This window comes from Adiantum capillus-veneris, chromosome 20 (assembly GCF_014529385.1).
Source record: "Adiantum capillus-veneris isolate H3 chromosome 20, ASM1452938v2, whole genome shotgun sequence".
In the NCBI taxonomy this organism is placed as follows: Eukaryota; Viridiplantae; Streptophyta; class Polypodiopsida; order Polypodiales; family Pteridaceae; genus Adiantum; species Adiantum capillus-veneris.
The window spans coordinates 14,075,639-14,147,727 of NC_140950.1; positions in this window are offsets into that span (position 1 = coordinate 14,075,639).

Sequence of the window (72,089 nt, forward strand, 5' to 3'; positions counted from 1 at the left end):
TTGCTGCAAATTCACATGTGTGGTATTTCGACAGTGGTGCTACAAAGCACATTACCTCACATCGTGAATTGTTTACCTCTCTCGAGTCTGTCCCTCATGGGAATTCAGTCACTTGTGCCAACAACGCCTCTTATCCAGTTCAGAGAGTTGGAAAGATTGTGCTCATTGTTGCTAATGGAAGCTCCTTCACACTTGTTGATGCACTTTATGTACCTCGGATCAAGAAGAATCTTTTGTCTATATCCGCACTTGCTAGACTTGGACTCGTAGTCAAATTTGTGGATGACAGATGTATAGTTCATGATCTCAGTTTTGGTGATGAAATTGTTGCATCTGGGCTTTTGTGCCGTGCGCTGGACAAAATTTTGCAAATGCTGTTGCAGATTCAAGGGCTATTTCAGATGCAAAACTTTGGCATGCACGTTTTGGTCATCTGAATTTTGTCAGTTTTCTGCGTTTGCAGAAATCTGATATGGTTGCTTCTTTGCCGCCTCTTGAAGCACTTGTCAAACATGTTTGTGAAGACTGTATTTTGGGTAAGATGCAACGTTATAAATTTCCAAAGGATGGTTCAGTTCGGGCCACATGCAGGTTGCAGCTTGTGCATAGTGATGTTTGTGGGTCCATGCAAACTCCGTCCTTGGGGAATTACCTGTACTTCGTGACTTTCATTGATGATTACTGCAGGCATGCATGGGTATTTCCGCTTAAAGCAAAGTCCAAAGTTTTTATGTGCTTCAAACAATTTCTGGCTATGGCTGAAAATGTCTCGAAATGTACTATGGGCACCCTCCGTTCCGATCAAGGGGGGAGTATATGTCTCATGAATTTAATGCATTTCTGGCTAGTAGTGGGATAAAACACCAATGTACAGTGCCTTATACACCTCAGAAAAATGGTGTTCTTGAGAGGAAAAACAGGTCACTGACGGAAATGGCACAATGTATGGCCAAAAGTCAAGCTTTGCCGCATTCCTTTTGTCCTGAGGCCATCAGGTGTGCCACTTATGTACTTAACAGGTGTCCTACGAAAGCTTTGCAGTCTATTAATCTAGATGAAGCATGGCATGATAGAAAGCCTTCTATTGAGCACATGCGTGTTTTTGGCTGTTTGGCATATGCTTTGGTTCCAATGAGGCAAATGTACAGCCTATGGGGGTTTCTGAAAATGTTTTAGATCAGCTTATTACTGATGTAGATGTACATGATGCACTTGATGAGGAAAGGGCTGAAAATGAGCAGGCTAGAGGTATGGCAAAATGGCTGGTGCACACTTTGCGTGACAGTAAATTGGATGCACCTTTGTCTAGTCGTACTCGTTCAGGCTCTCGCCATGCATCTTATGCATCAGATTGTTATGCTTTGGTTGTGTCTAGCTTACATGATGTTGAGGAGATTTTGATGAAGCACAGAATTCAGAAAATTGGATGACTGCCATGCAATCAGAATATGATGCACTCATAGAAAATGACACATGGACTTAATGTGATTTTCCTCCTGGCAAAAAGGCCATTGGTACGAAGTGGGTTTACAAGTTTAAACGCAAGCCAGATGGTGAGATTGATCGCCATAAGGCTCGACTTGTTGCAAAGGGTTATGCACAACAAAAAGGCATAGATTATGAAGAGACTTTTGCTCCCACTTGTCATATGACTACTGTAGTTTTCTATGTGCATTGGCAGCTCATTTTGGTTGGGAAGTACATCAATCAGACATTGTTACTACTTTCTTGAATGGTGACATATTTGAGGAAGTTTATGTAACGCAGCCTCGCGGTTTTGTCATAAAAGGACAAGAGGACAAAGTGTGCAGATGTAAAGAAGGCTTTGTATGGGTTGAAGCAATCTCCTCGTGCTTGGTATGAGAAACCTGACACTCATTTGGTCAAACAAGGCTTTCGTAACAGTCCAACAGAAAGCACATTGTATGTAAAGCGTGAGGGTAATGTACTTCTCATTGTGGTTCTTTATGTTGATGATTTGTTGATCAATGGACCAAATGAGAGACATATTGCTGAATTTAAGGCTGATTGGAATGCTACTTTCAAGATGAAAGATTTGGGGCTGTTGCATCATTACTTGGGTATACAGTTTAAGTAGTGTGATGGTGGTATTGCCTTGTGTAAGAAAAGTTACATAGAGACATTGCTATGTAAGTTTGGAGTTGAGGATTGCAAACCTATTGCCACTCCCATGGAAACAGGTTTGAAGTTGAGTCTACATGATGCCGGCGATCCTGCTGATGTCACTCTTTACCAAACTGCTGTTGGCTACCTCATTTATGTATGCAACACAAGGTCGGATATTCACTTTGCAGTCTCACAGGTCAGCAGATTTATGCATAGCCCAGGGTCTAAGCATTGGCAGGCTGTCAAGAGTATTTTTCGCTACCTTAGTGGCACTTTACATCTTGGCTTGTTTTATTCCAAGGGGGGATCATTGCCGCCAGACTTACATGCTTTTTCGGACTTAGATTGGGATGGTTGTTTTGACATGCGAGTGTCCACAAGTGGTTTTTGTTTCATGCTTGGCAGTTCATGTATATCATGGTTGACCAAGAAGCAACCTATTGTGGCCACTTCGAGTTGTGAGGCTCAATATAGGGCAGTCTTCATAGCTACGATTGAGTGTGTATGGCTCATATGCTTTATGGCTGCTTTGGGTGTTGGACAGGACACTGCCAACACTATCTACACTGACAGTCAGAGCGCATTGTCAGTTGCGAGGAACCCAGTTTTTCATGCTCGCACAAAGCAAATTGAGGTGCATTACCACTATGTGAGGGAGAGGCTCTCAATAGGAGAGATCAGCTTGGCTTATGTGCCAACACAGAACAACCTTGCAGATCTTTTCACAAAGGCATTGTCTCATGAGAAGCTTGAAGCTTTCCGCAAAGCTATGGGCTTACTCCCCTTTGTGGACTGATCCTGTCCTCAGGGCATGGCACTTCCCTTTACTCATGTGCCAGCTCTCATTCACCGCATCACTCTAGGGGGGATTTGTTACCATATACATGTGGTAGTGATGTGTGTGAACACACTAGGACCGTCGGGGTATTTTTTCCCTCTTTAGGAGGTTTTTTCCCCCGTGCATTGTATATACACCTATCACTCTAGGGCTATCTATCTGTCCATTGCATACTAAGAAAAACACTCTCTATTGTGTGTCTTCAGCTTCCTTCGTCTTCTCCAAGCTGTGTGCGTTTGTCTGCAACCCTAATTCCAACAGAACTGCTGGAAGGATCTTTGTGTAATAACAATCAATGTCAAAAGTAGACCAGATGTAGCCAACAAATGCATGAAAGTTTGAAAGAAGCTCGACAACTTTTTGAAAGTTTTGAGACAATAAAGCTTTTAATAACTACTATCACAGATGCTTAGGGAGAAAACGACATCACCATATTACTTGGTGAGTATTCAATTATTTTTTAAAGTCTGGATAGTAATCTACATTGCATCCTATGAGTTCAACTAACCTTTTTCTTTTTTCATTAGCATATTGTGTACCTACATGGACCATATTTTGCAAAACAAGGACCCCTTGCAACACGTAATACTCATGGAATGGAAAAATCTCACCATCAAGCGAGGACTTCTTTTTTCAGATGTACGAGAAAGGGAGGGGGACAAAGAAGGAGCAATGTACTAAAGGAATTATTCAATTGGTTCTATAGGAGGAAATTACAATGGATGAGATCAAACAATCATGCTATTCAACCACACATGGAGGTTAATGCTTCACTTTGAAAATTTGTACCGACTCTTTCTAAAGACATTTTGGTGCAAAAAATTGTCAAATTTACATTTATTTTTTATTTTTTTGATATCTCTAGGCATGTCACCCATATATCTCAAAAACTTTCTTCTTTTATAGCCCCCAAAAAGGTTGACATTTGTCTCCTCAGCTACTGCTGCATAGCTAGAGTAGCAAAGAAAGTATCCTGCTCTTGAGGCATTGAATTCTGCTGCATACCCAAATATTCTAAGTGTTGCAGCTCTCTCAAGTAGCATGATCTTGTTTGCATTGATTTGAAGGGGGTTGGAAACTTAGGATCTTCAAAATATTGCATGTGAAAAGCATAGAAGGTGGCACTATCCAATGTAGGCATGTAGTGCATGAGATAGGAGGCATCCCTTCTTGAAGAGCCCTCTATTTCTTTCCCTTTCAAGCCTTTAGCTCTCCCAAGAAAATTGTCTTTGTCAAGGAGTTCAATCTGCAAAACAAGACACAATGAGTAATTTAAAACAAACTTGAAAAAAAAGGAAGATTTCAAAAGGGAGATCAAGGTGAAACTAAATCTACCTTTTGCAACTCATCCTCGGTGATGACTTTTTCTTGAAGAAGATTGCATGATCCACTCATCTCTCTTATGTCAACATCCTTTCCAATTTTCTTTGGCTTAAAGCCTCTGCCAAAAGATTGGATGCCAAGCTCAACAAGTCTCTTCTCAAAATCCTCATCTTTGAGGGAAGGTTTCTCCTCTTCCACTCTTTTCATGCATAGAGCAAGTGCATCAGGAGCCAAAAGAAATAGTTTATTGGATGTCTAAAGATCAAGTGCCAAAACTCCTCTTTTGACTCTTCTTCTATGTCAATAAAATCTTTGGCCACCTCAGAAGTTTCAAAAATGGTTGCAATACAGTAGTCCTCCCTCATATTAAGCAGACATTGGATATGATTGAGAGGGATATACTCTTTTCCATTGATATAGAAGTGTTGAGATGTCGAGCTCTACACCTTGAGCTAGCATCCACTACGGGTCTTGGCCGCTTACGGCATTTACTCACTGGCGCGTTAGGTGACCGACACGGAGGATCTCTGCAAGTGATTCTACAGTTGTACTACACATATAGTGCCAGCCTAGTACGCTTCTAGCGAGTTCACACTTAGTGACCGCATGTACATATGTGCTACTTTTCAGCTTTAGCACTTAGTCATTTTGTACTCTCTTTTCTCTGAAGAAGAAGAAGAAGCTTTGCATCTCTGTGTGCTTTGTGCTTGTCTTGTGTATCTCTCTTGCATCCTCATTCTTTACAAGAAGTAGGGAAGGTTTGGAACAATAAGGGAAGCCTCAGACACCTCTACCTCCTCTATGGGCTCATCAATGACAGTACTAGCTCTAAATTGAGCCACATCACAATTTGCACTCTCCTGTTCCTCAGCTGCAGCATCAATTTCCTCCTCTTCTAGAATTTCACTTTTCTCAAGCTGCAAAACTATGGAAACATTTTTATTTGTTCCCTCTTTGTCTGTATCTTTCACTTCATCACCTTTGCCTTGCATATCAACTTTAAGGAACAAAAAGAAAAAAAAGGCAACTTCTTTTGGAACAAGGTTGCAAGGCTTTGAATGTAACTGACAAGAAATCGTTGGTGGACAAATAAATGAAGTCTTCTTAGGAAATCTTCCTAGCCTCCTTGTTACTTTGCCTTTCTCGATTGAGTTGGTAGTAAATTCAGCTAGATGGAAATAAGTCTTACCATCTAAAACCAAGCACTTGCCTTCAACTGCCTCTTCAAACTCTTTGAATTCTTCTAACAAAAAGTCCTTCAAATTGTCTAGCATAACTGCAAGATCAAACAAAGGATTGAATATTTCATATGCCTTGGTGTACACTTCCATGTCACCACCATCCATGACAGCAACCAAAAGCTTCTCACTTGGACTCTCCTCTAAAATCTCTTCATGACCTTCATTCATGGTTTGGTTGAAGAAAACTTCAATGCAAAGAAGCTAGACCAAAACGGAGAGGCTAAGGTCGAAGAAGAACCCAAACGGCCCGATAGAAGCACCAGGCACAATCTGTGGACTACCGCTATCGCATCATGCAGAGGTTTAGGCCGTGGAAGCAAAACCCAAATGGCGCGATAGAAGCATGAGGGAGAATCTGAAGACTTCCTCTATTGCATCGTGCCAGTTGATTAGAACGCGCCAACAAAACCGTGAACAAAGAGATAGAGCAATGATCCAACCTTTCAAAACACTCATCCTCGCATGCGGGACCAACGTCATGGATAGAGAGATCAATGAGATAGGGTTGAGAGAGAAGTGAAACAGAGCTTTGATGTTAAAACTTAAAGATTCTCGTGTCGTGCGGCACCAAAAAAAGTACAACACCACAAAAAGATGAGATCAAGCTTTATATAAGGAGGTAAAAAATGATCGTTATGGACATGTGTCCTTCATGCACATGTGCCACGTGGCATGCTTTCAACGGACACTGTACGGATGATCGTTTGTATAAAAATATAGTGTCACGTGTTCATTTTTCACCTTCCCCCAAACAACATGTTCGCATCATTTCGTACCTCAAGCATCCTCCGACATCTCTTCTTTGATTGACCCGCACACCCCCTTTCTTCCCGATTTACTCACCGGTTGCTACATTCTTTACATTTTCCCGCATGATGCGATAGCGAGTACTTCCACACTTTTGGACTGCATCTTATCGCGTCCTGCGGTATTTTATCATCTTCCCATACGACGCGATATCGAGCTCTTCGAGATTATGGGAGGACCTCTTATCGCGTCGTGCGGTATCTTTTCATATTCCTGGACCACGCAATACCGAGATCTTCCAGATTGTGGGAGGACCTCTTTTCGTATTGTTCTGGATACTTTATAAGTCATTTGGACCTCCTTGCAGGCCTTGCTCTGGAGAATTTTGTGACAAAAGACAAAAGTTTTTGACTATCAAATGGCGAGGACAAAACAAACAACAAGAAAAGTTCATGAAGCCCCAAAAGATTCAGAGAAAGATGATGACAACCAAAAACAATCAGTCGATCCAAAGATTGTAAAGAAAGAAGGGAAACCACCTATACAACCTCGCGAGAGGCCTACTGCTAGAAAAATATTGAACTATCAAGTCAAATCTCTAAGGGAAATAAGGAAAGCACAAAAGTCTACTCGTCTTCTCATTCCAAAGCTACCTTTCATGAGAGTTTCCAAAGAGATATCAGATAGACTTGTGAGCATGATGAATATCAAAACCTTTGTTTCAGTAAGGTGGCAATCTCAAGCCTTGATGTGCCTTCAAGAGGCTGCTAAGAATTTTCTTATAGACTTTATGAATGATAGCTACATTGCAGCTGCATTCGCTCACAGGGTCACACTTATGAGCAAAGATTTTGTGCTTGTGTCAAGGCTGAGGTACAAGTTTGATAAGGATCTTGAGCTTATTCCTAGTGAGGATCTTAAGGCCTTCCAAATTTTAAATACCCCCCCTTCCAGGCAGCAAAAAAATTCAGGGGTTGTCATTGAAGATATTACACATCAGTATGAGACAAGAAAGGCCCATGATATCAAAGTAGGCAAGGAGGGTGAGAGGGAGGAAGACATGATGTCAGAGGATGCTATCATTATAGAACAAGCTGAAATTTTAGGAGCATCCAACTCTCTCCTTTATGAAAATGTTACAGACCAAATGGTTGAGGATGTCTCCTTGTGTGGGGATGATGAGGTGTACTGTGACATATTCCCTCAAGACACAAGTATGCTTGATAACCCCAGCATTGAGCTTGGTGATACTGTGCTCTTTATCTGTCTCACGTATGTGTTTCCCCTTTTCTAATTATTAGTGCATGTGCAGGAACATGGGCCTCATTCGGGGATGTGTTTTCTTTTTCAGGTGTCTTATGAGGGATCTTCTAGAGGCTATAGCTACGCAAATTTCCATACTTGATCCTCTAGTGACACAGTGCATTTTTAACAAGCAAGGAAGCCTTTCAAGTTTTATTGAAGATTTTAACATGCTGACCTGAAAGTACATAATATACCTCTATGTTGAAGGGTAAATCTTAACTCCTAACATGTTATTTACAACATTTTGTGGTATTCCTAGCTAATTGTTATTTTTTTGTAGAAGACATTGGAGTCTTATTATCTTCAATCTTTTGGCAAAAGATATTATATTTATGAATTCATTGTCAAGTATCCATGGGAGAAGTAAACTGTAAGTATGAAGTATGATCTATGCTTGATGGCCCATTGTTTTCTATTAGTAGCTTTTTGACTGATGTCTTATTGAAGTGCTGCCAAACTTAGCGTTGGTCACCTAAGTACCACAAATAAGGATTACAATATAGAAGGTTTCAAGTGCTACAATCAAAAAGTGCCTTTACAAATAGACTCAACATCTTGTGGATGGAGGGTGCTTGCCAATGCATGGAGATATCTTGAGTCAAGGTGCAGGATGACTACACTCACAGTAAGTGTGTATCTCATGTGCCATTGATTTATTTTGATTTCTTAACTATGTATGTATGTACTCATGTCCTTTAATTTATTTTTCTATTTGTTTTAGTTGCATGACTATCCAGAGTCTTGGGTCACATGGGTGAGAGAGAAAGTTTGTTTCTATGGTTTTGGAAAGATCAATAAACCCAAGTGATCCAGAATCTCCTATGGCACCAACTACAGATGAAAAAGAGTCTCCTTTGCCACCAAAGAAAGGTAGAGCCACCAAGGGTTTGGTTGCAAAGATAATGGATCACAAGAAGAAGAGTCCTGCAAAGCAGATCCATACAAAGAAAAGACCATCAAAGAAAAGGGATCACAAGAAGAAGAGTCCTACGAAGAAGAGCCATGCCAAGGGGAAAAGTCCCACCAAGAAGAAGAGCCCTACAAAAAGAAGAGCAGATACAAAGGGCCATCCATTCCACTCACCATTGAAATTCAAGGTTCAAAAGCGTCGTACAACTAAGAATAGTAAGGGGGAGGCACCTAGCTCACCTTTCAAGCTAACATTCATGTTGCCAAAGAAGGTTGCCAAGTCACCCAAGCCAACCACTCCTCAGGAGCCCAAAGCACCAACCCCTGCCAAGTCCCCCGTGCCAAGCCCTGAGGAGCCCAAGTCACCACCACCCACTCCTAAAATTTCACCCCCTCCTGAGCACAAAAGAAAAAGGGTCTCTAAGGATGCAGAATCCTCTCCGGAAAAAAGAAAAGCGGAATTTCATGATTGATTACTCCATAAAAGTTATGTATAGTTTTGTTCATTTTGTCCATATGAACATATACCCTTTGATGATTCATAATTTTGTACTTCAAATACTTACCAACTATTAAATTCTTGAATGTGTATCATGGTGTCACGTAATTTTACATAAATGATGATCACAATAAGGTAGAGAAAAGACAAATATATTTGCAAAATGCAATGATTACAATATTGATTTTTTTTTCTCAAGTCCTTGCAAGTGGCTCAAATACAACTCTTTTTGGGGGAAGGCATGTGATGCAAGAGGTTGAATTCTCGATCCTTGTGCTCACCACAATTCCATCCACTTTGAATCTATACTCAGGAGATGTTTCATCAAGAAACTCAAGAGATTCTCTAACATCATGTAGTCTCCAATTTGTTGTTAGTATAAGGCTTCTATACACGGTGTGTGGATGGACTGTGACCTTTAGTTCAAACTCTGGACGATTTTCCTTAGAGTGGAGAGGAACCCAACTACCTAATTTGCTTCTCCGTCTTCTATAGTTGTAGCCCAAAACTAATGATTGAGACATAGTTGATATGAGATAGACATAGAATTTGGGCTTACTCTACAACTAATATTATCCCCAATATGGAAAGTTTCTTTGGTACTCCATCTGTCTCCAAGTACATTATCCAGTTCGGTCATAGAAAGTCTTCTATTAAGCCACATCGTCTTTGCCCTCTGCAAGTCTATTGTTTTGAAACATGCCACAAAGACATGTATAGGCAAGAACCATTGAATTTTAATCCTTCTTGATATCTTGCCCGGAGACATAGCTTTAAGGATGTCTTCTTTGATCTTGGATTTGAAGCCTGATATAGTACATGCATCAGGAGCTTCCCAGTCAAGTGAACTTATGGTGGGAACGGGTAACTGATGTAGTTCTCCATATGCACCTTCTCGTGATGGAACCTTGTATTCTGCAAAATAGACAAAAAAATCCATTTTTTTGTAAAAAGAAGATGGCTTGTTAGCATACACAGCATCTGGAATCCCTTTATGCATTGCTTTGAACGTCCCACTTAGACTCTCCACAGGCTGCCATTCCACAGATGTTGAAGGAAATATATCTAGAATGGAATCAAAAAATGAGAAAAAAAATGGGAGAATGAAAAATTCATTATATCAAACAGAAGTTTCTTTTTTACTTACAGTAAGAATGCAGTGTGGGATGTTCGTCCCAGTCTAACACCATAACCTTGTCCATGTACACATGTTGAACCTGAGCTAGGCAGTCATTGTTGGTCACTTTGAAAGCAAGAACACAACCTTTACAATGGTTTTTTACTTTATCATGTTTAGTTCTCTTCATTCTGTGTACACCTTTGCATGAAGGAAGCATTGTTACCCAGTCATTCACACGAAAAGATATGGGCTTCCAAAGACCATCCTCTCTAAGGTTATGAAAGTCACAAGAAATTATGTTATGTGAAGGGTGACATACAAAAGACGCCATGGAAACTCAGAGATTAGAGAAGAAGAAAGAAAATATAGAGACGGAAAGACTTAAACCTCTCACAAAATAGAGAGAGAGTGAAAAAGATATACATTTGAAAAAAGTAGGTGATTTGTCATTAATGGCCTTGTTTTGAGAGCCTTCTGACATAGATTTCGTATCTTTTGACAACGATTTTGTGAAATATAAAATAGAATAAAAGATGAGACTTCATTACTTTGGGCCACAAATCTAATGAGTTCACTCACCGAAAGCACCTAAATATAGCAGTTTCAGTCTTATGATCAAGACATTTAGTTGTTCTTCGTCAAAATAGGACCACCTAAACCCAAAATGGAGGAGACAAGAGTACCATACTTTTGTATACGAGTCAAATGACTACTGGACTATTCCTTAATTCTTAGATTAACAAACAGCCCTTTTTGAGTCATTTTTGGCCGTAATGACAACTAGCAGAGCACCGGACCCTGTGTAGTGATAGACCAGTCCACCCATCCACTTCCATTCTACTACGGATAGAGAGAATTTCACTTTGCTGGGAGTGAACTAGAACACCTCCAACCTACCTGAGCCAGACATAAGCTGACGTCGCCTTGCCTCCCTCCATGGATGCGAGGTCTAAAAGGATCCCAAATACCAGTAGATGGTTGGGTATCAACACCAACCATACCAATTTAGGCACCCATCTCTTCGATGCTTAGCACCGTGTGTTTAGGAAAAGCCAAGGCAAAATCCCTGATGCGTTAGCCGTGTAGGTCATTCAACCCCCGGCGCATTAACCGTGTAGATGAGCCTAACAAAAAGAAGAAGACCTAGGCAACACCCCCGATCCAGAAAAGCCTCAGGTCAACGACCATGTAGGTGATCCTAGTCTTGTAGCGATGCTGACATAAGAAACATAACACATGAGTCCAATCACAATAGAACTTCCCAAATGCACAAACAATCTTTTCCAAGCAGCTAGACTGTACAGGGTCTCTACCCTTACACGTATGCAATAAACCATCCAAAGCACTTCATGATCCAATTCCAAAATCATAAACTATAATTCAATCACATCACACGGGCAAGAACTCCACCCGACTAGGGTGAGGCATGACCAATCCTGCATAACCACTTTAGGACATAACATGGCTGCAAAACTTTCAGCAGCATAAACATATACAGAAAAAAAGGCCATAAGCCACACCAGATTCCACCATAAAATTTCAACCATAATCCATTAGGGAATTTCAGCCCTGGACCATGAATCATAATCACACTGAACCATCTCCCACACTTGGAGTTTGACACATCCCTTGCAATCAAACAGAGTCTACACACATGTAACCCTTAAGAAGTGATTTTCTCATGCATAAAAAGAGTCTAGTTGGCAACTAATCATGGTATAAAAATCCAATTTTGACAACATCCAACCATGCAAAGTTGATGCATCACATCTGCACTTCAGCTCTCTAACACATAGAGCTAGTTTTGACCTAGAAAGGTGGAAAGCATTCATAACCATGCATATGAGGCATCCAAATGAATCCATGAGTCCCCAAAAATCATATGATAACATTCCAACACCATAAACATGATGCTAAATAGCTCCGACCTTTAGGTCAACCATAGACCATAACTTCACACATATGCAAAAACAAATTTTTGGCATTCTCGAGAGTATGCAAAACATGCAATTGAAAGCATTTGGACTCAAACCAATTCATCAAGTTCAGCTCCATAATATAGACTATCACTCTATAACATCACTTTGACCATATGGTACTCACACAACAAACGGTAACCCCAAAAGAAAGCCAATTTATTAATATCTGCCTATGCGGTTCGGGATGTTTAACCATATACTCCCACATAAGTTTATGTTCATCTAATAATTCAAATCAACTCACCAAAACAAGCCATAAAACATATGAAAATGGCTTGGTTAACTTACGATGTCATATAGTATCCCCCCTTGGTAGCACCCTTATGCGTGTAGGTAAAACCGATTATAGAGTGATTAATAACTAGCATGCCCGAAGTGAGAACAAAAACCTAAATTTGTTTATCATCAAGTTTCATCAAGATTTTTAATTGGTTAAGTGGGTTTTCCCATCCAGTGAATCTGTATAGTGGTTCTCCAAGGAGCCTGGAGTCAAAAATGTTGGTTTAGTAGGCATCAAACTGTTTTTTTTACCATATCTCTTAGCTTGTGCATGTTTTTCACATGAAACCTAAGAGAGAAAATGTTCCAATTGATGTGTTTTATCTTTAGTATAAAGGGTTCCAAATGATTCATAACGATTTGTGATTTATGATCAAAACAGTGTTCCTACCGCCTCTATGACGCGAAACAAAAAGCACTTTTTATGCACGCACGTGATCATAAACGCATCATGTACATAAATCAGTGTGTTAAACATGATGAATTAATCATGAGGTAACTTTGTATGTACTCGGTTGATCCATACATGTAATCGTATGCGAAAAAACAATCACCGAGAGGGTGAACACAGAAAAACGGCATAGAGAGAGAGATGATGACTATGGAGTTTAAAGCTTCTTGCCGTCCTTTAGAATTGATTAGGGACTCTCGAAAGGCTTCTTGATTTTCCTCAAGAGAGCTACGTAGAGGTATCCGCCATGAAATCTTTCAGAGAGAGCATACACCGTGAAACGAGAGAGAAGATAATAAGCAAGTAGAGAGAGAGTATCCTTCTTCGAAAGAGAGAGAGAGAGAGAGAGAGAGAGAGAGAGAGAGAGAGATAAGAGCGTATGGAGATGGTGATGAAGATCTTGAACCACTCTGTATAATAGATACGTATAGTCTTGCAATAGTAGATGCAATAGATGGCAGCTGAGAGATGGCTTGAAGGGAAGAGCCTGTGGGAGAGAGGTTAAGGGAGAGAAGGTAACTCTGACATCAAGGCAAAAGAGCTTCCGTGTCAGAGTGTGTCTGTGTTTTTTCAAAGTGAAGGGAGAGGGTCTTTATATAGGCTCTCAAGGCCAAAATCACAAGCTAAGAGATAAGTTCCCGCACGTTCACGACTGATTAAATATATATATATATATATATATGTTTTTTATATATTTATTATTACATATATTTATTTATTTCTTTCTTATTATTATTATTTAAATTTTTTGGGCACGGATTTTGATGCACGATTTCGAGTCTCTAAGAAGAAGCTTGGCTTCCAAGAAAAGAGCTCTATACTAAACTCCTCCTTTCTCTTTTTTAAAAAGACTCTTTCTTTCCTAAAAACAAGCCTTTGCTTTTTGGTGGTCAACTCTCGCACTTACCATTCAATATTTATAGCAAAATTGACCATCTGAGCAGTATTTGGCCAACTAATGGAAACCGTAGCTAGACTATGCCACATCGTAATATCCCGACATAATTATGACTTTCCCATACTATCCAGATGTATTAAGAGTACCGCTTTTTATGAAACATTTCTTGTAAAACTCCCATTTGGTCCCATTTTTTGCTCTGGGTTATCATTTTTAAATGTGAGAGAGATTAAAATTAATATTTTTATATTTAGGTCATTATAAAAGCACATTGCTTTTCAAAAACACCAAAAAGCATAAAAAGATAAAAATAGCGGATTTTTCCAAACTGAACCAAACGTTCGTCTAACCTATTGGAATATGGAAACGACCTAGCTCTTCACTTTGGAACCTTCCAATACTGTCAATCAAGCATCTTAAGTCAAAATTTGGCGAAATAGATACTGAAGGTTAATTTTTTTTATTTTTAGAAGAGACCCAAAAATTGGGGATTTTACATCCTCCCACACCTGAAAAAATTTGAGATGTCTTTACCTCGACATGAAATCTAGATAATTTAGTTTCATTACGTCATTGTGTTCCCAAGTGGCATCTTCTGGAGGATACATTGACCATTTAACAAAATGTTCAATAATGGTCCGATTATGTAGAGGCTTCGTTGTGCTCTAGAATATTGCTTTGGGATATACTTAAAAGTCTCGTCACTAGATATAGATAACAGAGAATCATCAAGAATATGTTGTAGATCAGGTACATACTTCTTGAGTAAACTGACGTAAAAAACATCATGTACTTTTATGTGTGGTGGCAACAACAGTCTGTAAGCTTGATCATTAATACGCTCTATGATTACAAAAGATCCACAATATCTGGCACTTAGCTTCTTACACTTACCCATTGATAAAGAACTACATTTGGATTTCACCCTCAAAAATACCATATCGCCTTCTTCAAAAAGTCTAGTAGATCGTTTTGGATCAGCATAACTCTTCTATCTATCTTGGGAAGTTTTAATATCTTGCCGTATAAGATTGGTTTGTATTTTCATTTTATCCAACATTTATTTGGATGCTTGAACTCGTATGAGAGGGTCAGTCCATTTGAGTGGAGTAAGACACTCTGGTCCATACAATGCTTGAAAAAGAGACATTCCAATTGAACGTTGGAATGATGAATTATACGCAAACTCAACCAAATACAAATATCGAGTCCACTTACTCTACTCATGCATACACTAAGCTCTCAACATGTCTTGAATGATTTGATTTGTCTTTTCTGTTTGCCCATCAGTTTGAGGATGATAAACAGTACTAAAGGCTAACTGGGTTCCTGCAGCTGAGAATAAGGCTTTCCAAAAATTAGAGGTGAACTTTGCATCGCGATAAAAAATTATCCTTCGAGGTAAACCATGACACATGAAAACACCTTTCATGAAAACTTAAGTTATATCCTTAGCCGTAAATGTTGTTTTGATAGGAAATAAATGGGTCATTTTTGTAAGCATACAACAACCACAAAAATAGAGTCATATACCAAAGATGTAGGAAGTCCTGTAATGAAATCCATGGATATGCATTCCCATTTCATTTGTGGAGCATCGATAGGTTGAAGCTTATTAGGATATCAAATTCGTCCAACTTAAATACATTGATATGTTAAAAATCTTGTAACATATTTCAACACATCACGCTTTAGTTCTGGCCAAAATAAACTCTTTCTTACAGTAGAGTAAGTCTTAATGTATCATGGTGGTCCTGCTATAGGTATATCATGAGCTTCCTGTAATATCTGGAGTTTAATTCCACCTTGATTTGGAATACAAAGACGGTTACCAAAGTAAAGGTCATCTCCTTTAACATGAAAGCCTTTGATTTGCCTTTCCTGCTTCTCTGTGCAATTATTTAGGTTTATCAAGTACTGGAATTTAATTAATATGGGTCGTGAGTCATACCTTCTCGAATAAGGTCAATTAAAGAAGTAGTAGAGGTCAAGACAACTGCTACAGTACTCTTCCTGCTTAAGGCATCGGCCACAATATTTTCCTTCTTGCGTCTATATTCAATTCCAAAATCATATTTGCATAACAACTCCATTCATCTTCGTCGCCACATATTAAGGTTAGGTTGGGCGTAGATCCACTTCAGGCTTCTATGGTCGGTATGTAGTTCAAATCTCCTTCAATAAGATAATGTCGCCATACTTTAAGAGCATGCACAACGGCCAATAATTCCAAGTCATGTGTAGAATAATTTAACTCATGTATACGTAGCTTACGAGATTCATAAGCTACTGGTTTTCCTTCTTGAGTCAAAACACCACCAATTGCTTGTCCACTTGCATCAATGAGCACAGTGAACGTCTTTGAGAAGTCTGGAAGCTGTAGTATGGGAGCATTCACCAAAGCTTCTTTGAGTTTCTCAAAACTAGCTTGAGCACGTGCATTCCAAGTAAACGCTTTAACTTTCTTAAGCATATTAGTCAATGGAGATGCAATCTTATCATAACCTTCAATAAATGTATGATACCATCCTATCAAACCAAGAAAGCCACGTACTTTTCGTATTGATTTTGGTGTAGGCCAAGCTCTGGCAGCTTCAATCTTACTTGGATCAATAGAAACACCATCCTTGGATACAATAAATCCCAAATATTCCACCTTGTCAGTGAAGAAGGTGCATTTGCTACATCTAGCATAAAGCTGATTTTGACGGAGAAGTTCAAGTACTCGTCGCACATGTTGTTCATGTTCTTCTCTGTTCCTTGAGTAAACCAAGATATCAACAAAGAAGACAAGAAAAAAATCATCAAGATGCTCTTGAAATACGTCGGTCAAAGACGACGATTAAAAGTTGCAGAAGCATTAGTAAGTCCAAATGGCATAACTGTAAATTCATAATGTTCAAAACGGGTATTAAATCTTGTCTTTGGTATGTCCTCCTCATTGATTCGGATTTGGTAATACCTTGACTTAAGATCAATCTTTGTGAAGATAGAAGATCCATGTAGTTGGTCAAGTAGTTCACCAATCCTTGGTATTCAAATACTTATTCTTGACTGTTACCTAATTCAATCCACGATAATCAATACAAAGACGTAAAGAACCATCCTTCTTTCAATTAAAGAGAACAGGAGTACTCCATGGAGAAACACTGGGTCGAATGAAGCCTTGTTTAAGCAGTTGAGTTAATTTTTCCTTTAGTTCCACAGACTCATGTACTGACATTTTGTAAGGTCTACGAGCAACTAGTTGAGCTCCTAGAGTAAGCTCTATTGCATGATCAACATCACACTTGGGTGGTAGCTGTGAAAGTTCTTCGAGAAATACATCATCAAATTTTGTTATCCATCCAAGTTCACGTGAATCTATCTTCTTCTCTTTAGGGTTAAGCTTTACTGTACATAAATTCTCTCATTCTTCCTATGATTCTTCATAAGTTTGGTAAAGTTCACTAGTTTAAGCTTAGGCTTTCCCCGTTTCCCAGTAACTGTAACTCCAGAGTTTTGATCATTTTGAAAGGTCAATAAAGCATCTTTAAAATGTATGTGAGCATCATTTGCTTTAAGCTAATCCATGTTTCCTTTTTCGGTCTTAGGGTAAGTCAATAAGCATTTATGTACAAAACTTGATTAGTGACTATAATATCCGTTCTCAACTTAGATTGTATCCATTCGATACTCTTAACATGCGAGGGATTATGCTGAGGTGGTCTAAACTCGGGGTTCCGTGTGCATAATGATACCAAGCTCTAAAGGTATTTGGTACAATGAAATCCGTAGACATCAATCTTTTCTTCTCTTCCTTGTTATGCGTGGTAGTGAAAAGCTTTTGATTACTTCCACTCCAATTTGGAAATGCTCTTCCACCATAAGGTGAGAGAGTATATCCACCCATATCCCTCGAGGTAAGATCTCAATCATCTACACACACATCCCATCACTCATGTTAGTTAGAATGATGAAAACCAAAATTCAAACTCAAATATTATATGCACAAAATAATATGTGTTTTATCAAAATCAAATTTTTATAACTGCAGAAGACCCAAAAGATACATAGTGTTTCTAGGGAGATACATAAATACAAAAGGGTCCAATGAATCAATTCTTGGTTCCTACAAATGGGGTTCTACCCCTATATTTGTTCACATCTCGAGTGTCAAAGTTTAGCACTTCAACTTGTGCACTAAAAATCACATCTTTGTTTTTGTACCATTCTTCCCCCCGTGATACATCCTTGGGTGATAATCCAGTAAAGCAGTTTACATGAGCATGTCGTTCGTTTACATCATTTCTGTAGAAGTATCTACTCAAGTTCACGGCTATTGGTTGTGCTCCGCCAAAGTCACTAATGCACCTTGGTTTCTCATAGCCATCAAAGGTAATGGTAACATTGTGAGGGTTGTATTTGAGAATAGGCGCATAGACTCTATTGAACTAACCCTGGGATACATAATAGAATTGGTTGCTGCCATTTGACTTCTTCCATACTCTGATTATGAACTTCTTACAAAAGCCGTATCTTTGGTTTAGCATAAGGGCCTTCTTACTAAGTATGAGTTCACGACTCCGTATGTCTAAAAGAGAGCATAAGTTAAGGTAAAGAACATATCCTTGCACTTTAAATTTTCCTTCTTGGATCTTTTCCTTCACCCAAAGCTGTGGGTTGCTCATGAACCTATTAGGCACTTGTGTTCCATGTTCGGGCTGAGCTTCAACATATAGCTCCCATGCTACATAAGTGTTGGATATAAGGTAATCTCTAGTCCCCTTTGAAACTCGAGCCACTTCAATTCCCCGTTGGAGACACAATCCAACCGCATAATTGACAAAGATTCTTTGTACAAAATCACTCGGGAGTTCATCAAGACAATTAAGAAGATCCATCGAAAACAATACAATGAGAGAGAAAACTTAGTACACATGTGAACCAAAACTGAGTCTACGCTTCTTTTATTTGTCAAAATTTTATTTTTATGGTTTCAATAAAATATTATGGGTGTCTTGGAGCTAGTTCTCTAAATATTCTCTTAACTCTCATAACACGGTATTCTCTCAGACCTCCCACGCGACAACGTGGTCTGTAGTTATCTTCCATCTTTTCTTTCCCTATGACGACTGCAAGAGCTTCAAACTTCTTAGAAACTTTGGCAATTCTTAACATTGGGAACACATCGCCAAGTAGTAGAACATGTCTTCTAGGCCTAGCCATATTCTGAGTTGAAGTAGTCCAAGGTTGGTAAGCCAATCTCTTGGACTGTTGTCAATATAGATGAAGAATTGACGGAAAGGTTCCTGGTGAAGTGTAAGGTAACTACAATCAACACTCTTCCAACAAGTTGTGCTTCCTGGTATGCCAAAGACTTTGGTCCTAATTTCCAAGTAAAAGAGTTCCCGTTCATCCCTTGAAAATCGTTACTACAAACAAACATTCAAAGAAATTACAACATTGTTGTTTGAACACTTTAACCATAACTAAAACCAAACACTTCCACTCAAGAAGACAAGTCAAACAAGTACCACCAACCAATGTCACTTATAGATGTATCATGAATACAATATCTTTTCTCAAATAGCATACATGAATGCGTGCATGATGCATAACTAACATGACTAGCATCAGGCTTTAGGCTATCCCCGTAACCTTAAGCATTGGCTCTGATACTAGGTGAGAGATACTCCTCCCCATGGGTATATGCACAAAATATACAATTTACACTTTTATACAATTTTAAATATACATGAGAGTTGCAGAAGAATTTTCATAGGGGAGGAGTTCTCAAGGCCCGACCAAGCATGGAGTTTAGGCCATGAGCCGGAATGCATCCAGAGTTACCTAGGGACTAGTGCTACCCCTGAATGGTGTTATGAATGAAAGCATACTCAAGAAAAATATCACATTGTGGAGGGTGAATATATGTGTACACCGTGTTGCGGGAAGAGAGAGAGAGAGAGAATATAGTAGAGGGTGAAATAGAGTGCACACAGATATAAGAAGATGACAACAAAGAATCTTTAAATGAAAATCTAAATGGAACAGGTAACCATATATTAATGTAATGACAAAATTTTGGTATACCATAACATCAAAAAGTTTATGACAAAACAACTAGCAGAGCACCAAACCTTGTGTAGGGATCGACCGGTCCACCCATCCATCCACTTCCGCTCTACTACGGACAGAGAGAATTTCACTTTGCCGAGAGTGAGCCAGAACACCTCCAACCTACCTGAGTCAAACATAAGCTGAGGTCGCTTCGCCTCCCTCCATAAACCCGAGATTTGAAAGGATCTCAAATACCAGCAGGTGGTAGGGTATCAACACCAACCATACCAGTTTAGGTGCCATGTCTCTTTGATGCCCAACACCGGGTGTTTAGGCAAAGACAAGGTAAAATCCCCAACGTGCTAGTCGTGTAGGTCATTCAACCCCCGATATACTAACTGTGTAGATGAGCATAACAAAAAGAAGAAGACCTAGGCAACACCCTCGATCCAGCAAAGCCTCAGGTTAGTGACCCTTTAGTCTAAGACTAAGCAATGTAGGTGATCCTAGTTTTGTAGTGATGTTTCCATAAGAAACATAACACATGAGTCCAATCACAATAGCACTTCTCAGATGCACAAATAATCTTTTCCAAGCAGCTAGAATGTACAGGGTCTCTACCCTTACACGTCTGCCATAAACCATCCAAACCACTTCATGATCCAATTCTAAAACCATAACCATAATCCAATCACATCACACGGGAAAGCACTCCACCTAACTTTGGTGAGGCACGACCAATCCTGCATAACCACTTTAGGACATAACATGGCTGCAAAAATTTCGGCAGCATAAACATATCCAGAAAAAAAATGCAAAAGTCACACCAGCTTCCACCATAAAATTTCAACTATAATCCACGATGGAATCTCATCCTTTCACCATAAATCATAATCACATTGAACCAACTCCCACACTTGGAGTTTGACACATCCCCTGCAATTGATCAGAGTCTACACACATGTGACCCTTAAGAAGTGATTCTTTCATGCATAAAAATAGTCCAACCACCAACTAATCATGATATAAAAACCCAATTTTGACAACATCCAACCATGCAAAGTTGATGCATCACATCTGCACTTCACCTCTCCAGCACATAGAGCTAGTTTTGACCTAGAAAGGTGGAAAGCATTCATAACCATGCATATGAGGCATCCAAATGAGTCCATGAGTCCCAAAAAATCATATGATAACATTCCAACACCATAAACATGATGAAAAACAGCTCTGACCTTGAGGTCAACCATAAACCATAACTTCACACATATGAAAAAACAAATTTTTGGCGTTTTGGGGAGTATGCAAAACATGCAATTGAAAGTATTTGGCCTCAAACCAATGCATCAAGTTCAGCTCCATAATATATAATATCACTCTATTAGATCACTTTGACCATATGATACTCACACAACAAACGGTAACCCCAAAAGAAAGCCATTTTATTCATATCTGCCTATGCGGTTCGGGATGTTTAACCATATACTCCCATGTAAGTTTATGGACATATAATATTTGAAATCAAGTCACCAAAACACACCATAAAACATATCAAAACGGCTGGGTTAACTTACGACGTCATATTGTATTCCCCCTGGGTAGCACCCCTATGCATGTAGCTAAAACCTATTATAGAGTGATTAATACCTCGCATTCCCGAAGTGATAACTGAGACCTAAATTCAATTATTATCAAGTTTCATCAATATTCTCAATTGGTTAAGTGGGTTTTCCCATCCGGTGTATCTATGTAATGGTTCCCCATGGAGCTTAGAATCAAAAAATTTGGTTTAGTGGGCAGCAAACTATTTTTTTAAAACATATCTCTTAGCTCGTGCGTGTTTTTCACATGACACAAAGAGGGAAAATGTTCCAATTGATCTGTTGTATCTTTGGGATAAAGGGTTTGGGTTGATTCATAACGGTTTGTGATTTATGGTCAAAACAGTGTTCGTACCGCCTCTATGACGTGAAACAAAAAAGCAATTTTTATGCACGCAGGTGATCATAAACACATTATGTGAATAAATCAGCGTGTTAAACATGATGAATTAATCATGGGGCAACTTCGCATTTATGAGGGTGACTAAACAAAAAAACGACATAGAGAGAGAGATGATGACTATGGAGTTTAAAGCTTCTCACCGTGCTTTAGAATATATTAGGGGCTGTTGAAAAGCTTCTTGCTTTGCTGCAAGAGAGTAGTGATGAGAGATGCATAGAGATATGTGCCAAGAAAGCTTACGGAGAGCGCGTACACCGTGAAACGAGAGAGAAGATAATAAGTAAGTAAAGAGAGAGTATCCTTCTTCTTCTCGAGAGAGAGAGAAGAGCTTATGGAGATGGTGATGAGGAGCTTGAACCACTCCGTATAATAGATGCGTATAGTCTTGTGGTAGTAGATGCAACAGATGGCAGCTCAGAGATGGCTTGAAGATAAGAGCTTGTGGGAGAGAGGTCGAGGGAGAGAAGGTAACTCTGACGTCAAGGCAAGAGAGCTTCCGCGTCCGAGAGTGTGTCTGTGTCTTTTCAAAGTGAAGGGAGAGGGTATTTATATAGGCTCTCAAAGCCAAAATCACAAGCTAAGAATAGAGTGAAGCAAAGAGAGATAAGTTCGTGCACGTTCGCGACTGATTAAAAAAAAATTACTATTTAAAAAAATTATTATTATTATATAAATATATACACATATTTTTAATTTTTACTTTTTTATGGACACAGATTTCGATGCGCAATTTCGAGTCTCTAGAAGAAGCTTGGCTTCCAAGAAAAGAATTCTAAACTAAACTTCTCCTCTCTCATTTCTAAAAAAACTCTTTCTTTCCTAAAAACAAGCCTTTGCTTTTTGGTGGTCAATTCTCCCACTTACCATTCAATTTTTATAGAAAAATTGACCATCCTAGCAGAATCTAGCCAACTAAAGGAAACCGTAGCTAGACTATGCCACACCGTAATATCCCGACATGATTATGACTTTCTTGTACTGTCCCGGTGTATTTACGTTGCCGCTTTTTATAAAATATTTTCCGTAAAATTTCCATTTGGTCCCATTTTTTGCTCTGAATTATCATTTTTAAATTCGATGGAGATTAAAATTAGTATTTTTATATTTGGGTCATCATAAAAAACACATTGCTTTTCAAAAACGCCAAAAAGCACGAAAAGCTAAAAATATCGGATTTTTCCAAACTGGACCCAACGCCCATCTAACCTACTGGAATATGGAAACGACCTTGCTCTTTACTTTGGAACCTTTCAATACTATCAATCCAGCACCTTAAGTCAAAATTTGGTGAAATAGATATTGAAAGTTATTTTTCTCATTTTTAGAAGAGACCCAAAAATTGGGGATCTTACATCCTTCCACACTTGAAAAATTTGAGGTGTCTTTACCTCGACATGAAATCTAGATAATTTAGTTTCATTACATCATCATGTCGCAAGTGGCATCTTCTGGAGGATAAGTTGACCATTTAACAAGATGTTCAATAATGGTCCGATTTTGTAGAGGCTTGGTTCTGCTCTGGAGTATTGCTTTGGGATATACTTCAAAAGTTCCTTCAGTAGATGTAGATAATAGAGAATCATCAAGAATATGTTGTGGATCAGGTACATACTTCTTGAGTAAACTGACGTGAAAAACATCATGTACTTTTATGTGTGGTGGTAACAACAGTCTATAAGCTTCATCATTAATACGCTCTGTGATTACAAAAGTTCCACAATATCTCGCAAAGGGAGATAAGTTTGCACACATTTGCGGCTGATAAAAAAACAAATTATTATTATTAATTTTCTAAAAAAATTATATATATATATATTTATTTATTTATTTATTTATTTTTATTTTTTTAAATCTTTTTTTTACGAACACGAATCTCGATGCACAATTTTGAGTCTCTAAGAAGAAGCTTGGCTTTCAAGAAAAGAGCTCTAAACTAAACTCCTCCTCTCTCTTTTCTAAAAAGACTCTTTCTTTCCTAAAAACAAGCCTTTGCTTTTTGGTGGTCAACTCTCCCACTTACCATTCAATTTTTACAACACAATTGACCATTCGAGCAGTATCTGGCCAACTAATGGAAACTGTAGCTAGACTATGCCACACCGTAATATCCCAACATAATTATGACTTTCTCGTACTCTCGTGGTGTATAAATGGTATCGCCTTTTATAAAACATTTTCTGTAAAAATTCTATTTGGTCCCATTTTTTGCTTCGAGTGATCATTTTTAAATCTTACAAAAATAAAAATTAATAGTTTTATATTTAGGTCACCATAAAAAGCACATTGCTTTTCAAAGACGCCGAAAAGCACAAAAAACTAAAAATAGTAGATTTTTCCAAACTGAACCAAACGTCTATCTAACCTACTAGAATATGGAAATGGCCTTGCTCTTCACTTTGGAACCTTCCAATACTGTCAATCAAGCATCGTAAGTCAAAATTTGGCGAAATAGATATTGAAAATTGTTTCCCTTATTTTTAGAAGAGACCCAAAAATTGGGGAACTTACATAGCTTTACTTTGGTCATTTGAGTGTAGCTTGAGTTAATTGAGAGTTGTTTGTTGTTTTCCAAGAGATTGAAAACCTCTTGTAGTCTCTATGCACTAGACGAGTCAGCTTCGTCCCATGGATTGGCAATTATGTTCGTGGTTCTTGCTATCTCTGCAATAAAATAGGAGTGAGGTTAGAAACAAGTGAGTTAAGGATGCAATTGAGAGATAACGCTCTGAAAGTTGTATGAACAAGTGAGTAAGCTTAAGGATGCAATTGAGATAAATTTAGAAGAGTTTGCAAAAACTCATATTATTTACTTTTTCTTAATATTTTTACCAAATTAAGTTAGACTTGACTCAGAGACTTAAAACAGGCCATAAAAAGACTGTCCAGTGAAAATTTTTCAAAAAGTGTTCATTTTAGGCCAAAAGTAAATAATTATAATTATTTACTTTTAGCTCAAAATTGATCAAGGCTGATACCAAAGACTCTGTGCATGATTGCAAACATCTTTTGTAAAGGCTCATAGAATATGGATCACAAAATAGACCAAAACCTTGAGAAAAACTCACTACAAGACGTGCTTAATAGTAGCGACGCTCAAAAATGAAAAAGCACCGCGTCGCTATAGGCGTCACTATGCTTGTAGCATAGTGACACTCATAGTGACGCCGTCAGGGCTAAAGAAAATAACCGAGAGCGTCCGAAAACTCAAATCTCAGATATGAGTTTTTGACGCGCGCTCAAGCAAGCAATGTAATGCTCTCCCTCTCTCTCTATCTCTCTCTCTCTCTCTCTCTCTCTCTCTTTCTTCTCCACACACACACACACACACACACATACACACACACGAGGAGAGGAAGGAGAGCCAGGTATGCTCCTTCCCTCTCCTCACTCTCATGTTCCCTTCCCCTCTTTCTCTCTCTCTCTCTCTCTCTCTCTCTCTCTCTCTCTCACACACACACACACACACACACACGAGGAGAGGAAGAAGAGCCAGGTATGCTCCTTCCCTCTCCTCACTCTCATGGTCCCTTCCCCTTTTTCTCTCTCCCTCTCTCTCTCTCTCTCACACACACACACACATTGTGTTTTTGAGAGAGAGAGAGAGAGATAGAACGATAGAGAGAGAGAGAGAACAAGCATAAACAAAAAACGCACACACACATGCATAAACAAAGAAAGCACACACAAATTGAGAGAGGAAAAGAGAGAGAGCATGCATAAACCAAAAACGCGAACACACACATGCATAATCAAAGAATGCACACACAGGTTGAGAGAGAGAGAGAGAGAGAGAGAAAGAAAAGAAGAAGAAGAAGAGAGTCTTAACATCATAGGAAACTATCCCAAGAGACCTTAAAGATCTAGTCGATAGGAGTTGAACTCAAGACATGTTATTCATAAGGGAAATGCCATAACCAATCTATCACACTTCAGTGATAGAAAAAGGTCACACACACACCACATCCTGTCAAATCTAGATCAAGAATTAAGTGCCTTGAGAAGACATCAGCTACATTGCAAGAATGGTGTACCTGCATGCTACAAACAGAGATCTACTATGAAAAGATGTTAAGATGCTGTGAAATGCTACATCTAGAGAAGAGTCAAAGGGGTTTTGTCCACTATATGCAGTATCATGTAGACGTGGGTGTGTAGATTTCTTGTACCCACAAATATAGGCATTGACCAATAAAGATGAGATTATAACCCGGTGGTTCTGATCTCTGTGCACCTCTAGACCGAGGTGTGCGGGGATTGGACATGACTAGAGAATGTGAAGTAGTTTACAGTGTGAACAAAGAGAGAGAGAGAGAGAGAGAGAGAGAGAGAGAGAGAGAGAGAGAGAGAGAGAGAGAGAGAGATAAAAGATTAAGAATTCCAATAGAAGATTAAATTTGTTGTCCAGGTTATAAGATTTTTACCCTCATTATGAGTAGTGACGAGGATGTGGGACTGTCCAACCAAAACACCTATCTCTCAACGAGGATTTTATGTCCTTGTAACCATTGCAAGCATGTTGTGCAATGGACAAGACGCGTTTCTTTGCAGCACGTTTGCAAATTTGGTGAGTTCGATCCATCTATTATAGATCGATTTGTTGCCAATTATAACTCGTTGAACTCTGACGCTGGCCAACACGCAGCAATCTTGCAACCCAATAGACGTGTTCGCATGCGCTTTGGTCAAGCAGTATGTGTGAGGCCACAAGATGTAGCCTCTGACAGCTCGGGGGATGATCATGCATCACAACGCTTTTCAGGTGATCTATTACAATTAGTTTACTTTAATAAAACTCTAAATGTATAATGATATGATAGATTTTTACACAATTGTACCGTATTTTTATGTTATGTAGATTGCTCAAAGAGCACATACTACCAGTTGATAATGTGATGCCAGATTCCCGAGAGGAAGCAAGAAATATTTTGCGAAACTTGGGGATGGATTACAATTCGATCCATGCTTGTCCTAATGACTGCATTCTTTTCAGAGGGGAATACATAGACATGGAGAAGTGTTTGAAATGTGATTCGGAAAGATATCGAGTAGATCTCCATGGAACAAAAATTCCGCAAAAGGTTTTGCAATATTTTCCTCTGCTTCCTCGCATCAAGCATTTCTTCGAATGTAAGTCCATGGCCGCCCTAGCATCATGGCATGAGGAGAATAAATCTTTGGATGGTGTGCTACGGATTCTTGTAGATTGTGTAGCTTGGAAACATATAGATGGAACATGGTCGGATTTTGCCAGGGAAGCTCGAAATTTGCGCTTAGGCCTGGCTATGGATGGCGTAAATCCATTTGGTCAAAGATCAACATCTTACAGTGTATGGCCCGTTGTCATCGTCAACTACAACAATCCCCCGTGGTTGACTACGAAGAAGGGGCACCTATGGCTAAGCTTGATTGTGCCGGTGCGATATAAAGTGAAGAATATGGATGTGTATCTTCGTCCATTATTGGAAGAGCTACAACAATTGTGGATTGGCATAGAGGTGGTGGATATGAGCCGACACATAGGTCCACGGAATGCTTTGATCAGAGGCATTATAATGTGGACCATGCATGACTATCCTGGACTAACAGAATGCTCAGGTGATCTATTTACACTCCTCACTAAGACACTGTAAATCTTGGTTTTTCTCAAGCTGATCTATTATCATGTGTATACATGCAGGGCTTCAAACAAGCGGATACAGAGCATGTGTCACATGTGGACCTAGACTGAATACACGTAGGGTGCCCTCACTGAAGAAGCAAATCTACGAAGATCATCAAGTGTATCTTCCAGAGAATCATATGTTACGCAACAGATTTTTGGGAAGAGAGCCACCAAGGATGTCTGCACAGGCATGGTTAGAGCAGAAGGGGATGTGTGATGACGGATTGCCCCCAGGGATAAAGAGACTATCTCTATGGTAGGAGTTACCATACTGGCCCTGACTCATGATCAATCACTTGCTCGATCCAATGCACATATTCAAGAATGTGGGTAATCTACTATGGGACCATCTGACCGGCAAGAAAGATACTTTGGGAGCCAGAGTTGACCTTAGAAATGTGGATCGTATGGAGCAATATTGGCCGCAAACAGCGTCCGATGGATTGATAAAACTCCCTAAAGCCCAAGAACGCAAAGTAAAAGAGACCATTCAATCTTTGCGGACCCCCACTGGCGTAATGCACTCGATCCGAACGTGTTTTAATAAAGAAGGAAAGCTTACCGGTTTGAAGTCACACGACTGACATAAAATGTGTCAGGTATGTTCATAGTGGAGTATATCATAGTGAGAATTGTGTAACAAATTCTTTTGTGGACTTTAATATCATTGTTGCACGTGTTTTGCAGTTTATTTTACCGGTTTCCATTGAGGGATGTTTGTCTCTTGACGTCCGTAACACAATGTACAAACTTGCAAATTTGGTGCAATGGATCTCGCAAAAGGAGATCAACGTAGACTCCATACCACTCGCCGAACTAAACGCTGCGGAGGTTGTGTGCATGTTTGAGAAACATTTTTCTACTACCATGCTAACCATTCAGGTGCATCTTCTTGTTCACATAGTTGATGAGGTGGAAATAGCTGGCACAGTACATTCCTGATGGATGTTCTTTTTAGAACGTTTCATGAAAACGCTCAAGGGATATGTGTGTCAGAAGGCACGTCCGGAGGGTAGCATGGCAGAAGGTTGGATGGTATCAAAGTCCCTAGTGTACATTGGAGAGTGGCTAGACGGATTTGATAAAGCTCGGGACACGCTATGGTGAACCATAGATGATGAACGCATATCTGCAATCGTCATGTGCAATCTTGGTGTTGAGAAGAAGATGACGGAAGATGTAGAGGCTAAAATCAACCGATTTTGCATGCTTCACAATCCAGTCATGCAGAAGTGGATTTCACAATATGAGGATGCAAAGCAAGAGCGACAAAGGACAAGAATCGAGTGGAGACAGGGAAGACGACCACCGATGCACTATCCGACGGGTCTGGAGAGCCTACCAACATTCATGAGCTTAAGATGGTTGCACAAACAATTGAAAAGGGCACAACAGTGCGGTGAATAAGTGACTGAGGAAGAGTGGGAGTACTCTAGGGGTTGTGCAACCAAGGTAAGTTTGCAATGTACGACTAGTAACTTTCTAGATGTTTGAATGGCCACTCATAATCTTTGTTGGTTGTAGTATAAGTCATACATAGCAGCATGGTGTAAAGGTTGACATTTTAGGGTGGAACGGATCGACAAAAAACGTTCTACTCAAGATTGTGGAATCATGGCAAAATTTGAAAAGTCTAGTCGACGACGGTCCTTTGATGTAGATCCTGTGGTGGCGGAACTCACTTACTTCGGCACGCTACAAGAGATTTTGAGGATCGATTATAGAGGATTTTTTGTCGACTTGTTCGATGTGAAATGGTTCAAGATAATCATGGAGGGTCGCATCGCTATTGTGCGTAGAGGAGAGTCTGGTTTTCTTGAGGTGGATTCAACTAAGAAATGGACTGACCTAAGAGACACTTTCGTACTCCCCGAGCATTGTGAACAAATAAGAATGGAAATAGTTAAAGTCTCATTTTAGAATTTATGTGCTTGGAAGCTCTCATGTAAGTTATGTTGCTCTGGCAAGTAATATTTCATCCCACAAAGTATGAATCAAACTGGTGGTACGTCATAGAGGTAGCCCCTCGTAGTGCACGGACGTATGAAGGCTACCATGTGCCAAACACAACGGCATCAATGGAGGACATCGAAGAAGATGCTCGGTCAGAAGCCGTAGAGGTGGTGCGAGACGAACATCAAGCTGCTACTCTCTATGGGGTGCATGAAAAGGATCTACAAAATGAAACAACGGACATGTGTTTAAACGGAGAGCTCTATATAGATATAGGAAGTTATGCTGAGCTATGCGAGGATGAGCGAGAGATCTCTTAAAGCCATAAATATTGTATTTGAACAATTTTGCTCCGTTTTGTAAATTCAGAGTTATGCACTGGCCTCTTCCATCACTCAAGTTGAATAAAAGAAGAAGGCTTTCTGTTGCTACTAGCCTTTGAACATTCCAAAGCTACAAGCACATTCAAGTTCTTGTACAATTCTCCGGCTCTTTAAGTATTTGTGTCATTGTATTTATACGCGTCATTCCGTCATTGTATTTAATGGTCTTTGCGTCCACTCCAGGTACGTATGCTCTAGGTATGTTCTCATAAGCAAAGACGATGAGCACCTCCTCCTCCTCTCTCTCTCTCTCTCTCTCTCTCTATCTATCTACTTGTCCATGTCTTCTACTCCATTCATTCAATATTAAGTTTAAATGTTCGTGTGTTTAATGCAGGTACGGATGATGAGGAGTTTCTTTCTTCTTTGTCACCCGAGCAGAGACAGAGGTACGTGGAGCATCATCACTCTAGCACACCATCGCCCGTTCCTACTCCATCCACATCTCCCTCTGTTTCGGAGTCCTCAACGCGCTCCAAAGCTTCGGTGTCAACGAGACGATCTTCACACTGGTCTAGGCACCGGCGCTCTAGTGGTGGCGGCACCACCGATGCCTTGACACCGCCTCGTGTTCCACGAGGCTCTTTACCCTCCCCTTATTTGCCCGTCCCAACACCAGCCACGGCATTGCCATCGACACCAGGTTTTGCGCGGTTGACTGTCGTTCCCCGCAGCTACACACCACTAGCTACTCCTCCAACAGTCACTCTAGTGGACACTCCTCGCTACGGGGCTCAGACTCCAGTGGAGACACGTGGCGTCCATACCCCTGTTGACACGCCGCTAGAGACCCCTGCCGAGATACCCAGGTTCACGCGTCAACGGCAAGAGGGCTTGTCTTACTCCGTCGACTTCAGCAGTAGCATCATCTTGGATGATGACGGCAAGAAGGTGATTTCGCACATGCGCAGTCTTTGCTCTCAGGTGTTTAGACACTACATACTAAACACATGGAGTGAAGTACCGAATGAATTAAAAGACAGAGTCATCAGCATGCTTCATGACGAGTTTCCCATTCCAACACGGGATGACCGCTTCAATGAAGATGTGATGAAGGTTCGAATGCGCGAATACTGCAAGAATAAGCGTTCCGAAGTGCAAAAAGCAATCAAGAATGGGTGGAGCAGACCAGATTGGCTGGCCAAAGAAGATTGGAAGCATGCGAAGAAAGAAGCGCGTGAGAATCCTGACAAGTGGAAGCAACAAAAGGAGGCAGCCAGAGCGCGAGTAGCAGGGAGCTCGCACCACTTGGGGAGCGGCGGGTGGGCATCATTTGAGGCCGATTTTGTAAGTGTTTTCGCATCTATGTTAGATAGTTTAGGGTTTATGGGATTTGAAATTCTAACATAATGGATTCTTTGTATGTTTTGACACTGGTCGTTAACAGGACATGATCCCACACCGTACGAGCATGAGTACGCAGGCAGGAAGGGCTTAAACGTCCTTATAGACATCCCGACTTCTCGCGGCGGCATGGTTAGTATTAGGTCACTATGTTTATTCTTTTCTATTTTTTGTATTGTTTTATAAACGTCACTATATGTTTATACTTACAAACAGCTATCTTATTGTTTTTTTTTACAGAATCCGACAGATACGACGCTTCGACGCGATGAGACGTCTGATTAGACAACGTCAATTTAGCCATAGCTAGATAGCATTAGTTTCTTTTTGTCATAGATTATGTATCATGAGATGACTTTTATACGTCTTTTTGAAAACCATGTATATTTTTTAAATAATGACAATGGTTTGTAACTATTACATTTGCAATGATTAACAATCAAGTGATTTTGTTGATGTGTACAATTGTCATTGATTTACTTTCATCAATTCATGCTTGTCATTTTTGTATCTCAATACGTACTATGGATGATGGAGTTAATGATTATATTGTCTTGTGGGTGACTATTTGGGGTCTATATTTACCTTTGCACTTTTTTTCAAAGGTAAATAGACAAATGAAACATTCAATATGGTTGATGGGTGGCAGAGCATTCAATGCCCTACCACCAAAAAATTTTCATCTCGGACGTCCCTATGAGCGTCGCTATATTACGCTCTGCAACGTCGCTATAAGCATCGCTATTGATGGCCCTGCAGCGTTGCTATATCCGTCGCTATAAATGTCGCTATATAGCAATGCCTATAGCGATGCTTATAGCGATGCATATAGCGACATTTCTGTATCGACGCTAATAGAGATTCTCTTAGCGACGCTGGGGGTTATAAAAACCCAGTGTATCTCCATCGCTAACAATGTCACAAGAGCACACAACCTCTTGTAGTGACTGAAATCTGTACTGATTCGCGATAACTTGAGTGTTGCTTGGTAAATCTTACTCAAACTTAGTGAAACTTGACTCAAGGGCTTAGATTGAAGTGTTAAACATGTGTATATGCTCAGTTGACCAAGAAGATACAAAAATTCATGAGAAGTAAATAATCATGATTATTTACTTAGCTTTGTGCGAGGGATCCTTTACTTTTGAGATCCAGCGCTAAATTTTGTCCTTGTCCGAATCCAAAGTGGATGTTGTGACTGGATCTGCAGATTCATGTGTTGCTTTTTCTGTGCTAGTAGTGGGCATCTTTGTTTCATGAGCCTCAAATGTGGAATGTTCAAAACCTCCTTCTTGCTCAAATCCTATTGGGCCTTGTTGATGCTTTGCCTGATTGACCCTCAAAGTCTCTAAGTCCCCTCGTGCCTCAGCCAATTGCTTCCTTAATTATTCAATTTCTTTGTACTTCTGTTGGTGGAGCCTTTCCCTCAACAATTGTGCTTCTTTCATTGTCCTCCTGGCATGAGTAATTGGGATAGCTTCTGCCACGTGCGTAGTTTTCTTCCTCAATCATGTATATTTGAGAGAGTACTGGCTATCCTGCTCCTTCTCTAAAGACTAGTACTCCGAAGGAGTGTCTCTCTGTTGGGACCTAGCTTCCTAGCTACTCTAAGCATCCGACTCTGTCTTTTCACTGTCAAAATCTCTTAAGGTTTTACTTTGCCTCATTTCCTTAGCTTCTGGTCTTGGCCTGGTGGAAGGTCTGGCCAGAGGTCTTACTGCTCTTTTAGACTTGCAAATTAGATCTATCTATGCTTCTATGGGTGGTAGATCTTCAATCATCCCTAGTGCCTGATAGGCAATCCGTGTCAACATTGGTCCCGCATTCATGTAGGCCTTGCTTTTTTGGCTCCCCTTTAGGTTTGCTTCGACAATGTTGTCGAGGAGGTAATTTCCAAAATCGCAGCTGACCCCTCGTCTCTTTGTCAAGCCCATTGCCATTACTACCGCCATGTGCAATAATGGTTCTCTATATCTGGATGGCTTCTGCACTTTGAAGTGTTGCGATATAAGGCGCAACGTCAATTCAATTTTTGAGTGTATCAAATCCTGATATGTTAGCTTGTGGCCTCTTTGCTTGAGGAAAGATTTATCGTTATCTATTGCCTTTGTCTTTTGCAATAGATTGTGCCTCCCTTGCTGCAAGTGGAAGACTTCATTGATTATTTCTGCTGTGATCTTTACCTTGACTACTACCCCATCTTTGTGAGTCATAGTGGCTTTCCCATTGTACTGAATTGAACTTATGAGCTCATGAGCTCATTTGAAATCCGTTCCCCAAGGAGGTAATTGTAGGAAGATGTCTAATTGTAGGCATCTTCCCCCTGGTTGCACTTATGGATTTTGGTGCAGTGTCCACATTTTTTGTGGGAAGATAGTGCCCTTAACTATTTCTCTATCTGTGGCTTGAAACCTTTCGATGAAGATGTTAGCCGGTATTGCTTCAAGTACCTGTTCTTTGATATGAGCTTTCTCATTTGAGGAGATATCACTTATCTCATAAGGTGCAGCATTCCACTCCCTTTGTGCTTTCGTTCAAGGCATCCTATGGTCAATTTTAGCATTGAAAATAGGTTTTAGCCATTGACCAAACTGTCGAAAAGTTGCAACTTGACCATAAAATGAAAAATGAGCATAACTTTGTCAAAACTATCCCTAATTTGACTAGATTTCACCAGTGCATCTAGGATTACTATAGGCACAAGGATATAATGTAACATATGAATTTTGGCAAAAGAAACATGAATCGAGATCCATGTTGGGAAGACTTTTGAGATTCCAACTAGGGGAAGTTGTTCCTGGGCATATGGAGATGCTATTGTGCAATTTTCTCTGGATTTAGGGTTTGAGGTACATGGATCGCGATCCATGTTGGGCAACATTTTCGAAATCTAATGATACCATCTGGTAGGGTTTATCTAGATGATGCCTTGGTCCAAAAAATTTGAGATTTGGATCAATGGTTTGACACTTGGGCTAATTTTTCAAAATCTTTTGCAAACTTGGAGAATTTTGGCATTTGAAGTGGATTTTGAAACTCAATTGGCTTGAAAATTCATGGCTTGGCTTTTTTTAGCATACTAAATTAGATGGCATGGGTTTTTCTTGGATTGGACAAAAAGGTAGATGGATCGCGATCCATGTTGGGAAGAATTTTGTTACAGTTTCTTTGCACATATGTTCCCATAGTTATTCCTAGTACATTGGTGAAATATTTTCAAATTTGGACATATTTTTCCTTAGTTTGTCCCATTTTCTAGTTCATGGCCATGTTTTTTCCGTCTCAACCATATTTGTTTCTTATAACCATTTTGGTGCATATGTTTTGCCTGATATCTGTCATTGCCTTGATTCCCGATGATTTGTAGTTCACGGCTTTGTCTGGATCCCTATCAAATTCCATCAGAATTTGAATCCTTTTTGTCCATCAGAATTTGAATCAGAAAGAATCAGACAGGACAAAACTTTCACAAGTAGACCCCAAATGTTCCAATACCTTTTGCTGCTGTTTTTGTCCTGTCTGATTCTGCCAGCTATTTGGGGTCTACTGGTGAAAGTTTTTTGGTTTTGGAATTCCCCATTGGCCCTGTTAGTTTGCCGTTTTGTGACTTTCTACTCCTCTGATCTGTTGTTTTGGCAATGTTGATGCAGTATGGAGCGTACACACATGTTCTTGCAAGGTAATGATCATACATGTCATATCTAGTGTAGTAAGATCTATCGAGGTGGTCGCAACAGGCAGAAAAAAATCCAAAACCTCTATGCTTTTGTGGCTCTCTCTCTCTCTGAATGAAAATGAGCTTATGTTGCCCCATTTGACTATATGTTCCTAGTCTACCCAGAATGCCCCATTTATACTTACGTTCATCAATCATATCTTGTCGTTCATATCATCTGTGGTTTGAACCGTTCATTGTTCTGATGCTCGGTTGACAAATGGCTTTCGATCTGCAGTTTTGATCCTTTAGAAGTTGGCTCAAAATCCATCTTGTATCAAATCTTTCCATATTTTCCATGCTCAAAGTCTTTGCTTTGAAGTTTTGGCGTTTTCTTTCAAAAGTCAATTCCGACTTTCATGGCTCAACTTATCAATTTTTCTTGATTATCTGTCATCTTTTGCTTTTTTGTAAAATTATTTACAATTATTATTAGTTGGCAAAAGATTAGCCAAAACTAGTGTAACCTTCCCTACATGCATCTTCTTATCCTGGTATTAGATGGTGTCGGTATGGCTCATGATTATGTCGACTAAGAGTTTATAAGGCTCGAAAACCTCGTTTTAAAGAAAAAGAAAGGAAAAGAAAAGAAAAGAAATAATATGATAATAATAATATATACAAATGATAATCTTGCCGAATATTTTCCCCTTCCTAGAGTGAGTCATCCCAGACGAACATGTGTTAGCGTGCATGGAAACAAAGCACGTGTCTATGCATAGCCGTATAGCGTGGCTCTATGATGCTAATAGAGGATATAAAGGGGGAAACAAAATGATGTGCAAGAGAGGGGTGCTGAACAATATGTTAAGTGGTTGTTGGTGGCGAGGTCACATTGAAGCTGCGTGCTCCGAACAATAGTAATTGTAGAAGATGCGCCCTATGTTTGACGGTGACCTATAGAAGTTGTGATTGTTGAGCTTATATGTGAAGCTACTAAATATATGGATTTTCTATATATGGCACCCAGGTCCCCTCTATATATACATCATCTCATGTGTGTATTCTACACACTTTGGGGTTCTATTTCTGTGCTCTCTCTTTCTCTCTCAACATGGTATCAGAGCAGTACGTTTTTGTTTTCAATTTTTCTCCTGATTGAAAACGCTTTTGCAAAAACTACCGTCAACGGAACATCGAAATCAATGTGGTCTACAACTTTGCAGAAGAAAGTTTTTTCAAATTCTGCACTGATTTGGACTTATCGTTCGCAGACTGTGTACATACTTGAAAAACAACTTCACTTTTGTTTTTTATTTTTCTTTTGATTGAAAACGATTTTGCAGAAAGTACTTGCGTGTGGCAATGGAATTGATGTGGTCTACAACTTTGCGGAAGAAAGCTTTTCAAATTCTCCCCTGATTTTGAGTTATCGTTCTCGAACTGCATACATGTCCGAAAAACAACTTTTGTTTTTTATTTTCAATGTTTCTCCTGATTAAAAATGATTTTGCAGAAGCTATTCGCATGAAGCAACTGAATTGATGTGGTCTACAAGTTTGCAAAAGAATTTTTTTTTCAAATTCTGCACTGATTTTGAGTTATTGTTTCCGAGTCCGTACATGCTTGAAAAGAAACTTAGCTTTTTGTTTTTTATTTTTCTCCTTATTGAAAACGATGCAGAATCGGGACAAACACCGGAATTGATGTGGTCTACAACTTTGCCGAAGAAAGTTCTTTCGAATTCTGCACTGATTTTGGGTTATCATTCGCGGACTGCGTACATGCTTGAAAAGAAACTTTCGTATTTTGTTTTTGATTTTTGTTGTCATTAAAACTGATTTTGCAAAAACTATTCGTTTGAGCCATCGGAGTCGATGTGGTCTACAACTTTGCAGAAGAAAGGTTCTCTAAATTCTGCACCGATCTTGGGTTATCTGTTGGTACATGATCTTTTGTTATATAATATATTTGTTCATTGATTCTCGTATAATTATTCTTCTAGAGATATAATTTACGTCGTTTTATTGATAATCTCTCGTTGATACCATAGTGATTTTGATGGTACCATGATGATGTTTTTTTAGTACTTTGATCATGGTGATATTTGTTGATACCATGATGTTATTTTGTTGATACCATGGTTATTCTCGATGATACCATGATGATATTTCGTTGATACCATGGTTATTCTCGGTGATACCATGATGTTGTTTCGTTGATTCCATCGTTATTCTCGGTGATACCATGATGTTGTTTCGTTGATACCGTGGTTATTCTCGGTGATACCATGATGATATTTTGTTGATACCATGGTTATTCTCAATGATACCATGATGATATTTCGTTGATGCCATGGTTATTCTCGGTGATATCATGATGCTTTTTATTGATACCATGATGATTTATTTATTTTATTGATACAATGATGATTTTTTGTTAATACTTTGATTATATTCATTGATACCACTACGTTGAAAAATGTCGTTTTATGTAGTATATACACATATCATTTGCATCACGTAATCACACATATTGTACTTTTATGTTCATACTTTATGTACCATATGTTTTTGTGTGTATATATGTCGTCAAAAGAGTGGCATGGCGAACCTTCTCTTATGGCATTGTGAACGTAATTATTTCACTAACGATGCTAATAATTTTCATGCTATGTTTTTTGAGTCTATGATCTATGTAGGATTGATCAAAGAATTGATTTTATGAAGACAAACTTGGTGACAATAAAAGGTTTATGAAGACATGTTTGGTGATGCCATATTGATGAAGACATGTTTGGTGATGCCCTGTTGATGACAATCTACACAGCAGATTCACGGAGTCACTTCTGATTGTGAGCTAATCGATAGCCCTTACACCTCTTTATTGAACCTTTGTATTCATTATTGTATTTGATAGGATAGGAGTAATGTAACTCCTCATAAAACATTCATTGTAGAAGGAGTGATGTAGCTCCTCATAAAATACTCATTGTAAAAGGAGTGATGTAGCTCCTCATGAACATTTGTACATTCAATGATTTTTATAATATAACGGTGGCTGTATATAGACTTGTGGGTTTTTCCCTTGATGACCCAAGGGTTTTTTCATCCACAGTTAGGGACGCTTATTTGAGTAGGGGTGTTGAGCTTATATGTGAAGCTACTTAATATATGGCTTCTCTATATATGGCACCCAGGTCCCCTCTATATATACATCATCTCATGTCTGTATTCTACACACTTTGGGGTTTTATTTTTGTGCTCTCTCTTTCTCTCTCAATAGTGATGATGCTGATTGTTTTGCTTGAGGGCTTTGTTTGTTTGGCATTGAAACTGCTTGCTTGTGGATTCGCTAGAAGAGGCATCATACGAGCGAGTTTGTTTTGATTTCCATACCCACTTGACATTTTTTGGTTATCGAGGGTGGTGTTCCAGTGGCCTAGGTTGTCCAACAAAAGCCGTAGGCCATTTGGCGAGGTCAATTTTTTGTGGAGGCAATGTAGGTGAACTTGTATGGTTTTGTTGTTTTGGTATCCACAATTTCTTAGGATTGGTTTGCATGATGGATTTTTTAACCCATATTTTCTTGACCACGATTGTGGAATATCGTTGAACTGGTGTATGTGGCAATGGTAGAGGTTCTCATACATGGTCTGTTTGTACAAAGGGCATGGAAAAAGATTGGTCCTCTTGTTTGAGTTGTAAGGTATTGTCTTGCCAGTTTGGTGTGTCTTGATAAGTGCGCATCCACGGCACCCCCAGAATAACTGCTTCGTGAAGATGCTGATCGTCGACCACATGAAACTGATGCGGATAAACTATTCCATCAATAGTGATTGGTAAACTTATGTGGCCCGGACTGTCCATTGTGCCTTTGTTTTCTACTTTGAACCCCATCGTGTTTGGCATTAGAGGTTCCGACGTAATTTTTTTGAAAGTGGAGTAGTTAACTACATTAGCTCTGGCCCAGTGTCCACTAATGCTTGCTCGGTGGTGCCATCGGCAAGTTGTAAATTAATGCGTAGATCCATTCCTCCGAACCATGTAGCTACCGTTTGTTTGAATGTTATCGGAGTAGTATTGATACCATAATTTTTTTGAAAGTGGAGTAGTTAACTACATTAGCTCTGGCCGAGTGTCCACTAATGCTTGCTCGGTGGTGCCATCGGCAAGTTGTAAATCAATGCGTAGATCCATTCCTCCGAACCATGTAGCTACTGTTTGTTTGAATGTTATCAGAGTAGTATTGATACCATCGTTCTAATGTGCTTTTCTCCAAAAGTTTGCTTGCTCCTTGCGCTTTAATATTCTGATTTTGGATTCCTATTGTGCCTGTTGTTTGAGCGTATACATTAAAACTTAATCCCCTTTTTGAAACTCCTTGCTAATCACGTGTTGATCATGGAAAGCCTTCATTTGTTTTTTTTGAGCATATATCCCAGCTACTATCGCTCTAAGTCGGGTTGCATCTAATTGTTCCAGGCTATCTAGTCTCAGGTTATCTAGTCTCTTCGATTGCTGATGGCCCGTCCATCCTAATTGTGTTGCCACTCTTAGGGTTTTGATTAAGAATTCCAATGGTAGAATCACATTAATCCCGAATACCAGGTTAAAGGGAGTCATATCGATGGAAGTTTTAAAAGCTACTCTGTAAGCGCATAAGGCTGTGTATAGCTTTTGATCCCAATCATTTCTTGAGTCACTGACTATTTTGGTGAGTACGATGCATAAGATTTTGTTGGTACTCTATGCTTTCCCGTTAGCTTGCGGATGATAGGGTGCTAATTTGTGATGGACCACCATGAACTTGTCAAGGAGGCTTTCAATGACGTCATTTAAAAAGTGTGTTCCCCTATCACTCACTATTTCTATGGGTAGACCATGTCTTGTAAAGATGTGTCCAAAAAGGAACTGAGCTGTAGTTCTTGCATCATTTTTTGGGTCACCTTTTCTTTCACCCATTTTGTCATGTAGTGTGTTGCTACTGTGATTTATTGTGCATGCAACCTATATCCTGGAGGTATGATGGGACCAATGAAGTCAATTCCCCATTTGGCAAAATCACGTACCCCCATCATTGGCCTTAATGGAATTTAGTCTCTCCATAGGGGTGGTTTTGTGCATTGACATTCATCACATAATTTGACATAGGTATTTGCATCCATAAATAAGGCTATCCACCATATGCTTGAGTGTAGCACGAGCTTCACCGTTTTATTAGCAGAGAAATGTCCCCCTGGCTGTCCTCAGTGTGCTTGTTCTAAGATAATGTAATATTCGCTTTCTGTAGCACATAGCTGTAGTAGTTTTTCCTTTCCCTGCCTATACATTTGGTTGGCAATGAGCAGATAGTGTTTGGCCTCTTCTTCTACAGTTTTCATTCTTGCCTTGCTTCATCCCTCTGGGAAGGTCTTATTTTTTAAGTACTCAGCTATGTGAGTACTCCATTTGGGTGCTTGAACTACTCAAAACAGGGTGGAATGTTCCATCGGAGATTGTTTTGTAAAGCTATCACATGATCTTACATATGTATGGACACTGTGTTCCATGTTTGGCCACTAGACTCCCAGTCTCTTTAAAGCTGTTGGTCTGTCTGCGTTTCTCCATTGTGAAATCCCATATTTTGTATATGAGAATGTTTAAGGTAGTAGGTGGATTCTTCGGGCTGTACACATAGTCTCAATATCCCATCCTTACCGTGCTTGTACAGTCGTCCTGCTAAAAGCTGGAGATTTTGTGTTTGATGTATAATTGATGGTTGTCTATCTATCTGTAATGACCCGATTGTGAGTAGAGGAATGACCTCTTCACTCCATCTTGAGACCATTTTGATGTTAAAAAGATACGAATCGGGAAGATCATCATCGACAACCTCAGATGCTTCTCCATGAAACACTCGTGAAAGATGATTTGCTCGTGTGTGTGTGTGTAGTCCTCTTTTTTACAACTACCGTGAAGTTAAACTCAGGCAATAGTATAAACCAACAAACAATTCTTCTGGTGTTGTAAGGTTTGTTTTACTATATATAGCAGTGCTTGGTGATCCACAAAGAAAACAAGTTTTCAAGAAGGTAGTGTCTAAATTTCTTGATAGCATACATCATCCCCAAATCTTCTCTTTCCGTAGTGGTATAATTTTTCTCTGCGTTGTTTAGTTGCCAACTAGAGTAGCAAATGGGAAAATCTATTTGGCTGGGCTAATATACATCCGATGGCATAGGTTGATGCATCAACATGAACATGAAAGATTTTGCTCCAGTCAAGGGCTTGCAAAATTGGAGCCAAAATTAATTGCTGCTTCAAGTTTTAGAAATCCTGTTTGCATTCTTTTGTCCATTCAAAGTTAGCAATGAGGGTGTACAATGGCTTAGCTATTACAGCATACATATATATGAAATGCCTGTAGTACCCACAATGCCCTATAAATGCTTGCACTTCCTTCATCTTCGCTGGTCTCGGTAGTGCGGAAATTATTTATACCTTCTCTTGATCAGTGAAAATTTCATTTTTGGACACAATGTGGGCCAAAATTTTACCTTGTCTTACCATGAAGATGCATTTTTCCAAGTTTTAAGCAAATACGATACGTTCTGCACTTTTCAAAGACTTTTCCTAGATGAGTTATTTGGTCACTTCTTTGATGAGAATCAACAAAGATCATCCATGTAAATCTCTAGAAATTGTCTGAGATATTCTTTGAATGCATGACTCATTTATCTTTGGAATGTAGCAGGGGCATTGGTCAGGCTGAAAGGCATTACCCTGTAGGAAAATATACCCCACTCTATTGCAAAAGCTATCTTCTGCTGATCTTTTACTTTAATTGTCAACTGATTGTAGCCTGAGAACCCATCCAGAAAACTATAGGCCTCTTTCCTTGCTACCCTCTCAATAACATGATCCGTTATTGGTAGTGGATAGTTATCCCTGATGGTGGATGTATTTACCTGTTTGAGGTTTACACAAGACATGCATTTTTCCATTCTTTTTGGATACTACCCGAATAGAGGGCACCCAATTCATGTGTTCAATCTTGTAGATAAACTCGGCATCCTTCAATTTTTCTATCTCTTCCTTAATTTTCTTGGCAAAAGTCTCATTGTACATGTAATTATGTTTTCTGCATGGTCTGGCATCATTTTTAAGGGGTATTGTGTGCTGATAGATCTCATGATCTATCCCCTTTAGATCTTTGTATGACCATGCAAAGATATCTTTGTATTGTCTGAGCGTATCGACTAGAAGTGCTCTTCTTTGTCACTAAGGTCCGTGGCGATGTATGCCGGTTTAAGCTCCCCACCTTGTTTTTCTAAGTTGATGCATTTAGCTTTTTCAAGCCCATCGTATGAAGTTCTTGGTTCTTTGGGATCTCGTTTGGGTTTTTGCACCATGATTTTCCTGTCTTGAATAATATACTTCTTATAGTGGGAAGGTGCATCAAAGTTATCATCGTTTGATTCCTCGTCAGTTTCCACTTTTGTTGTCCAAATTTCCTTCAAGGCTCGTTTCAGTTCATTGTATTTAATTTTGCGCTCCATTTTGGACAACTTTGTCGATTTTTTGGAATTTCTCTTTTTTTGTTGTTTTTGTGTGTTCTTCTTTTTCGTTTTTGTTTGGTTGAGTCAGTTTTCATGTATCTCTTTGATATCCCATCTTTGAGGCACTTACTTGCTTCTACTAACCTAAAGTACTACGTTTTGTCGGCTCACAGAGGTACTGAGTCTTTGTTGGGCTTGTTTTGGTTGTTTCTGCATTTATCTCGGTATCTGTGTTGTCTTCGAGGATTTTGGTTCGGGAAATCATAGTAGATCACCCGTCGATCCTTCCGTTTGATGTTCTCACTTGAGCTATTAAATAGCTCATCATCTGCATTGTCCTCTAACATCCTATCAGTCGAGTCCTGGAAATCATCTTCATTTGTTTGGTCAAGGTCTCTTGTTACTGAGATTTCATCCACTATGCGTCGACACTCGACAATCCCCTCCTTGTCAAGGACTTCCCATTCTAACTTCGGATTTAGGCTGACACCCAACATCTAGAATGGAATGATATTATATCCTTCCTCATCGCAAAATTTGGTGAGGGTCACCTCGTTTTTACAAACATCAAGAGTGGCTAGTATCTGTTGCCACTCCAAAAGGTTCGAACATCTCTTCTGGAAAAGGCTCTGGTATATATGCCTCGTCTTGTGTACTCCTATCAAGAATGCAATTTTTCCTTTTTAAAATATTACCTTCGGAAGCTTCTCCTGTCCACTAGTGAGCTTTGTTCTGCAGCCAAGCCGGTATTCCCCCTTCTTGGTCAGTTGTGGAGTTCAAGTCTTCTCCTGGGGTTTGTTCTACATCTCTATTGCTATGATCTATGACACTAATGTTTGTAGTGACATCCTTGTTCCTTAGATAGATATCTTTAGCCTCTCTTTCTCATACCCCGAATGAGGATACATTAAGCACCTATCATCTTGGGTTTTGTTAGGCTTTAGCCTTGAATTGTAAGCTTTTAAAATTGCATCAAAAGGTTTGAAAACCTTTTCTACCAAGACAAATCCTCCCGATGGTATAACCAATGGTTTTTTTATCTCCTTGTTTCTCTTAAGGTCTCTTTCCCTTTGCAGTTGTTCCTCTGTTTGCAGTAATTTGATTTCCAATTCTGTTTTTTCTTTTTCTCTTTTGGATTTCATCTTGTCTCGTTTTTCCTTCTAGAATTTCCTAGGGGTTTGGACATACAAATTTTCTATCTCTGTTTGGCTGGCTGGGACGTTCCTTGCTGCCTCATGTGCTTAAGCTCTAGTTACTGCGTTTATCGTAATGTTTTGGTGTTTTTTCTAATCCACTTGAGCTTGGCACAATCCCCATCTTGTTCATGGTTGCTTTCCCTTTGTTGTCAGGGTTTTTTAGATAATGTGGAATGAGATGGTCAGTGGTACATCCATCACCGTGCTATGTATGAGGGCTCGGGCATCTCTTAAGGAATTATCCATGGATTGTGTCCCTCGGGAGCATATGCATTCCCATCAAATCCCCTCTTGTAGGTATTGTCTAAATCTTCCCAATATGAGACTACTTGGACCATACTCTGATCAGAAGGTGGTTCTATGTGTTGAGATATCCTTATCATAGCCCTATTTTCTTGGGGTAAGGGAGGTTGATGTCCCAACACAGGTTGAGGTTTTTCCTACCCTAGGATTGGGTTATTTGGCCCTACTTGGTACCTTGGAGGGGGTGGAAATTGTTGCCCTCCATGTGGTCCGTATTGTCTCTCTCTGACATAGTTCCGATTATAGAAAAATTCATGGGTTTCATGGTTTTTCCGTTTTTGTTCGGTAGCACACCACTTTAGTACTTGTTGCTGTGCGTTTACTCCTTGCCTTTCTGGAAGGTTGCACCAATGGGTTGGATGATCTCCTCCACAAGTGTTGCATTTTTGGGTAGGCAGTTGTCATGTGTTTGGGTTCGTCATGTTTCCTTGGTTTATCCTTCTAATCACTTCCTTGATCATTTGATCAACGTCCGACACAGTTGGGTTTTGCTCGCCCAATTTTGTCATGGACTCACTAGTGGTTGAAGAGGTGCTACATGTTCCCTGATCTGTGTCTTTAGTCACCTCCACATATGCCTTGCAATTATCTACCAGATACAATGCCTCTTTTGTGACTTGCTCAAAAGTTACCCATGCCTTCAAGTACAAGTCCTTTTTGAGCGTGTCATTTTGCAATCCTTCTATGAAAAGGACTGACAGTCTCTCATCCTGAGGTAGTTCTTAAGCAGGGCATCTTTCTATATACTCCTTGAAACAAAGCGATGCTTCCTTCACTTTATCTTTCTCATTTTGCCTAAATGCATAGATTTGGGAGACAGTGTTATGCTTGATCCCCCTCTTTGAGAATTCCTTTGAGAATTCCTCAGCAAACTCTTGGAGAAGTTTCTCAATACTTGGTAATCCAAGTTTTTTAATGGTTGGAGCCAATTCAAAGCAATCCATTCTAATGTCAGCCCAAAACCTTCATATTGAGTATGGAAATCAGTTACCTATTCTGCTCTCAACACTTGTTTGAAGATCCAAACATGGGCATACGGATCTCCTGATCCATTATACATTTTCGGTATGCATTCTTCCACCTAAGATGGTCACATACGTATGGCCTGTGCAACCATTCTAACAACACCTGGTCCTCCAAGTGTGGTTTCTCTAGGTTCATAATCTCCTCTTGCGTGGTACTACCAGTGGTATCCTATCCACTATACGTTCGTCAAGTCGATTTCATGTAATAGTCGGAGGGATTCTAGTGGTGTAAGTGACATAAGGAACAATGCTGTCCCTATGTGTGTTTATGGAAGCCCTAGACCCCGTTGATCCTAAAGGTTTTGTGTTTGGGACCCGTACATGTCCAAAAGACTCCTCCACCCTGGTTTTCATTGGGCATACATGTACACTCTCAGGTCTTGTGTGAGTAGTTGTGGTTTTTACCTCTATTGGATTTACATAGTATTGGTGGAGTGGTCCCGCAAAATATGTATATTTCTCTAATTCCTTATGATCCATTGGAGAGTAGTTTTGGCCATACAAGTTTTTACGGTCAATCAATTCCTTGATGCGGGGTTTGTCACATCTGTAATAGAGTGTTTGTTCTCCATTGTTAAACTTATATAGCCCCATATAAGTGTTGTCTATATTAAGGCGCTCTGTCTCATTGGTGCATCTGAGTACCACGTTTTGTTTCTCCATTTTGGGTGGCTCATCGGTCATCTTGTTATCTACCTTGTCCTTGGTGCCATTCATCCCCCATTTATCCACAATAAAAGGGTTATGAACCACTAGGTACATCATCCCCTCTCGATCAAAATATCTATCCCCATCATAATCGACATCTGTAATAGAGTGTTTGTTCTCCATTGTTAAACTTATATAGCCCCATATAAGTGTTGTCTATATTAAGGCGCTCTGTCTCATTGGTGCATCTGAGTACCACGTTTTGTTTCTCCATTTTGGGTGGCTCATCGGTCATCTTGTTATCTACCTTGTCCTTGGTGCCATTCATCCCCCATTTATCCACAATAAAAGGGTTATGAACCACTAGGTACATCATCCCCTCTCGATCAAAATATCTATCCCCATCATAATCGACATCTACAAGTTCTCGGAACTCGCTCGGCTTATTTTCCAATTTAACACAGTAGTGGTCCATTCCATCCTTATAGATTTTGGCTTAAGCACGTTTTCAAATTGGAACTTCAAATTCTCCCTTTTTTCATCAAATGTAGGCTGAGAAGGACCTTCCCCCATCAGAGTTGTTCCCTTAGGGTTCGACTTGTTAGAATCCTCAGCCATGAGGCTGTATGATCTTTCTGATGAAGTGTCAGAGAATCTCTCCTCTAAAATGGGTTCTAAAGGTGGCAGTGGTCTCTAATTCATGCTTTCTTCAGTTGAGCGATTGCTTACTTGGTCAAAGATGCTGGGATTCCTATTCTGGTATAATCTTCCTGATTGCAAATTCATGAAGAATTGGTATTGCAAAATCCAAAGCGGGTTACCTCATTAACTAGTTTGAATCCCCCATTTGATCTTACTTGTTGGGTCGTATCCTCTAGTACCTGAAACCTGTCAAAAATTGCTTGATAGCTGTGAGCTTACAGCCGTTCTTGTTAGTTCTTGATTTTAATCGACAAAATTTAGCTAGGGTTTTCAGTAGCACACAATTTCTCACACAACGTCAACAATTTTGCTCCAATTTTAATTTTGAAAGGACCACCAGGGTTACTGTGGACTAGCTCTTTGTGTGGTGAAATTTTGCTTCTGTTCTAACTCAGAGGTACATGGATCACGATCCATGTTTGGAAGCCAAATGGACTTTCCTTCGTACTACCAGGTTCGACATGATTAGGAGGTCTTATGGTATCAAAATTTTCAAAAAATGAACCTCTGGATTGGAAGCTAGGTCTAGGTTCACCACTTGTCCATCCTAGGTGCACAATCCACACGCGTTTTCTAAGGCTTTATCTTGAATGGTTTTTTCTCACCATTTGGATAGCCTATGATATGTTGTTAATGAGGGGTTTTGTTTGAAGGTTCACCACTTGTCCAAGCAAGCTCTATTGGAGCTAGCATATAAGATAAAATCCACCACGTACTCCATCTATGCTTCTTTGAAACATGGAGAGAAGCAAGCTTCACCACTTGGCCAAGCTTCAATCCATTGAGACTAAGACAAAAGAAATCTTTACCATCTACCCAAATTGGTCTATATTAAAACACGGAAAACATTGAGGCTTTGGTCTGAAGGTCCACCACTTGTCTAAGCTATAAACTTAATAAATAGTAGACAATTTATTCTAGTATTCCACAATGTGTATAGCCTTAGGAAAACAATGTATGCCACTTGTCTAAGATGGGCATGGATACCACTTGTGAGGGTTGTCCACGACTTGTCCAAGCTAGATTGATCAAAACATGGAGAGAAACAAACCTTTACTACTTGTCTAAGCTTAGATACATAGATAGTAGATGGTCTAGTACAAAGCTCCACCAATTGTCCAACCTTTAGTAGCATGGTCCACCTTGTAATGCTTGAGGTCCACCACTTGTCGAAGATAGCTCCATTGAAGCAATGGATAGAAGAAAAGCTCCACCACCTTTGCCATTTCCCATGAAAGGTTACTTTTGGATGCACACTCATACAATGAGGACTATTTATATGACCCAACACATTTATTTGTTTTAAAAAACCAAGAGTGTATGATTGATCTTACTCTTGCACTACATTTAGATTTTCCAAAAGAGAATAATTAGAAGCATTGATAGAAGCAAGGTCCACCACTTGTCGAAGATAACTTAAAGAAATGAGTGTTGGTTCAAGGTCTAACACACTTTTTTGAACTAGACTACATGAAAGGTCCACCACTTGTCCAAGCAGTATGGGCTTGTTTGAAGGTCAACCACACCTCTTTAGATTTCAATCCATGTCACGTTCACCTTTTGTCAACATATGCCTCTAACGAGTACTAAAAGTACATAAAATACAATACTTCAAGCCTTATCCAAACTTATCGAGTCTTTGGTCTTTAAGGCCACCATTATCACTGTGGGACAGGATTCTAACCTCACTCCTATCTTATTGCAGACATAGCAAGAACCACAAACATAATTGTCAATCCATGGGACGAAGCTGACTCCACTAGTGCATAGATGCTACAAGAGGTTGCCAATCTTTTGGAAAACAACAAACGACTTGCAATTAACTCAAGCTACACTCAAATGACCAAAGTCATCAAAAGCTAGTCGCTAATTGACAAACAAAACATGACCGTTGCAGCATGAAACAACATCCGAATGTTACAAAACTTCTAGGACAATTATGTAAGACCTAAGCACACATGCTTATGATCTTAGAGAAATCACGATTATTAACAGCAGTGAGTTTTTGACCTAGTCATTTTCGACCTAGAATGCATCTAAATGCTTAGCAATGATGCCCCAATACCCCGCCTATGCTTACTTTGTGATTTCCTAGCTTAAATTCCTTCTTATGATGAAATTAGACCGCGGGTCAGCGACGCCAAAAGCTAGGGATTACCATGAAATGTTTACATCAGCACGTAGAGCTCTTACTTGTGATTGCAACGCAGCAGATGACACTACAATGTGACAACCAGGAAGGGAATAGGAAGCACAAGAAGGAGAGAAGTGTACGCCGTTAGCTCACATTGTTTTTCTATTATCCAAAACTTGAAATTAACTTACAAAAACTTTCCTTTATACCTTAGCCAAGGTTTCTCTGGTCAAAAACTAATAATTGGGAGCTCTAACTAAAGATAAGTTGTCACAATCTGGAAGCTTGTAGCCTCGGTTCATCGATTACACTATCCATCCAGAAAATAGGAGTTACAACATTCCCAATTTATCAAAATAATAAGTGTTTTTACAATAAAATCTCTGAAAAATGTTATCCGAGTTAGCTTGCTACTAACATTCTCCCCTCCTCGAATGTATCATCCGTTGACACAGCTTCATGGGCTGAAGTAGTCTTTGGGTTGACGGCTGGCAAATCGGTCTTTAAGCGCGTGTAGAGCTTTCTCATATCTGATTCGTCTTTCTTTGTCAAGGACTTGCAAAAACTGCATGGTGACTTTGTTTTTAAGTTTGATGGTTGAATAGCCAACAAACCTTGATGTAAGGTTGCTTATTACTGGCCCAAAAATCGTTGTCCACCATGTGAAAAATCTAGTATAAAATGCCTCTTCAAATGCAAACATATTTCTTGATGGTAGAAACATGCATCTAGTGTAGAAGCTATAGAGGACTTCTTCTGAGGGATGTCCACTCAAATCATAGCATAACCCTTTGTTGCCTTCTAGAAAAGACATCCATGGTGCTCCTGCTTGCTTAGGCTCATGAAAATTTTGAATGCATGTAAGTAGCATTCTACATATTTTACAGAGCATTGCACACGAGAGGTTAGGGAGGCTTTTGAAGAAGTTCATGGCGTCCGTTAAGGTTTTCACAATGTATTCCTCCATTGGTGGTCCCTGCTCTAGAGCTGGTTGTCTTGGGTAGTTGAGCCATCTTGGTCTCTTCTTCGTCAATGCATCGTGTGCCTGCCATGTCCTTACCCTTGGTAATGGACAAAATGTGGGGTCCTTTGGTATTGTTGTAGGTGCTCGTGTAAACAGAATGAGGTATCTAGAATCCTTGTTGAGCCAATTCTTTCTCCATTTGGGGTGGAGAGCATCTAAGCCTTCTGCCTGCATGTCCTTGTAAAGTCTTTCTTTAACCTGCAGTAGCTCCACCTTTATCAATGGGTAGGGCAGTGACTGTTGATGCCATTGAGCATTGATTTGGCTGGGAGTGAACTGGGTTCCATTTACTGAGTAGAGAAATCTCAACTCCCAATCCATTACCGCCTTCCATTCAGCATCGACTTCCTAGACAATCAGCTATTTCAGTGCATCTTCTTTAGCTTTAGAAAGTTGGACCATTGGCACTTGCTCGTCTTTAGTGATTGGCACTTGAAACTCTGACTCTCCTCCTAGCCCTTTTGATGGCTTAGTTTCCATAATAGAAAAGAAGACTGATGGTATATCTTTGTTCGGTTGTTCAAAAGTTCTTGCCTTCTCTTGAACTTCTATATTTCCTTCTCCCAACAGCTGATTGGCTCGCTTCTAATCTTCTATCTCTTTGAGCAGTTGCTCTTCTCTTTGTACCCACATTAATGCAAGGTCTCCTCTTTGTGCTTCTTCAAGATTCAACTCAAGTTCGCGTTCTTTATTCCTCTTCTCCAAAGTCTCATAGTCTTCATCTGTTCCCTTGAGTGAAGCTACAATGGCACTACACGACGTCGTGCAAAAATCGGTGCAGGTACCGACGAAATAAAGTTACTTTTTAAACTAAAAAGCGCTGAAATAGGCCTCAAAAGAGACACCGGTATTGTAGCGTTAGTATGACCATCGGTATAGCTTACGCCGGAATAAACCTTCAAATAGGTGTCAGAGTACACAACATATACACACCGGTATTTGTATAGTGTATTCCGACACTCGTACTGTTACCCCTACCGACGCTGATACCGTCACCTGTACCAACGACTGCAGCAAAAGAAAACAACCCTCTTTGCCCAAAGGAAGAGTGCACAAGAAACCACACTCCACCTACAAGCTCGCGCTAAAGAGAGAGTGTATGGCAATTAGCAAAATTGTAAGAATAACATAACTTGTTAACATAATTAAAACGTGAGTCAAAAACTGTAAAACCATAAACACAACCTGTTTGCCATACCATAACCATAACAACCATACCATCATTGCACAACCATAACCATAACGATAACCACCACATGATTGTTATACCATCATAGCAAAACCATAACCATCACCTAATTTCCATACCATCATTGCACAACCATAACCATAACCATAACCATCAGATGATTGTCATACCATCATAGCAAAACCATAATCTTAAGTTGACTGTCAAACTTTAACCATAGCATCTGTGCCATACCATAAACATAACCATAAACCATAAACATAACCACTACAAAACTGTACACATGCAAACAGTCACTGAGTGAGAAGACCCTCATGGTAATTCCTCCCAATCAACGTCCTCTCCCTCCTCCTGCAGCTGGGTCAAAAGGGCCACAAGTCCATGCTTGTACCCATACTTCTCCTCTTGGCGTGTCAGAAAGCGCTTCACAGCAACTTCCTGCAAAATATGGTTTAATCATTAGATAAATCTTCAAATAGCATATATATTATCAATAATTTAAATCATACGTATAATATTTACAAACATATGTTGAAGGGTATCGTAGCATCCACTACCAAGATGTGACGCTCCATCACATTTCAAACGTGCTCTGGCTACATCTCTCTGCTGCTGAAATCTATCAATATTTTCTTGTGTCTCTCGTGCAATCCCCGTCCACTCCTCTGCATCCAACCATGCCGGCTTGGGACTGCCATCATTGTACCTGTCTCTCGCCTCGGACCAACAGTGTGACATTGTGGACTTCGCCACGCTAAAAATCCACTTTTTCGAGACTTGATCATACCCCTTTGCTTGCCTGCACTCTCTTTGAATGGCGTCAACGATGTAATTCTTTCTCTCAGCATCGAGGTTTTCCCAAATCTCCATCACAGAGTGACCAAACTAAATCATACAGAGTTGTCAAATCCTCTGTCACATGGCCTTTCCGACCCTATCTGCCACAACAGCCCCATCCCTGCTCTTGTACACCTTTCTAGGATCATGCTCGTGTGATCCCCAAGGTGTACATGGTGTGCCCATCGGTGAAATATCTACTGAAGATAGTGGTGGATGCTCTCTTGGTGGTGTGGACGCATCGGTAGAACCACTACCACAGCAACCACCATCTTCAAAATGATGCCTACGTCTTCTCGAGGATGAACCACCCATCGGTGTAGGGGGCACAGGAGTCCTAGGTGTAGGGGGCACACTAGACTGAGGTGTGGGGCTGCTCTATGTAGGGACCACACTAGTCCCAGGCGTAGGGTCGGCCATAGTAGGTCTAGAGGGACCTGCACCCCAAAGGTGTTGTTTCATCACGATCTGCTCTGGTGTGAACTCAGACAAAAACGAGCCCATCTGCTTGGGTGACATGCCATTCGCAGTGACAGGAAAACTAAAACTAGGAGAGTATGAAATATTCATTATAAGCAAGATCTATGGCTTGCCATATTATCAAACAGCTCCCCATGGTGTTATTTTCAGGGCTGCTTAGCTATTTTAGGACTTGAAAACCGCTCACGAACATATAAACAACACAATGGCGAGCCGTTGGCAATACGTATAGCCATAGAGCTTGCCCACAATGCATATGTGTTGTGGGTAAGCTTTATGGCTTGCCGTATTGACAAACGGATTGCCATTGTGTTGTTTTTAATATGAGATGTGGGTAAGCTCTATGGCTTGCCGTATTGTCGAACGTAGATTAACCTAACTTATCCTAACCTAACCTAACCTAACCTAACCTAATGTAGCTAAACCTAACGTAGATTAACTTAACCTAACCTAACATATAAGATAACCTAATCTAACTTAACGTAACTTAACCTAACGTAGCTTAACTTAATCTAACCTAACGTGTAAGGTAACCTAACCTAACCTAACAACGTAGCTTAACTAAATGTAACCTAGCTTAATCTAACTTAACTTATAACCTAAACTTAACCTAAAGCTTAAACCCCATCAACTGCATAATTTGAAAAACGACATAATTCAAAACAAGATTTTTTCATAAACTTAAACAAATTTTCTCCATAATTTAAAATGAAATTTCACATAACAAACCCTAGTTTCTTCTAAAGCATTGAAAGTTTAAATCATGAAATTTTCTTTTCTTAATATACAAAGTAATTGAAATAAATTTAGTATGCATTTAAAGGTTTGAGCACTCACATTCGTCCTATTTGAGCAATGAAAGTTGTTGTAAAAGTCCTGGAACCTGCAAAAACGCACACACAAACACAAAGTTAAACCCTAAACCCTAAATCTACAAGTAAACATGAAAACAATCTTACCTTAGTGTTATGCGCTAACCCACAAGCAAGATTAGCACTTTCGACGGCCTGTATCGCAACAGATCTGTGAGAGATGGGGAAGAGGAAAGCTTGAGAAAACGCGGAAGAACAAGAGAAATGCACAGAGAAAGCCTACGGTTAGAATTTTTGCAGGTGTTGTGGGTATAGCCGTCGGAATAGGCGTTGGTATGTCAATTCGCGTTGTCGTCGGAATACACGCCAGAAAAAGCATCGAAAATTTGAAAATCAAATTTTAAAAAAAATCTTAGCTCCCTCCATAAATACTTACACATATACCGATGCCCCCCAGTGATGCCGGTAATGCGGCGCCGGAATTCAAGTGACCTCTTGTAGTGTGGGGTTTTCTCTTATCTGCCTTAGAAATACCGCTTGATCATTGATTCTTTGCTTAGAGTACTGCAAGGAGGCATTGGCTACATCTATATGCACTTGGATCTTTTGGATTGAGTGAGTAGTGGTTAAAAGTTCATTGGTCACTTCAATCAGTTGTTGGTCCTTACTCTTGCATGCATCAGACAGCTTCGTGCGGAGCTCCCCCAGATCTTCCATCACTTGGATCTTTTGGATTGAGTGAGTAGTGGTTAAAAGTTCATTGGTCACTTCAATCAATTGTTGGTCCTTACTCTTGCATGCATCAGACAGCTTCGTGCGGAGCTCCCCCAGATCTTCCATCTCTTTCTACTGTCTTTCCTTGACAGTCTGCTGTTGTTCGGCTTCATTTTTTAGCTCTTTAATCTTTCTTTGAAGATCTTCAATAATGTTCATTTTGTCTTCTAGCTCACCTTGTAGAGTATCTATTACATGTTCCAGTTCTTTAGCCTTGGCGCTGTGACTAATTGTTGTTGTTCTCATCTTTTTTGTCATCAACTGCATTTGCTTTGCATACTCATTTACCTGCATGATGACTGCATCTGTGGTTTCCAAGTCTTTAGGTTCTACCTTGGGATGCTTAGAAGTTTCAGCAGTTTCGGTTTGCGGCTCTTTTGTTGGTGCAGCGGAGTCTGCTTGTGGCCTTGTAGGTGTTTTCACTAATTCTCCTTGAGGCTTCATGGATGCCTCGCCTGGTTTTTCTTGAGTGGTTGTAGAAGAAGGTCTTGCTTCAAATTTTTTGGCTTCCTTGGGCTATTCAAAGCGTGCCTCTTCCTGTTGCTCATGCTCTTTTCTCTTTGCATCTTTTCCTTCATTTGATTGAGCTATTGGTGAAGGCCTTGGACTCAGCATGGGCTGATCTTCTTGTTCTACAGTTGGTAAAGAGGGTCTTAGAGACATCTCTCTTTGTTTAGGATGTCACTCACTTTGTTGTGCAGCTTCTGCTGGTCTTTGTTGCTCACCTGCTTCTTCTTTCACTTTTCTTTGAGCTTCTAGAGCTCCTTAATCCTCAATGCTTCGGCCTCAGCATACATCCACTCCAGTAAATCCTTTGGATCCTCTCGAACTTTCTTTCCAAGGTTCTTGGTTCTTGGACCCTTTACCTCCCTCGTGATCCATTTCTCAGGGTTTTCACCTGCAGCTTGGTGTCTTCTTTCGTATGATTGTTTCTCTCTTTGAAATCTTGCCCCTTTTGCTGAGTTTCTTCTTGATGAGCTGCTCCTACATTCTTCTTCATTGATTCCCTCCTTCCCCTCGTTTATTCATTGTCCGAGATTTGGCTGTTGTGGGCTTTTGGCAAGCTTTCTGCAGATTCCTCATCTAATTTATAGACTCTTTTTGTTGATCTAGTGGTTCGTGGAGAAGGTTGAGCTAGAATGATCCATGTGTTTTGATATGGGGCTGGCGGCAAGTTGTCAGCCATTCCAATAGCATGGTATGCTATTCTTGTTAGCACTTCAGGAGCGCATAGATATGTTATCTTTCCCTCTTTCTTTGTGCCCTTCAGTGTTGTAAGCACGTATTGTGCGGCGTGATCTACAGCTTGCCTTGTTGTGGACTTCAACACATGAGTGAAAGTAGTCGCTACTGCATGATTTGGAGTTGTGTACCATGGTGGTCTCTTTGAAAGCAAGAGGAAATGTTGGTGGTAAAGGTGAGATAGATCCTCCACTTGTCATAGGATGAAATCAGAGAAGGTGGCAGCAACAGTATCCTTGGTAAAAATACCTGCTATTTTCCTATCCCTCGCTTACATTGTCATACCTTCTGTTGGTAGCGTAAGTGCCTCGGTCACTATATCCCTATTGATAACCACTTCAACCTTTTGACCCTCTTGATCCTTGATTTGAGCCGATCTATCTTTTTTGATTTAAGATAATAGCTCATAGGCTTTTTAAAAATCCACTCTGCATGGCTCCTGGTCGTAGAAATCTCAAAGACCCAGTATTCCATTGGCCTCTTTAGTGTCTGGGTTTGATGCCACATCATAAACCTCCTTGGGTAGCAATTGTAACTCTACTTGGTGTCCTTCCTCACTCTTGAATCTGCCAGTGAAGACCCTTGTGATGTTTTCATCGAGTTGGTTCTTTAGACAGGTAGGTTGCCTTTGCCATCTTCACTGAGCTTGGATTTAACTGGTACTGTGGCAATTCTTGCAGCTTATCTTTTTGAGACATCCTTGTAAGGATCAAGAGGGGAAGGGATCTCAAGGAGGCTCAAAGGTGACTAGACGATGATGTAAAATAAGCTCCTCCCATTGATTCAAATTTCTTCTTATTTTTCTTTTCTTCTTTCATGGATTGCCCCTGTAACATATTGCAGAAAAGGTATGGGTTCCTTTTTCTCTAAGATTGTTACTATGTTATAAAAACTTTCAGGTAGAGCACTCAGGAGCACAGCGACTTGATCTTCTTCTGGGACTTGGCACTGAATGTAAGTAAGCTATGTTATTATGCCTATTAGTCTGTTAACCAGGCTTGAAACATCCTCCTCTTGAACCATAGTAAGTTTGTAGAGATTTTTCTTTAAGCTAATCTTACTTTGCTTTTGTTTAGCACCGAAGTTATGTTCCAAAATATCCCATGCTTGGATTGCAATGGTACATCTATCTGTAAAATGCACATAATTATCGTGCAGTGATGGGATAATTATGCCGAGTGCCTGTTCATATTTAGCTTGTGCTTGTGCAATTTGGGCTCTAGCAAGAGTGCCTTCAACAGAAGTGGATGGTTTGATTATTCTCGGTTTTACAACAGACCGTAGTTGCTTTTTCATAAGATATCCTCGTAGCTTGGTCTGCCAAGTGTGGAAACCGTCTCCATTGAATTTTTCAATCCCCTTCTCTCCCATGATGCAAAGTGGTTCCAAACGCAGAGGATCTCGGTCTTACCAATAGAGATACTATCTCTATCGCAGTGTCTTTCCCTTTACAGAAGGTAATATGAATGCGGGATTATGCCTAATTTGTGAAGTCACTCTTTTCAAGTGCAAAGTTCCTCCTCACAAAAAAGAAGGTTTAGCCCTGAAGTTGAGGGAGAGCTTTGAATCTCTGCTTTCTCTAGCTGCTTGTAGGGAATTTACAAAAGCTTTTAAAATAAACTTTGTACGAAAAAGCTTGTCGCTTGTTGCTATGTGTTGCGGAGAGTGTTGTCGATCTACCACGAGATGAGGATCCTATGGTGCTATGTGTATGCTTGCAAAGAATTTTGTATAAAAAAATATTAAAACTTTGCAATACGTAGTGCATGTGGGACATGTTGCTTAAAGGGGTTTAAAGGAGGCCAAGAGATGGGCGGTGGTATGAAAACAAAAAACTTTAAAAAATCTTTATAAAAGGAAAACAATTTTGGTGAATTAGAAGGGCAGAAGATGTCGAGAACAAGCAGATACCGTCCAAAGATGGTTGATGGAGTTTTTGAGCTTTTGAGGGATTTGAAGCTACAGCTGAGATTGTCCTGCTATTGTGCTTGCATCCGCGAAGTCGGATTGGAGGCTATCTTTGTCGATCAACCAAGTTGTGTGTATGCAAATGACGCTGCAATAGAGCTTTTGCCTGGTTCTGCAGCCTTCATCTGCACTCGGTGTTGCCCTCAATTGCTTGATTTCCCACGAGTTTCTCCCAACCTACAAATCTCAATAGATCTTTGCTTTACTGTGAATTAATTGCTTGTACTAAAGTCATCACTGAGCTTGTGTGTGTATGTGTGTGTGTGTTTGAAAATCAACGCTGCAGTAGGAACCAGCTTTGGTGGCCGGAGGAGGAGCCACAGGCGGGTGATAGAGTACTAGCCTAGGGCGTGATTACAAGCAAGGGATAGGCTAAGGCTGAATAAGGCAATTGCACCTTTAACAAAATTTGATCACAAGGCCACACTCATAGTCGTCGGGTGCTTTTTTGTTGTGATTATGTGCGGTACTGCTAAGCTAATAGCGGTGATAACCGGCTCTGATACTAGTTGTACGGATTGGGAGGGGAAGGGAGCTCAAGGAGGTTCAAAGGTGAAAGGCTCCATTGCTACACAGTGAGCCGCACACACTTAATAAAAGATGCACGACCACTAAAGGGACAAATGAAGATACACACAAAAGTAGGATATCATATTGCATAGCATATAGTATATGTACAATACAAGGCTTTATATAGAGACTTGATATTACACGGATGGCACAAATGCCTAGACATGGCTTATTCTTGGCCATACAACACATATACAAAGGTGTCAACATCATTAGGCTTAGGTGTAGAGAGATGTCCCATGCCTATCTCAACAATCCTTTTCTTTTCCTTTTCAGCAGCTTGCATTGCACCTATTAGGTGAATACAGTGTCAAAGTTAGAATATTTTGTGAATTTTGCTCTGAAATGCCCTCAGCCTGAATAGTTGGCAAATGATGACCATTTTGCTTCAAATCAATTTTGGAGCATGCATAGATGCATAAAAACATGTAGAGATCAAAATCATGCAACAAAAGTAAATAATCGCGATTAGTTACAGCTGGGGATTTTTTTCAACTTTTTGCATTTTTGACATCACAAGCTTGAGACATGTGGCATTTAGGTACTCCAAGTGAAGTGTGGGCTCATTTGAGTGCCTGTCAGATTTAGGCTTCACACTCTGAAACAGTAGATATAAAGGGATTTTGAGTTTTGGAGATCCAAATTTGATCAAACTTGATTAGTGTGCTTGAAACATCATGTACTTTGGTCCCATAAGGTCAAAGTACAATTTGCATCCAATTTGGTAAAAAAGTAAACAATCGTGATTATTTACTTTTTCATCAACTTGTACATTTTTTGTTGCAAGTTGGTTCTAGGTATGATGCAGAGTCTGTGTGTGCGATATGGGGTGATTTGGATCAAAAAAGGTGATAATCAACCCAAAAATTGGATTGAAAAGACTTTACTGCGTATTTTTGACAAAATCAGATTTTTTCTTGATCATTTTGGCTCATACTTGACATGTGGCATGTAATAGATGTGTAAAAGTGATAAGTGAAGTAAAAAGATGAATTTCAAGAAAAAATTGCACAAAAGTAAATAATCGCGATTATTTATTGCATTCATTTTTGTTGCATGAAAAGACAATTTGATGGCCTAGACATTTACATCTAAACCAAGTCCTAAAATGAATTTGGTAAAGTTTGGTCGTATCGGCATCACTTCGTGCTCTCGTCAACTCTACAATCACCGATTTTTGTGACTTCTTGGCCTATAGAGTTGGTTAGTCACTTTTGAAGCCATGGACTTGTCCGCTACATAGTCATGATGTTGCTCGTCTAGTTTGGGCCCATTTGGAGTCAGTTTGACTTCATATGTCAAATTTGACACTTTGTAGCCTTCGAGCTGCTTTCAGCTGTTTGAGAGCTTGCCTTGTTTGTTTTCATGAAACCATCTAGGTACATTGTGTATAGACCTCGTCTATAAGCTGCCCGTGGAGTCAGAATTCAATTCAGGCATGTGGCAAAAACCTAGATTATTTACTTAGGACCCCCTCGACCCCTGCAAAATGGTCATCTAATGATCCCCTATTGATATGGAAAAGTTAAATTATCTAGGGGCATGCTACAATTCAAATCTCGTTCAATTCGGTTGAGCAAGCAGGTCACTGTGGTCAATTTTGTGTCGTAGGAGTTTGTGCGTAGCTCGGATTCTAGGGTTTTTTCTTGAGCCTAGACTTGCTACCCGGACATATAGAAATGTTCTTTGCTGAGTTTAGAACTTACCCCTCATGTCTCGTGTGAGATGGCGTTGTAAATGGGCGACTGTGGACTCCGAAAATTGTGCGCGAAGAAGGCAGCAAGCTCTCTCCTCCAAGAGTGACTAGTGGAAATGAGGTGATTTTGGGCTACCTTGGATATCTATACTCAGAATTCCCAAACTATTTTTCCCAGATTCCCATGTTATTTCTACTAGGTCGTGAGATCTACGTTAGACTCAAAAATTCCTTCAATCGGATTCCGTTAGCTCATCTTGCAAGAATTTGCAAAAGCACACCCCGCTTCCATCTGTCGTTTTGATTGAAAACTTTTATGCCTGCCGCCTTGTTCTTTTGATCCTCAGTGTATCTTCAATTTCTCCATCTAAGCTCATTTTCTATTTATTATTAATTTTTGACCTGTTTATTGAAAACATCAAAGAAAATAATAAAAGCACTAAAAAAGAAAAGTGAAAAATCAATAAATAAGAAAATCCATTGAAGAATACTATTTTATTGCTTTTTGGTGGATTTCTCCATTTTAGGCTCTAGTATCATGAAAAATGCTGAAAATAAGCAAAAAAAGACCATTTTTTAAAAGAATATACACTATTTACACTCATCGGGGAGATGTTATGAGCTAAAATTCCCCTTCTGATGATCTTTAAAGGGCATGATTAGGTGATTTTGCAAAAAGTCACACGTTAACATCCAACTTTTTCCTGCCTCTTCAAACATTGCCCTTAATTTCAAAAGTTCCCTTCCACCCGTCCTATAGATGGAGAACTCCGGGACGACTGTGTGCATGGGTTGAACAATCGCGTCTATGCATAGCCGTGGTTGTGTTTACCATCCTTTGAAGACCAATGCAGTTCAAGGCAGAATGTTGTGAAAGAGTTGGGTCTTGAGTAATTAGCTCAAGGGTTTCTGTGGTCGAGGTTTCCCGTTGATGTTTCCCAAAGAGAAAATCTTGTAGTTTTTGTGCTCTTTGCCTAATTGTACCATCAGGATGCTTTGGCACACTGATTTCTTGAGCTGTCGGTATCAATGATGATGGTTGTTGAGCTTTCACTCTCCAGTAGTAGCTTGGTTTTCCGTTGATGGAGTATTGTGGTTGAGTGTATTGAGACTTAACTTTCCACTACTTCATCGGCTTTATAGTTTGTGGAGAAGATAAATGCTCCTTTTTCCTCCAAACCCATCTAGTGCTAGTTTCTCTTTGGCTAATGTTTTTCTCTGAGTTGTTAGATTTGGAACTTTCTTTGGTATGGTAAATGAATTTTTAAGCACCCAAATGTGAGACGGGTTGTCCTTGAGTTGTGCTTTTAGTACCCATATCTGCTTGACTCCTTGCATGCTACTTGCATCATTTGCTTGTCTAGAGGATGAAGAAGGTTGCTTACTCCCGTGTTTTATTTTTGGGTAACCTCTTTTCCATTCTTCTTTTCTCGATGCAATTGGAATGATGAGTTGTCCTCCTTTAGGTGATAGCTTAAGCTGATTGGTGTCCCAATCTGGTACTACCTTGTATGCGTACATCCATGAGATTCCAAGAATCATTGTTTCATTCATGTGTTCATCTAGTAAGTGTATAAATTGATAAGGGCATGAGCATCCATGTACTATCACATTCAAGTTGACTACTCCTAACGACAGTGTTGGGTTTTTGTTGCAGCCTTTGATAGTTGTTATTCCCGATGCTAAAGACTAATTTGTTGATTTCTTGTACATGGAAGAGCTGACTATCTTTATCCGAGCTCTGGTATCTACCAATGCATTTTTGCTATGATTTTTCAGCTGTACTTTGATGCGAAGGTCCATTCCATCTAGCCATTCATCATCCATTGACACTGCATCCTTTTGCAGTTTCCATAGTCTTTCATCTAGTTCTAAAGTGTTGATGGGAATAGGAGTTTGTTGATTTTTGAAAGCAGCTTTCTTCTTGAGTACTCAAAGTCGAGATTCCTCTTGGGCTTCATCAATGACCTGCTATCGTTTCATCTTTCTTTGCTTTATTGAATGCATCTTCTCTAGCAAATCACTAGTTAGTGGAAAATTGTACTTCTTTAAGCGGCATCCACTAATCCAATTAGCCATTGGTTCTCCATCTAGAGTGAAAAACTTAACTGCTCCATTTAAGGATACATCTTCAATGATAAACGGTTCATTTTCCTTTTTCTTGAACTTCAAAATGTGTTGCTTAAGGGAATAGACTAAAACTAGGCCCCCTTTTTTAGAGATTTTAATGACTATATGTGAATCAAAAAACTAATTCTCTTTCCATTTTTGTGCATAGGTGTGAGCTACAGCTGTTAGCCTTTGCTTATCAAGCCTTTCTAAATCTTCAAGCCTCTCTGACAATTCATGTCCGGTCCACTCAAGATCCTTAGCTACCTTTAGTGTCGGCAATAGAAATTCTATCGGTAGTATGGTATCAAGACCATAAACAAGGTTGAAGGGTGTAGCAATTATTGTTGTCTTGAATGAAACTCTATAAGCCTGTAGAGAGGCTTGTAGATTCATTTCCCAATCAGTTCTTCCTGAACTAACCACTTTAGCCAATACTGAGCTAAGAATTTTATTCGCGTGCTCAGCTTGTCTATTTGCTTGTAGATGATAGGGAGAAAATTTTCTATGGATGACCATAAGTTTATTCAACAGATGCTCAATTGACTCATTGAGGAAATGAGTTCCCTATCACTAACAATTTCTATTGGAAGTCCATATCTTGTGAATACATTCTCATACAAGAATGCGGCTGTGGTTCTAGCATCATTCCTCCTGGTTTCCTTAGCTTCATCCCACTTGGTCAAATAGTCCGTAGCTGCAATGATATATTGAGCTTCAGTTTTATAATCAGGTGGTTGTATTGACCTGACAAAATCTATGCCCCATTTTGCAAAAGCTCTAGCCCCCATCATTGGTCTTAAAGGCATGCTATCTACCCGGGTTGACATTTTTGCTCGTTGACATGCATTACACCTTCAAAAATATTTTTTAGCATCTGCAAAAAGTATTGGCCACCATATGGCTGCCATTAAAATTTCCCTAGCGGTGGTTTCACTAGAAAAGTGACCTCCGACTAATCCGGCATGTGCTTGTTCTAGAATGGAGACGTATTCATCTTCATTTTCACAAAGACGCAAATGTTGATCCTTTCATCTCCGATACAATTGGTTTCCAATAAGAGAATAGTCTCTTGCTTCATTTTCAATTGCTCTTTTGACGGCGTTTACTCATATCCTCTGGAAATGTTTTACTTGATAAGTAAGTAACTAGATAGTTACTCCACTTAGGAGTGAGAGAAACTTGAAATATATAAATGTCACATGAGGTATGGGTGCTTGTTTCTAGCATTAAAGACAATGTTTTACAAATGAATGAACATCACTTATCATGGCTGGCCAAAATACTCAAGGTCTCAAGATCCGTTGCATAGTTTGGTCTTCTGCAAAGTGAAGTCCCACTATGGTAATGTGCGCTTGACTTAGGTATTGGGTTTACTTCTCAAGATTAATACACAAAATCAATATTTTATCTCCATTTCTTTTGTATAGCCTTCCAGCTAGTAAGTGATACATTAGTCAACTGCCCAGTTAATCTGGGTGTAATAGGAAGTGATATTTGAGAATCCACTTGAGCTATGGTCATCAATGAAAGCATATCGTCTGACCAACGGGTATCATTTCCATGGAGAACAGATATGCATCTAGTAGATCATCATCTACCCCTTTTGGTGGTTCTCTGGAATAATTCTCAATAAATGATATGCTCTTTGTTGTGTGGTGCCCTTTTTTACAACTACAGTGAAATCAAATTCCAAAAGAATGATGAACCATCTCACTATTCTTCCTGTGTTGCATGGATTGTTGACCAAGTAAAATAAATATTTATGGTCCACAAAGAACACAAATTTGCCAGCTAATAGGTAATGTCTATACTTTTTTACGGCATAGATCATCCCTAATCCTTCCCTTTTAGTGGTTGTAAAATTCTTTCTTGCCACATTCAACTGTCTACTAGCATATGAAATAGGAAAACCAAAGTTTTGGTCTCCTTGTTGAGCTACTATATATCCAATGGAAAAATTGGAAGCATCAACATGTATATGGAATATGTTATTCTAATATGGTGCTTTCAATATTGGGGCTGAAGTGAGAGCTTGCTTAAGCTTCATGAAGGATCATTCACATTCATGAGTCCATACAAAGAGTGTAATTAGGATATACATGGGTTTTGCAATTATAGCATACATGTAAATGAATTGTCTGTAATATCCACAATGTCCCATGAAAGCTTGAACCCCTTTGACTATTGTCGGTCTCTGTGATTCAACAATAACATAAATTTTGTCCATATCTACCGCTATGCCATTTTTAGACACTATATGTTCAAGAATTTTTCCTTGTCTGTTCATAAATGTGCACTTTTCAGGATTTACGCAAACCCTATAAAAGTCTACATTTTTTGAATACCTTTTTGAGGTGTTCAAAATGATCAACTCGGATTGATGAATGAATACATAAATCATCCATATATACTTCCAAGATTTTTTAAAGATATTCTTTAACACTATGGCTCATCAATCTTTGAAAGGTGGCGGGAGCATTAGTTAACCCAAAAGGCATAATCCGATAGGCAAAAATACCCAATTCGGTTACAAAGGCATTTTTATGAATGTTGATCTTTGGGATCAACCAAAAGTTGATTGTACCCTGAAAAGCCGTCTAAAAATATGTAAGCTTCTTTTCTTGCAACTCGTTCTAAGACATGCTCAGTGATTGGAAAAGGGTAGTTGTCTCTGATGGTGGTTACATTCACTTTTTTGAGATTGACACACACTCTTAATTTCCCATTTTTCTTGGGTACCACCACAATTGGAGACACCCCATCTATGTGTTCAATTTCATAAATGAATTTGGATTCCTTGAGCTTTTCTATCTCTTCTTTGATCTTTCTGGTAAATGTTTCATTATAAGTATATGGCCTTTGTCTACTTGGTTTCGCATCCTCTCTGATGGGTATGGTATGTTGACAGATTTTTGGATCAACACCTTTGAGATCTTTATAAGACCAAACAAAGATATCTCGGTATTCTTTTAGTAAGCTTAGAAAAATCTCTTCTTCTTCTTCACTTAAGTTGTTTGCAATGTAAGAAGGTCTAGGCTCTTCTTCTGTTTTGGCTAGATCTATCTTCTTTGCATTTTCAGATCCTTCATAGGACTCATCCTGTTTTCTAAGTTCCCTTACAAGTTGTTCGACCATGATCTTTCGGTCTTGGAGAGTATATTTTTTGTAATGAGATGGAACACTCATTACATCTTTACTTTCTTCTTCTGTCGTTTCCATTTCAGTGGTGTACATTTCCTTTTCTTTCAACTCTTAATATTTCTTCTTTCATTCAACTCGGGTCATGGATGAATCATCATCCTGATGTTTAGTATTAGATTGAGTTTTCTTTCTTGTTTTTCGTGATTTTTTTTATGTTCCAAGTTTGTTTTTTGAAAGATATCTACCCGTGATTTTCTCTTTCACACAACGTGTGCATCTATCTGCATCAAAAAATGGGTTCTGCTAGAAACTGATGGCATAGGTCTAGATTTCAAGTTTTTCGTGTATCCTTTTATTCTAAACCATTTTTGTTTCCTAGGTTTTTGGTTTGGAAAGTCAAAAAACTTTTCCTCTCCTCTTTTTATGAGTAATTTGGCTCTCACATGTTCTTTTTCCGGCACCGAATCATCAGATGTAGCTGAATGTTCTTCAAACTCATTTGTGACAACATAATAGAGGTCTGAGAAGACTTCTTGAGTTTTCAGTAAGTCCTTGGGTTCCTGAACTTTGTCTTTAATGTAAATGGTCAAAATCATTTGTATGGGAATTATGTCATAGCCATCCCCATTGCAAAATTGAGTAGGCATAGACGTATTCACACACACACATCCATTGTTGCCAAAATTTGAGTCCACTCAAATGGCTCAAAAAAATGCTCCAAAAAGGGTTCTAGTATATATGCTTCATCTATGCAATCCCTTTCTAAGATACATTCTTCTCGTTTTAAGCTCCCGTTTTTTGAGGCTCCAAATATCCAAATAGGGGTGTCTTTGTTTATCCAAGATGGAAGCTTTAATTCAGCCGAAGAGTTTGAGTCAAATTCTTCAATAGCTGTTTTCATGACATCTCTATAAGTGTGATCTTTTAGATTAACCCTTGTGATTGATCCCATTTGCTTCAAATACAAGTAATTGTTTCCCCAATCCTGACGGAGTTGTACTTGTCGTATGAATGGTCTCCCCAATATGATTTCATAGTTAATTTTCTTTCCAAAGTCCACTATTGCAAAAGTATGTTGATAATCAATTCCACAGGAACTAAGTATCACTTTTTCAAGAATTCCAAAGGGTCTTTTGATGTATCCATCAGCCAATTACAATTTCATTCAAGTTTGTCTAATGGCCAATTTTCCCCATGATTTCCATACTTCTTTTGTGGCTATGGCTATTGTTATGCTTGCCCCACTATCCAATATTGCCATGGTTTCTACATCATTATATCTCACTAGAAGGGTTGTGTTTCCTTCTTCCCCTTCATAGTATTCTTTGACTTTGTTCATTGGGACGGATCTAATCTCTTTGTTATCCAATTCGTGTTTCAATTTTCCCAATTTTTTCACAATAAGCCCTGTTATCCCCACTTTCTCTAAAGTTTTCTATAGATCATTCCATAGATATGGTTTGATTTTTAACAGTTCTCCCAAGGTAAGAGTGCATTGGATGGGTGTAGACATGATTGAATGGATGTTGTCTACCTCTAGGGTCTGCTCCTCTCTCTTTATCTGAGTGGTTTTACACACTATGGATTCATCTTCATTGTCTCCTAAGTAAGAGGGTAGTGTTCTTAGAGTCATTGGTTTAGACATTCCTGATGCTTCAGATCCGCAATCCCCATACAAGGATTCGATATCATTGTCCATATCAAGAGGTAAATGGTCTAACCAAACTTCGTATATAGGAGCCGACTTCAAGGCCATCATTAATCTCTCTTACTTTTTTCCATAAATGTTCTGGTCAGTCTTCCTCCACAAAAGGAATTCCATCAAAAGCGTCTTCACTATCAGGCACTATGAGTTCTGGCTCTTTGGCTTCAAGGTGGGGTTCTACCACCACTTCGGATTTTTCTTTACCGGGTTCTATCACAAGCTTGGCTTTTTGCTTTTCCACCATCTCTTGAGTAATTCTTACCAAATTTTGATAAGCTTCAAGCTTAGTTGCTTTCATATCTAGAGAAGGATAGTTTTTCCATTTGTTTTCCATGTTTTGGCCCGCTTTAAGTCCTACTTGGTAAGCTTCCAAGGCTGTAGTAATAGTCTCAAAAATTTTGTCTACCAAAATTGATCCTCAAGATTTCATCGTGGTTTCTTTGATTTCACTTCCAGTTTCTTTCACTTTTTCTTGGAATAGTTTCTTGGCTTTTTCCTCGATTTCAGTCCTTTGTTTCCATTTTCTCATCTCATACCTTTGGCTTCTTCTTCTCTTGGTCTTTTGAGAGGAATTTTTAGTATTCTCTTATTCATCAGAGGAGTTATGTTTCTTTTTCTTAGCCTGGGCTCTAGTGATCACCTTGATTGGAACAATAGATTCTCTCTCCAATGAGCTATTGTTTGGTGGATACAGGTGGATGCACACCAAACCCTATAAACACTCACTCAATTTTTTGAAAGAAGCCATATAATTCAGCTTATGATGATTTGTAATTGTAATTTAATTTGACTTACCCTCTCTGCCTCTTTGAGTTTACACCCTTGTAAGTGGCCGAATGGCCGTGTGCTAGCTCCCTTAACCTTTAAGTCAAAACCCTTAATTTTGGACTAAAGAGATGTCATTAGCAAGGAGGATTTTAAAACATTCATTGTGAGAGATTCTTGATGCTACAAATTGTAATCCTCTTTTCTCCTGAATTGGTAATTAGAATTCATTTCCAAATAGCACAATGTGTTCCTTGTCTCTTGCTCTACAATCTAAGTATAACCATTTTCAATTCTGCTGTGGTTCGCGATGCTTTTGCTTGTGAGCTAAATGCATTAATTTTAAGGTTAAAATGGTTGTTTTTTAATGTTTTGACCATGGATAAGTGTTTCTATGCTTAAGGTGGACCTTCCTGAGTAGTTTTGTTTGAGTTTTTAGCACATTTTTTGTGATGGATTGCAATTTATGTACCTTCACAGATGGTGACAAAACTTGGTAGAATTGTGCCCCTAGGTGTTGTAATACCTCTCCTTAAGTTTCATTGCATTCTGAATTCGTTTGGATGACGAAAAGGTGTGATGACCTAGAGTGGTGAGATTGAGCGCATACTAATTTTTTGACTAGGAAGTGGCTGATTTGCTTTTGTCGTAGGATGAGTAGCCCTCTGAGTTCACTTGGGTGAGATCGACACTCTCATTAAGTCTCTGTGCCCCATCCCGAGTCGTTTCCTTGCATATTGAAATTATGTTAGTACAAAAGATCTATGCTGCAGATGTCCGCTCGGGGCGACCCGCTAACATTGACGCCATTTCCCGGGAAACCGATCCTTAGGTGGTGAGTGACAAAGTGTACGAAAAAGTTCATTCCAAAGCTTTTGAAACCCATTCCACGTACACCTAGATAGTGAAGCAGCTAGATGTAGGTTTAGTGCTTAGTAGAGATTGGAGTCTGGGACTAGCCAGTGCTACTCCTTAAGAGCAAAGAAAGCTGTGAGTGACGTACAAGATAGTATTTTGTTCTTTGAATTTCCCATGCTTGGAAAGGACTATTCCACCACACACTTCGTTGTCATTTTTGTACTATGAAGTTCATTTATGTTTGCAAATTTATCTTAGTTTATAGAGTAGGTTAGATAACAAATTACACTATCATTTGAGGCCAAAAGGATGGAGGAAAAATCTTTCAAAAACCTTATTTTGGTGTTGAAGACCATAACTCTGAAAGTTGAAGAATTGATGGTCAGAGCTTCAAACCTAAACCAAACCTAGCAAAACCTTCAAAAAAGGGATAAAAACACTTGCTAAAAACAGACTGTGCAGATAATTTCCAATTAGCCTGTCCAACATGGATCAAGGTCCATGTACCTTTTTGGCAAAAAGTGCTAAAACTATTTCCCTTGCTTCGAACAGGCTCTTAGGCATCAGAACCTTGAGTTTGGTTAGAAATAGAGTGCTAAAAGATCACTAAAATCAAGAAATTGGGTTGAGCAAAGCAAAACCTTGGTTATTAAGGAAAATAAGAAAAAACTGAACTTTTACTTATCCAGAGAATTAAGTCTCCTAGAAGACTATTGGGCAGTCTCCCAAGGGGTCCAATAAGCATTCAAGAGCCCCATGGCTTGCCTGATTCCTATTGGCCAGGAGGTAAAGGGGTCCAATGAGAGTTTAGTTTAATTATTTAATTACCTAAAGATCTCACAAAAGGGGAAAGGGGGACACATGTCGGAAGGCTATCACTTATGCTGCTTAATTGTAATTGGCTTGACTTGGGGAGGGCCAATGAGGCTGCAGCAAGAGAAATTAGCAAGAGGGCTCGCCAAAGAGAGAGAGGGGGCTGATTTTTGCAAGGAATGATCACACACACACACTCACACAAGCTCATGTGTGAAGAAAGAGAAGACTATCTCTTCCCAAGATTTAATGGAGAACTCATCACCTACTCCAAGCTTGTTAGATAGAAGCCTACATCAACACTCTCTTGGCATGTGGATGCAAATCCAACCAAGATCCAAGCTTCAATGCATGCTCATCTCCTCTACCAAGCTAATTACTAAGCTAAGCTATGCTACATATGAGTGATTATGTGAGGAGATGTACATCTTTCTCGTAAGATACTCCTTCTTCCTCTCAATCTATTCTCATACCCTGCTAGCTCTCACCATCTTCGAAGGTGTGTGAGGTCTTGGGTATGAGAACGGGGATAATTCAAGTTGTGTTTGATTAAGTGTTTTGCTTAGTGCATGAAGCATCCATCTTCATTGCACTAGCTAGTCTTGAAGGAACACAAAGAATTGTATTGTACAATGTCTCTCTTGATGGGAGAAACCATAATACGAAGCCTTTTGGAGGGGGGACCGGCTCCATGCAAATCCAGTCCTCAACTGTTGTCAATAGCTTAATTTCTCTCTCTTTTGAAAGTATTGTTGATGCTATCTAACTAGGTGTTATGCTTTTTGTTGTTCTCTCCACCCAAGCACTCTTGTAATTCTCATTAGGAATCTATTCTAATCAAATGCCCACTATGTTCATGCTAATTTCCACTACACATAAGTTATTAGGCCATTAAATGTTACATTGGTATCAGAGCTCAAGGTTTCTCTTTTCTTGCTCAAGAAGGGAGGTCCTCAAGCTAGCTACAAATGGTTGGTATTATTAATTGCCTGTGAGTAAGTAGAATAGGGATTTTTCAGCCTTGCAGTGCGCCTGCCTTCGTGCAGTTAACGGGGCATCACCATCGAGAGCTATGGTCTTAATAGTGGAGTCCTACGGGGCTTGCCTACGGCTTAACCACTATTGAGCTATTGGAAGCTTGACAGGAGCCGGTGCTGTTTTGGTGTCGAAAGACCCTCTCTTCTATTCCTTGCAATTAATGGTATTCGAGGCGCCGCGGGTACAGTAGCCTGAGTGCTTTTTCTAAAGGGGTAAAGAGGAGTAGCAACTAGGGCTTGAAGTGCCAAAGTACACCTAAAAAGTTTACACCTAAAAGTTGTTAGAATGGCTGACAATAGTAAAGAGAGTGAAATTAATGTTGATAACTTTGATTTTGCTCATGAGCAAGCTACTAATGATGCTTCAATGCTTGTTAACTATCTTGTTTCTAGGCTTCAACAAGCCATGGGCAATCCATCTCTCCAAAGTGAAGTGCAACGGCAGCTCCGTGCTCATGGGATTCTCCAAGCTCATCACCATGACGAGAGAACACGTAGGAAGCCTCCTTGTGAGACTACCAAAAGAGGTCTCTCTGGGATTCGGGAAGAAGAAGAGAATCCATATGAAGGGCTCAAGAATTTACTTCTTGATGATGCATCTCCTTCCCAAAGGAGAACTCAAGAGCCTCCACTGAAGGAACGAGAAAGAAGCGAATCTCCCGCCACCTCGGCGAAGATGGCTCCACGAAGACGGCGGGCTAAACGCTCTCCATCACCACCAAAGCGGAGAAGACCATCACACTCTTCTCCACGCCATAATTCAAAGAGGGATGATAAAAATCAAGAGAAGAAAAAGGCGAGAAAGAGGACACCCTCTTCTCCATCTTCTTCATCCTCTTCCTCTTATGAAAGCTATGGTGAAGACAACAAAGATCAAGACAGGAAAAAGGCAAGAAAGAGGTCACCCTCTTCTCCACCTTCTTCAAATTCTTCACCTTCTGAAGAAATTGATGGTGCAACCTTTGAACCATCAAAAAGAAGAGGCCATAGGAAATCCTATGCCGCATGGAAGAGGTCGTCCAAGTTGAAGAAATTCAAAGAGGGAGGGAAGAGCATCTCTTTCCTTACCTATGATGGTACCTTTGGTGCTACGGACAAAGTCTTGGCCTTTATCCAACAATTCGATGCCGTGTTTGGAGATGAGGGCTTCACGGAGTCCTCTAAGCTATGCCATGTATCTATGCACTTTTAAAAGTCCGCCAGACAATGGTGGTCTAGCCTACGAGCCAACGGTGAATCTCCACGAACATGGAAAGCTTTAAGAGCTTCCATTATGAAGCAGTTTTTGGCCACCGATGCCAAAGACAAAGTACTCACCGAATGGCAAAGCTTAAAGCTCTCTCTCAATGAATCTATCCACAAATATGTGGACAAGTTTTGGGACCTACAACTCAAAGCCACTGTCTTCAAAAAGTTGGATTTTGGAGATCAAAAGAAACAATTTTGCGCGGGCTTAACCGAAGAAATGGCGGAGTATGTCAACTCCCAAAGACCACGTACCATATCGGCGGTAATACACCACACTATGGTCGCCTCTCGAATCAATTTCCAAACGGAGGAAAAAAGAAATAATAAGCCACCGGAAAACAAGGGTTCCAATGAGCCAAGCTTCAATGCATGCTCATCTCCTCTACCAAGCTAATTACTAAGCTAAGCTATGCTACATATGAGTGATTATGTGAAGAGATGTAAATCTTTCTCGTAAGATACTCCTTCTTCCTCTCAATATATTATCATACCCTGCTAGCTCTCACCATCTTTAAATGTGTGTGAGGTCTTGGGTCCGAGAACGGGGATAATTCAAGTTGTGTTTGATTAAGTGTTTTGCTTAGTGCATGAAGCTTCCATCTTCATTGCACTAGCTAGTCTTGAAGGAACACAAAGAATTGTATTGTACAATGTCTCTCTTGATGGGAGAAACCATAATACAAAGCCTTTTGGAGGGGGGACCGGCTCCATGCAAATCCGGTCCTCAACTGTTGTCAATAGCTTAATTTCTCTCTCTTTTGAAAGTATTGTTGATGCTATCTAACTAGGTGTTATGCTTTTTGTTGCTCTCTCCACCCAAGCACTCTTGTAATTCTTATTAGGAATCTATTCTAATGAAATGCCCACTATGTTCATGCTAATTTCCGCTACACATAAGTTATTAGGCCATTAAATGTTACAGCTTGAATCCTTTCGACTGGGCTAAGGAGGGGCCAATGAGCTTCTAGTTCAATTCAAAAAATATCTAAATATTTTGAATTTCTCTAATTCTCTCTCTCTCTCTCTCTCTCTCTCTCTCTCTCTCGAAAAATTATTATTGATGCCAAGTTAATTAAGTATAATGGTTATGTTGCTACCTCTAATTAAGTTCACTCTCTATGTTCTCAAAGTAGTCTTACAAAAATGCTCTCTTTAATTCTCCTAATTATGCTATTCTCAAAGTTCATAGGCCATTTCCATTACATTATCCTAAGCATCAATCCAAATTAAATTTCAATAATATGATTGTTGTATTCACTTGTTGATGTAATGACAGGTTTCTCAATGAGAAAATCTTGTCTGAAGGCAATCACATCCCCCCTACTCATCCAGCCGCTAAAAAGCGTCTCACTAACTTTTGTTCTTGGATTACCACAAAATACATGTATGCCCTAATGATTGTATACTCTTTTGCAATGAGTATGCAAATTTGGAACACTGTCCCAATTGTGGATCAAATAAGTATACAGAGGACACACAAGAAAAAATCATCTCTGCAAAGATTCTTCAAC